Source organism: Perna viridis, chromosome 14 (genome assembly GCF_037379345.1).
Source record: "Perna viridis isolate PV_CMFRI_1.1 ecotype Kerala chromosome 14, ASM3737934v1, whole genome shotgun sequence".
In the NCBI taxonomy this organism is placed as follows: domain Eukaryota; kingdom Metazoa; phylum Mollusca; class Bivalvia; order Mytilida; family Mytilidae; genus Perna; species Perna viridis.
The window spans coordinates 4,860,823-4,929,326 of record NC_142458.1 but is presented as its reverse complement, the minus strand read 5'-3'; the positions used below and the strand labels follow the sequence as shown (position 1 = coordinate 4,929,326).

The following is a 68,504-nucleotide window of genomic DNA, read 5'->3' as shown; positions in this document are numbered from 1 at the left end:
GACTTCTGTGTTTATATTAATTAACGTGTCTCTGGAAGTGGGTACCAAAACGTGGTCAGCACTTTTACAGGACAAATCAGTGTCTATGTGGCGACAATCTATATAGCACAGATACTAATCAAAGACAAAATTTTGGCTAATTATGATGTACCTTTAGCGTGTATCTTGGGACATGATTGTTTTCAACGATTGTGACTTAAGTTTGGAAGGGTTGACTAACAGTTGTCGATAAATTGAAGTTCGATTTGAAATGCAGAAACCGAAAAAAAAACTTAGTAGTTTGTAGGAAGTCGGACGGTTTTGTGTTCATTCATTTAAATGTTCCAGCTAAATCACAACGAACCAGAATATTACACAAACTTACGTACTGTTACGATGCCATGTGCGTTTAGTTGATTTTTAATGATAAGTGTCATTCGTATTCAGAATAAAAGACTTCAATTTAACAATTTATAATAACAATGTTGTGGTTAATTAAATTGGTTTTTTAGCCGATCTCCGTTGTTTTGATTTACTTTGTACCAGTTATTGCATTTTGACGCTTACATAAATTTGAGGTGTACAAATTCAACATTTTATCCAAATAAATTGATTCAGTAAATGAATACTTTGATTTCAAAAGCCAATTACTTGTATTTGTATTTAATGCTCCTCAAGTTCATATTATGTAATTTCTATATGGTTTGTTCTAGGTCAAGTTCATATCATAATAATATAACATCAATAAATGCATATAAAATATAAAAATACATCCGTATTCTAACTCTCATACGGACTTATAGTGTTGTAATTGTGAGAAAATGTTGTAAGTTTCCGGAAACAGATGAATTGTCCCAAAAATGATGTATACATTTCAGTGTTTTAGATAGGATTTGAAAATAGAGGGATATACAGGGAATAGGGCACTTTAGCGCCTAACTTATTTTTTTCTACCACAAAGGGACATTAATCTTAGTTTTTTTAAGATGACTTTTGTATGTTTGCATCAAGTCAGAAATATCTTTCTTTTCTTTTTCTTTTCTTGTATGTTTAAATTATTATTGCACACCTTCCAAGTTTTGAAAGGTTGGACAAAGCGTGAATGGAGAGTGTCATATTTTGCAAACTGAATACGTTTTACTGTATTAATATATGCATGCCACCCATACTCTATGAAAGACAGTTTACCAAGTGCTATACAAAAACCTATGCATGCTACACTGTATCTAATAAATAAAATTTGTCCAACCCTTGTTGTGACTTTTCATCCTGACCTATAAATAAAATATTTCAGTATAAAGTAAGCTCTACCGCCATAGACAATTGACATCACATTCGCCACAGCACATCAATGCTGTGTTGATGATTATTAGAACAGATCTTGGAGGATTTTGGGGATATACATGTAATACATGTACTAGTATCAACAGCTTGAAAGTCAACACAATTTCGTAATTTGGGGCGAGTTTACCGATCCATACTCTCAGTTTAGTTAAGAAATAAATCACGGAAACTCCATCTTTGTCTGAATGTAGTTGAAATATTGCTGCTCGGACGTTAAACCCCAACAAACAAACAAAATCCATTTTATCATTGTTTTACCACGGGCTGACCATTTATGCTAAACTAGAGTTACCGTGATTTATTTCGTTTCTAATAGTACAATCATAGCACTTTTTTACATTTTCGTGACATATTACGGTAACCTTAGACCCGCCATTTTTGTCCAAATTTAGCTGTACACTTTACGCTGTCAGTTGAAATAGTCGCTTGTGAAACTTTGCTTTGTATTTTTTACAATGAAGGAAAGGACGAATTAAGTAGAACGATGTTAGATATGGCAATAAGTATTATAAGGTCACAATGTTCAACGATGTTAGATATGGCAATAAGCATTTTAAGGTCACAATGTTCACACATAAACAGGTACAATGTCACATTCATCGACGATTGCTATTTTTTGTTTTCATACATGTACTTGGTGGCGCACTTGGCAGGTGGCTAGTGCTACCGTGTACGTGTGTAAGTGATATGTGCGGAATATAATTTAAGTTTTCTAAAACATAACTTATAATATTTTTATTAAATATAAATTTGATGTTCATTGATGAAAACAGCTGATACACATCGGACTGTTACGCACGTGTTTGTTTACATGTTTTAGATGGGTATAAAGTAACACACACACAAGCCACGCCAAATATGTCGCGTGCTGCTCGCATAGCAATCGAAAATCAACCACAATTGTGGTTTGAAAGCCTTTTAATGACGTCATATTAAAAATAACAAATAAAATTTGTATCAAGCATAAATGCCGTTCTATTTCACCAATTGTGGAATATGTCCATTACCATTAATAAATCACGAATTTCAACTGACCTGAGGAAATAAAGTTGCTGAGATATGACAGTCACACATTCATCTGAAACAAGGAACCCTTGATACCCTGCAATTCTTTAAAAAAAAAAATCATCATGCCAATTATTTAGAAACAAAATGTTTGTACCCCATTTTTTCCTTTCCTTTTGTTTGTTTTCCTGAATACCTGGCGTTGTCATGACCAATAATTTTTTTTTCAAATATAATTCGAATCACAGGTCAGGATTGTCTTAAACTGAAGGGAAGATAAACATAATATGGCTGCCCTAACATGTTCAAAACTTATTTTCCTTAAGGACATCCAATTAGGAATTTCATGCCTACTATGATAAAAATAACACAAAATCAACAGAAGAGGATAATTTGCATTTCCCTTTGTTGCAACGACAAGAAAATGCTGTCAATAGGGTTTGTAAGTCTCGTCATGTAACTCCTTGGTTTCACGAAAATGGATCCAAGTCCACCACTCAAATGCATACAGATTTGTCATTTTCAGAGCGTTGACTTCAGTATATAAAAGCCAAACATATTTGCGAGTAAAATACCAATAAAAATCACAAATATCTACGTAATACAGCATTTCGAAATCCGGAAGTTAACAATAAAATGCAGACCGGTCTTCGGATTTCAATACGATCTACATCAGAAATTCCGGTAAGGAAAATGAAACTAGAACGAGACTTACAGACCCAATATCAGTAAAAACAAAACACTGCCAAATATATATGAACAGATACATAGAACGAAAGCACCCAACTTCTACTTCTCTGAGGGATTAAACAGGGTACATTTTCAACCCTTCTGATTTTGGATTGTATGTAACATTGAACTCGGTTATATGTTTGAAGACAATTCTTAGTTACTCATGATAAGTGATTGTGGTGACTCACGGTGCGTTGTTGTTTTTTTTTCCCTATTTTACTCGTGTAATTCATGTCGAGGACATAATCCTGTTTTAGTATTCGGCGCTGGAGATGTTAAAAATAAAAGGTTCTAATTAAACTGATAAAAAAACTCCCTTGAAAAGACACCGCTTTATACATATATGATCGAACTCAAGTGAACAATTTAGAACCGATGTCTGGAATGGCCGAGTGATCCAATTGGACATTTCCCCCCTTTTCCGCCCAAAACCACCTATAGACGATGATGATACTGTCTTGTTATACTTCAGTTAAATGATTGATTGATTGTTGGGGTTTAATGCTCGAGCAGCAATATTTCAGCTGTATTCAGGCGATAAAAATGAAATGATGATGAAATGAAAAGAGGGAGGGAACACAAGGATAATAGGGTCGACAAATTTTGATTGCCACTGATTTCAACAATTATGTCCCTTACCCTAGGTCTACCTCCTTAAAATTCCATTATGATGGCATAACATAAGTAAACATATGTCCGATGAACAATGAATCATAAGAGCGGACATAAAATTCAACGCTCTTCATTTAGTAGTGTAGATACGGTTTATCGACCGCCCTATAATATAGGTATCGGTAATGGATACGATTTTCAAAGTATTGTCTATCCTTTGAACCTTCTTTTCGCAAACATAAATATTCGACCCATATGTCCATCCCTAATTAAAAACTAATTTTTATTTTGTTATTATTGCACTTCATCGAATCTTGCCTATTTTGTACTTGGCGTTACCGCTCAAAATCTAGTAAATTGGAATTGTAGTGTTTAATTAGTAGTTTTAATGGTATTTTCATTCTTTAAATTCTTCTGCGCTAGCGTTCAGTAATTGCAATGTTCTTCAAGTTGATATCTCACTTTGTCTATATGGTATGTATGTTGATGTATTACATGGAGAGAATTGGATGTATTATTGGGTGAATTTTATTATGTGTTTCTTTGTTGTTACAGTTATTTTTTTTTTATCTTACATTTAAGCGGGGTGGTTAAGGCCTTCTAAAATTATTATAACCTAACCGCAGATGTGTGCATATTCACAGACAAGAATTCTTGGTCATTAATGTGTCTTTGTTTCGTTGTATTATTTTTTAATTTGATTTTGAAGAATTGTCATCTTCCCGTTAACATTGATTTCAATACTTGTTATCGGTACCTTTCGGAGTTTACATAAAAGTGTGTTAGCACTTGTTGATTTATTACAGTATTAAGGTTACTCGCTGTTGCAATTGTTACGTTTCAAGATTTCTGATCTTTTTTCGATCTTTCTGTATGCTAAGTTTGCCCTGTAAACATTTACTTCTTAAGTGTCGACAACCCTTTAAAGCACCTCCTTCCATTTCCTTTGTCATGCCTTCATTACCATTCAAATTATAGACAAATATTGGAGTTTAACAGCACTGACGCGCCAAATGTTTCATAGAGAAAGGGTTGTTTAACAGTTCAGTACTGGCGTTTTAATATTCTGTTAATTTGTTTGTTTTGGTATGATTTTATCTTTGATTGTACTGTTTTGTTAATGCATTGAAAGTTTTTTTTTATCGACATTGAATGAGTGAAAAAAAAAGGTCGATGCATATTTTTTTATTACAAAAACAAATATTGGATTAAAACGGCTCTTTTGCCTTACTATTTTATTTGAGTTCTGTATGGAGTATACCATATAAAATATGCATCCCCATTATAAGCCAGTCGGGATGCACATTTGATAAAGGAGAGCCGATCCAGACAGTATTAAAAGAGGGCCCCTGACTGGCCTTAGAGGGGACCGACTCTGTCATGGCACAGTGATTTCCTATATAATCAACAAATCAAAAAATATAAAATTTTTCGACCAAAAAGAGGGGAGGCCTGTATATAATGACAGGGTTCCGATTTTCTCTCCAACATAACCCTTAAAACAAGGGAAAAACAAATAAAGAAAAAAAATCAAAAGTAATTAAAAGATACGGAAACGAAAAAAAATTACTGAATTATTTGGTGCATAAACAACATTCCAATGGGAACAAATTGTGCTCCTTTACTTGCTGACCTATTTCTTCACTCTTATGAGGCTGACTTTATAGCTGATTTGATCAGAAAGAAAGAATATCGTTTGGCTAGATCCTTCAATCTCAGTTTCCGCTATATAGATGACGTATTATCTTTAAACAATCCTAATTTCGAGGATTTGATACATCGCATCTACCCAAAAGAACTTGAGATAAAGGATACTACAGACACTGTGAAGTCAGCCTCATATCTTGACCTACACTTAGAAATCGATGGTAAAGGAAAACTATTGACCAAACTTTACGACAAACGTGATGACTTTTCATTCAGAATTGTCAACTTTCCTTTCATCTGTGGCAACATCCCTTCGGCTCCTGCGTATGGAGTGTTCATATCATAACTCATACGTTAATGCCAGAGCTTGCCGAAACTACGCAGACTTTTTGTATCACGCTAGAACTCTAACAAATAGGCTTCTGGAACAGGATTATGTTGCTACAAGATTGAAGTCATCACTACAGAAGTTTTATGTATCGTCATGAACTCGTGGATTGTTATGATGTATCCATCAGCATCATGAAAACTGATTTATTCAACGGGTCATAGTTTACCTTTCCTCGTTTGTCTACCCCGGACTTGACTTTTTATGAGCAACTCGGCGGTGTTTCTAGAAAAGCAGAGGACGCTTACCCTACCGGTGCACCTGGTCCATGCTCCCAGTTTTTAGTGTCCGAGTTGCTCATTTACTTATGTTACTTTGTATGTATGATTTTAGTTACTTTATGTTCTTTGTTGTGTGTATCTGTTTTCCATGTCTGGTCTTTGTCCCTGGATTATATTCTTTTGATTACCGCTATAACCTTGGTTCCCTTGATTACTCTTTTAAACACACAAAATTGCGACGGTGTTCTTTTTTTCAACCAGAAATAGCATTTCAGTTATTTGATCTAAGCTTAATGCAGTTTTCCGGATTAGAGTAACTTTACTCCCGTAATTAGGCTAGCTGTTTGTGTATTTTTACGCATACATGACTTTTTACGGTATTTTAAGGATACGGAAATACATAATTATTTCTATCTTTTACTGAAGCGGATATTGCAAAAATAGTATTCGGACGGTATAAAGGCAAAGTTCTGTCTTAATTTTGGCCAACAACGAACTGATAAAAAATAGGCTCGTGTTTGGTAAGTAAACCTTATAATTTTTTTTATTACCTAATTAAATATTCATATCGTCCAATAAATTACTCTATTTCTCCTGACATGTAAATGCTCTTGATTCGCTTTTGCGTGGCCTAAATTTACACAACCCAATTGGCTGAGATACCCCTCAACGTGCATCGATCCTCCTCCCGCCCACTCATCTACCAAAATATGATTTTCAGGCACCTCCCATTAAGTGAATCGTTTTATCACCAAAATATAAACTGAAGCATTGGTGTATTTTTGGCCATTTTTTATACCTCTTTGAGGCAAAAATCCATCTTTTTTATTTTCATTCTTTTTACCTTTGCTTTCTACAGAACGAAGTAAACTGACCAATATGAATATCATTAGACATGCACATATACTGCATAGGTACTTGTGATGATTTTTGGCGATTTTCGTTGTCAGAATGTATCGAAAATTGCCAAACATGGGACTTTCGATTTTCCCATAGAAGTAGCATAAATTCTACTATACAAGCTATTACTCGACCAAAACGTTTCAAATTTGGTATTATACGATAGATAATCCAATTTCCTACGTAATAAAAATCACAAAAACCTTATATTCATCAACAAAGTTTCCAAAACAGTTAAAAATATTACCCCTTCCCCTGGAAAACTGGTTTCAGTATCAAACAAAATTATCCTTTACAGCATACCGACACTGTATAATAACACTTATATTTTAGACATCCATAATTAAAATAATGATGAATCCAACATATTTTATCAGTTCAGGTGCTTAGCTTTTCGTTTTAGGGTTATAATTATTATAAAATGGTAAAAAGGGAAATTTTCAGACTTTCAGATTTTCTACTTTATCACCCGTTATTATATTTTTTTCTTAAGAATTAGTTCAAACAAGCCTTTGCATGATACAGTATATTTATATTGTATTTTAGCTTACAATGAGCCCAGGTAATATATTATATTTGAACATTTTTCAAGTCCGATTTGGTTAAAAATTGTCACCGCTACACCGGAAAAAAAAGCTCGTGGCTTTAGTATGTAGGCAATTTAATTATCTATCGAATAATACCAAACTTGAGACGTTTTGGTTGAGCAATAATTTATGGAGTTGAAATTGAGCGACTTTTGTAAGGAAAAATCACATTCTTGCATTTTTCTTTCTGCATATGAAAGTCGCCACAATTTATTAGAAATTCCAAATTAGCCATTTTTTTTTTCATTGAAGAATAAATATTCTATGGGTTTTGACAATGAAAAATATGTCGTTTAAGCAATTTTTCAGTGAGATAGGATACATATTTTAAGTGTTACCGCAACTTTTTAAGTAACTTTGGAAAGTTGAGAAATTGGGCTACATGATGATTGCTATTTATATAAAGGTTCTTTGCACATGGTGTCAAAGGAAGACGTAGACACTCGAACAATTATGTCACAAAAGTCTTTTTTTTTGTTTTGTGTCAGTGGGGTATAAATATAGGTTTATCTTGAAAAGATATACGATACTATTCTTTGGCAGCATATCGATTCGATAATGGCAGGTATAAAGGTACATGACATTCATCATCAAGTTTGGCGGGGGGTGCACGATGGATCCTCCCATCCTATGGACCACAATCTAAAATTCTGGATCCGCAATTGTTTGCTTGGTATTTCTAAAGTCTTCCATTGTAATTTAAGGATTCAAATATAAAGTGAAACATGTCTAAACCGAACCCCTTTTGGATTGTAAACTTTGTTCGGTGTAGACAAGTGTTTGGTTTAGACAGGTGTTAGGTTTACACGGTTTAAAAACACATTTAAACTGATATGACGCAGGTTTACGGTTTATTCATGGTATATTTGATACATTGTGCAAAATCTCAGTGGATTTAAGTTTATGTATGAATAATAGCGGTAATTTATCGAATGTTTCCAGTGTAATAATTTTGAAAATTCACATTATGAAATAAATCTCCAAATACACCAAAAATCTCGGAGTAGGCATATCAATCCGCTGATCATATCTTTAATGTTGAACATTATTTAAAACTATTACGGTATTTCAGTATTTTATATTCATATTGATATATGTAAATTAAATAAATCTTGTTCATTTCAGAAAGAAGGCTTATGAAGGGTCAACTATGAGAATATTGGTAAGTCAATTTAACAAAAAGCCGATATCGCCTCACTTCGGGTTTTCCTGTTAAAATTCGATCGGTAATGAATAATATTCAAGATGAAACTACATTGCAGTTTTGTGTGGCTCCCTGAAGAGGTGGCCAATGAGAAAAATACATGCGAAACTGTCAAAATGATGGCAAAATGCTTTTAGTTATCCAAAGCAGAAATTATAGCTGTAATGCATTTGGGCAAGCCAAAAGGGCATAATGTAAAACACATGTCTCCAATACCTACGTATAGGAGACGCTAACAAAAAAAATAATCATCAAAATGCATGTTTAGGGAATCTTTTTTACATTTGTCAATGATTCGAATGTTTCTAGCCAATTATCATGTTTTTTGTAGCTTTTTGATACTGAAAATAGAATGCAAACCAAATCTATATTATTTTTCAGTCAAAAACCACCTTGTTCTTTTTGGTACTCACTGTAGTGGCGATATGTCACTCTAGTCCTATAGAAGAGGACAAAGAAACAAATTTGCTTCCTCTTGATGATAAAGGCGGTTTGGATGCTGCATTGGAAAAAGAAGGAGATGTAGGAGTTTCCGGCGATGAATTAAAAGATTATTATGGTGGAGGTTACAGAAACAAGTGTTATTACTGTTACAATAAATATAGGAAGTGTAGCTATTACTGCTATAGTTACGGAAGATTTAACTATTTCTACAAGAAAAGATGTTTGTATAGATGTCAGCATCAGTACCAACAGTGTTTATATTACTGTAGATATGGCGGACGCGTCGGACCAGGTATTCCATTTTAAATAATGCGTTCCTCCAGGCGTGGACTGAAAGCATTCTCAGCAATCATTAGAAACTGCATAGATTCAAAGACATTAATTCTGTAATACTTCCTCATATTATTATTCATAAAGAATCCTTTCAAAACACTGTAATAAGAGAAAACTATCGTTCATACCATTCATTTAATAAACTATTTTAATGCACATCAATTTATTTTCTTTAAATTATGAGTGCACCACACCAGTTAGTTTTAATACAGTTGTAAATAGACCCTTTTGTGTTAAGTTGATGAGCATGCTCATTGTAGACTTCGCGAGGTAGGGCTTGGGTAGTACAAAAGAATTTTCCTCGCGGAAATGAATATTGAGCATGCTCTGTGCATGCTTATCGACTATCCCACAATCAGCACAGTTAGCGTGTAATTTTTAGCCTACCTTTAACAGAGTGGAAAATCAAGGTGACGGCATAGATTTACTTGAGTATATGGTTCAAGTCTAAAAACAAAAATGAACCATAATTTTAAAAGCAATAACCAGCAGCGTCATAAGTGCATGACACACCAATTCCAACCTGTAGGCAAAGTACCGATCAAATTCTTTCTCTCGTAAACAAACAAACAAACAAACAAACAAATAAAAGTGACTTTCATTTAAAAAGGTGTATCATCTTAACTAACCGCTCTGTAAATTAAGTTTAAAGCAATTGAATTAAGATGTATGATGAAAAGTGTTAAGAATGATAACATTCGAAGACTACAAATACAGAAAAAAAATTGATATAGGAAATAGAACAAACGGCCATGTAAATGTAGGTAAATGTGACCAAACAGTTTCGGTGCCTCATATGGGCATCTTTTCTCTTCTCTGCTGGTGTTATACGCCTCTGAGAATAGCTACAAGGTGAAAAAAGTTCTCCTTCCCCTTCCTTCTTTAGCACGATTACAGCCAGAATTTGAACACAATAAGCAGTAAAAAGTATTTCATGATTTGTAGCAAATCCAAAAGAATGAACGTAGAAAGGGTTGTTTTAGGACCTCACAAATGTTAAAATTAACGAACAGTTATTGGATAATGAAACAAGAACTCAATATACCAGTACATGTGATGAGGTATAATTAACATGAAAGTCTATGAATAATCTAATACAAAGTTCGTATTTTAGAAAAAAATTACTATCCTACGAAAACTCCCGTTCTAAGTAAAAACTATCGTAGGGAAAGAGAGGAGTACTGGATACGCAGACTAGTTACTGCAATACCTTACGGATGCAATAATAACATCAAAAGTATAGGAAACCTTTTAAGCCAATATAACAATAGCATAAATGAGATGAGTTTATTTGACAAAAATCCAAGACCGGAAAGGAGTCATGACCATTGCCACTATACGTCACCTAAGTTACAAGATGTCTCCATGGATGGTCTCCTTCCTTTCATACAAAACCCTCTTGGACTTCATCACATTAGAACCAAACTTTATTCTATACCTCTCACTCTACTACACTCCCTTTAAAAGACAAGTTTTGACACCTGACTCTTCTTGCAAAACCTATCCATTCAAATGTGGTCATTCTGGTTACGTCGTTACGGGAGATTTAACCATTATCGAAAACGAATCTCTGCGTAATATCCTCTCTAAAGGTCCCAAGTACCGTGAACCACGCTCCATAAATTGGAATTATAACTTTAAAATTCTTACGGATGCAGTCGAGGACTATGCAAGAAAATGGATAAAACGAGAACAAGAAGACATTGATTCTCTGTCAGAGTGGTCAAAGACCGTGAGGTCTTTAATTTTGAAACGAATGAAAGTTTTAAGTAGGCCAATGAATGGCAAGGCTACATCAGTTTTCAAAGACCCCGATGTAGCAAAAATATTGTCTACTATACATGACAATTGTGTTGTCGTACCGGCAGACAAAGCCCAAAACAACATTGTTTTTGTCTGCAAAACGTTTTACATCCAATGTTTATTATCAGAGGTAGACGTAGAAAATAATAGCAGTCATAAGACCTATACTGCTACCACTCTCTCGTAAGAAGAGATTGTGGAAAGCCATAAATCTGTGCTATCCTCTTTTGGTCTCTCTACCAAGGACGATGATCGTGCTTTACCGTCTATGTACTGGATTCCTAAACTCCACAATAATCCATACAAACAACGTTTCATAGCTGGATCTGCAAAATGTACCACCAAACCTCTTTCAAAACTTTTAACTTCTATACTCACAACTATCAAAGAGGGTCTGCATTCCAACACTTGTTACTCCCGTAGTGGTGTCAATTCTATGTGGATCCTGACAATTCGAAAGATCGTTTGGAGACAATCAGTTCAAGACTATTATCTGAATATAATAGCATTAAAACCTATGATTTTTCAACACTGTATACTTCTATTACCTATACTCAGTTTAAATCCCGACTTAAAAACATTATGCATCATTGTTTTTGCCAAAACAAAGATGATACACCTAGATACATATATATAGTTATTGGTATAGATTCCTCATACTTTGTAAGAAATAATTCCCAATCATCTTCCAAATATACAGAGGAAGATGTTTACAAAATGCTGGAATTGTACTCCTTTACTTGCCGACCTTTTCTTTCACTCTTATGAGGCTGACTTTATAGCTGATCTGATCAGAAAGAAAGAATATCGTTTGGCTAGATCCTTCAATCTCAGTTTCCGCTATATAGATGACGTATTATCTTCAAACAATCCTAATTTCGAGGATTTGATACATCGCATCTGCCCAAAAGAACTTGAGATAAAGGATACTACAGACACTGTGAAGTCAGCCTCATACCTTGACCTACACTTAGAAATCAATGGTAAAGGAAAACTATTGACCAAACTTTACGACAAACGTGATGACTTTTCATTCAAAATTGTCAACTTTCCATTCATCTGTGGCAACATCCCTTCGGCACCTGCGTATAGAGTGTTCATATCACAACTCATACGTTATGCCAGAGCTTGCCGAAACTACGCAGACTTTTTGTATCGCGCTAGAACTCTAACATATAGGCTTCTGGAACAGAAGTTTTATGGTCGTCATCATGAACTCGTGGATCGTTATGGTCTATCCATCTGCACCATGAAAACTGATTTTTTTAACGGGTCATAGTTTACCTTTCCTCGTTTGTCTACCCCGGACTTGACTATTTATGAGCAACACGGCGGGTGTTTCTAGGAAACGGAAAACAGAGGACGCTTACCCTACCGGTGCACCTGGTCCATGTTCCCAGTTTTTAGTTGAGTCCGAGTTGCTCATTTACTTTTGTTACTTTGTATGTATGATTTTAGTTACTTTATGTTCTTTGTTGTGTATGTCTGTTTTCCATGTCTGGGGTTTGTCCATGGATTACATTTTTTTGATTACCGCTATAACCTTGGTTCCCTTGATTACTCTCTTATACAATAGTACAACGTATGTCGGTGAAACACAAGAACGATTAAGCTAACAAGTGTGCGGGGAATTAATATCACCACATTTTCGACAGATTATCATCATTTAATTCAACAGGATCATTCAATCCTCTCTAAGAATGTTCATATTCCTAAAATAATATACCTTTCCATGAACAATCATGTCCTGTTTATGAACTGGATTCCTTGACTCCGCAAGAATCCGTACAGACAACCCTACATAGCTGGATCTGCTAAATGTACCACCAAACCTCATTCCAAACTTTTAACTTCTGTACTCACAGCTGCCAAATAGGATCTCCAGTTCTACCACGACACTTGCTACTTCCGCAATGGTATAAATTCAAAGTGAATCATGAAAAATTCAAAAGATTTTCTGGAAATCCTCAAATCAAGATTATTATCAGAATGTAATCGCATTGAAACCTAGGATTTTTCAACTCTTTACACTTCTATTCCCCATACTAACATGACTATGTAAAAAACTTGAATCAAAATCATTATACATCGTTGTTACTCCAAAAAAGACGGTACATCAAGATACAGATATGTAGTTCTTAGTAGAGATTCCTCATACTTTGTAAAAAATAATTCCAAATCATCTTCATAATACACCGAAGAAGATTTTTCGAAATGATGGGTTTTATTTATCGACAACATATTTGTCGAGTGTGGTGGACGCTTGAGATAAAGGGCACTACAGACACTGTGCAGTCATCCTTATATCTTCACCTACACTTAAAGGTTAGTGGTAAAGGAAAACTATTGTCCAAACTATACGACAAACGCGATGACTTTTCATTCCGTATTGTAATCTTTTCTTTCATCTATTGCAGTATCCACTTAGCACCTATGTATGGTGTTTTCATATCACAAGTCATACGTTATGCCAAAGCTTGCCATAACTACGAAGACGTTTTTTAACGACTTCTTACAATTAGGCTTCTTGAACAGGATTATGTTGCTACAAGATTGAGGTCATCACTACAGAGGTTTTATGGTCGTCATCATGAACTCGTGGTTCGTTACGTTGCATCCATCTGCACCCTGAAAACTGATATGTTCAATGTGTCATAGTTTTCCTTTCCTCTTTCGTCTACCTTCGACTTAACCTTTTATTAGCAACTCGGCGGGTGTTTCTAGAAAAGCAGAGGACGCTTACTCTACCGGTTCACCTGGTCCATGCTTTCAGTTCTTAGTGGCGTCCGAGTTGCTCATTTATTTTCATTACTTTGTGTGTATTAATTTGGTTATTATTATGTTCTTTGTTGTGTGTGTCTGTTTTCTGTGTCTGGTCTCTTTCCCTAGATTACATTCTTTTGATTTCCTCTAGGATATTCGTTCCCTTGATTACTCTTACACGTACAAAAATGACTCGGAGGAAGCTGTGTTAGTAGTATCTTTAATTTCTAGTTGTGGTGTATAAAAAAACGGAGTTCAGATTATTTATACAACAAACATCGTCAATATATCGATATGGAAATTAAAGTATCTAGCCTCTTCCTTTTTTGTCCTTCATAAGATTTTAAAGGAATGTAACACTATGCAGTCAATGGCGTGAGCATTGTGATAATACTTTGATCAAGAAGACATAAGTTCTCAATATTTTACACAAAAATAGTAGTAAAAAAGTAGATTATAAATTTTATAGATAGGGTACATAAGTTAGTTTTACGAAGTTACCAACCATATTTTTTTAAGTCTATATGCATTCATGACTTTATACCACTCTCAACTACAAGGGTTTGTAAGAGGTAGAAACTGGGTTAACCAAGCTGTAATGGACGTGCTATCTGCTTTTCCTAATTTGGGTGGCTGGTCAAGGGAGATAGGGCTTGGGAATTTTACACAGACTAGCTCACAGCCCAGATTACTTTTATTTGTTTACATATTTTTGTAACATGAAAATTTATTTGGAAATTTCATCCGCAAAATGTGGACCAGAATATTTTTGGGCAAACAGATTTTGTATGAACATCCCAGTGATCTACTTTATGAAATCAAATGGTTCATTCATCAAATAACACTCCTATGACTGTTATTCCTTTCACACTGTAAAGGGATTTTAATTTTCATTATCGTAGAAATGCATTATTAAGATAAAATTCGAAGGTGCACAATTTAAAAAAGGCAGGGATTTTGACATGCTTATTCCATATGCAAAAGTTTTTGTCTGGTTCTTGTTAATATTTGACAATGTTCAATTTCAGCATTTGATTTTTCCCATTCTGGATTTCTAAAATGGCTACAGCTGATACAGATATGTCATTGCAGGCTCCAGCGACATGCCAGTTTTGTGAAGAGTCAACAGATATTCGCTGGAACTGTATAATTGTAAACTGTTTTTATGCCAACTTTGTTTACACAGAATTCATTCAAAATCAGAATCTTCGAAAGACCACCAGTCAACATGAAGGATTATGAAATCGAAGACGTTGCCTCTTCATATCAACAGGTTAACCTTGACCAAATGACCTGTAGGAAATCGAAGACGTTGCCTCTTCATATCAACAGGTTAACCTTGACCAAATGACCTGTAGGGTTCACGAAGGACAAAAATATGTGTCATACTTTGTGATTGCAAAAAAAGCAGTTTGCTTCCAATGCTTTACTGATCTTCATTCTGACCATCAACAGCAGAACATGCAGAAACATTACAATGACAGAATTTTCAAAATAAAAGATTTTCAAGAAAAACTCAATAATGATCTTCAATTTTACCAATTGGAAAGTATAAAACTGCAGACGCTAATGACAGATACACATAAGGAGTATGAAGAAGTCACTGCGAAAATTAAGGCTCAAGAAAATGTTTTGAAAGACGCAGTTATAAAATATACACAAAATTTGCCTACAAAATGTGACTCGATATACAAACCAACTACTGTCAAAATTCAGGACACTATCTCAAACCTTAAAAAATGAAGATGAATTGATGAAGACAAAAGATGAGATTTATCAAGTACTTTTATCCTGGAATGTTTCTGATGTTTTATGTTTTAGACAAAACGAAAATATGAAGTTACCAAAGCCGACAAAATGCCAGATAACTGTACCGATTACCAGCTTTATACCTGTGGATATACAATTCGATTTAAGTATGTTTTTTTTTTTGTGATTTGTATGAAGTCGATGTCCTACATCTAGTGAAAACCTATGAAACTGACTGACTTGTCTACTGTTGGAACTGTAGTTTCTCGAGACGACAACTTCAAAATTATTGTAAACTTTGGAACTGGAAAACTACAGAGTGTAGAATTTGGAGATGATATAATGAAGATAGATAAGGACGAAAATATATATCGGTATCTGATTTGGCCCGGCTGGACAATGGAGACGTCCTTGTATCTTCATGCATCATACAAAGATTTCTCTCCATTACAAACAATGGGATAACATATCAATGAACAAAAGGAAATCCTGGTAGGACTTATTGACAAGCAATATACAGAAATCACATCAAACAGCATCCGAAGAGTTGTTCTCCTGAATCAGACAGCAGAGATTATTCATACGTACGAATACAACAGAGACAATAAGAGACTATTTACGAAGCCAATGGAGGATTACAACCAGAAATGACAATATTTATGTTATTGACGGACTGAACAGTGAAAACTGGGGAGGGTGGTAGCATTAGATAAGTTTGGTCAGTTTAAATGGCAGTACACTACTGGGGATAACCAGAAGTCTTTTAGTGTTAAGTTTTACCCAGCAGATATATCAGTAACCACTGATGGTCTGATACTTATCAGTGACCGGGACAACAATTGTATACATGTATTGAATCAGACAGGGGGTTTGGTCTACTGTTATCAGATCAGTACTCTTGGTTCAGAGCTACCTTATAGTCTGGCTATTGATGTTAGTGGCTTCATATGGGTTGGTTGTGCTAAATGGGCGGGAGATAACACAAAAAGAGGAAAAATTTATAAACTCGAGTTTAAAAAAGTCTGATCAATATTGCAAGTAATAAGTGATTCTTTTTTATTTTTACATGTTTCAAATTGTTTCTCAATAAAATCTCTAAATTATCATGTAAGACAATCATTATATAAAAAATATTCTACATATCTAAGTTGAAAACTCAAGAAACGGAACCACTTTTGGATTTTAAAATTGTTTCGTCCTAGATAGGTGTTTGATTTACCAAGTTTGCTAACACGTGTTTGCAAACGTCTGCGAAGACTCAACCACATATTTCTTTCTCTTAAAATCATGCAAACAGAGACAAATACCATAAACGACAAGCATCCCGATTCCCTCACCAAAAACTGCTCTAGCACAAGATAGAAGAGTAATATCATCCATATTTTTGAATTTTAAGATGCAGAATACATATTTCGTTTTATCAATATCAAAGAAGATAATTCAAAAACGTATACAGAGTTTACCTTTCTAAAATAATCTAGCGGTAATTACATATACAATTTATAAAACTACTTATTGTAAAAGAGAAAACATTGCAGTGACATATGCTTGAGAAGGGTAAGGGACACAACTCTTACAAATCATCTGAACGTTTGTATTCTGCATTTTACCTCAATCTCATGTAAGCATCAAAGTAACTTTGACTGGTTTCATTCTGTTTGAAATGAAAGCTTGATAGGCTTTTGTGAAATTGAATATGAGACAGACATATCAATTATTTCAAGAATTATATCCCTTAACCTAGGTCTACCTCCTTAAATCGAACCCCTTATTAACTGTGGAATTGTTCGGTTTAGACCTATTGGCGGTTTACAAAGATTCAAATTCCATTTAAACTGATATGGGAGGGCTTCAAAAACTGTCTGGTATAAACAGATTTTTTTCGTTAAATTCGTCGTTTAGTTTAGTTCGGCGGCAGTGTAGTAACAGGTCTCGCTGTATTTACAATACTATCATGCATTTTTTTCCGTTTTCCAACACTATTTTATGTAAATTTATTTACTTTAGTCTATACATGAAAGAAAGTATTAAGGAAAATTCTTTCTGCTCCTCGTCAGTTAGTTTTCATACATCTCTATCTTATGATGTAAATAGGGCTATAATCTTTAGCCATTATATGGAGTTGGATATATTTTCGTAATAAATAAAACTTGTTTTCATTGCTGAATACAATTTACACCAATTTGTACCTGACACGTTATCTGTTAGCACTTAAATCGGTTATTTTGATTGTTCATCTCTCTGAACCCCTAAGTGCGACCACAGATTTTCAATATGTTATAGATTTTTTATAGTGCTGTAAAAAGTGCTTACAGATACACTTCACCTTTTACATGGAATTGTTAGTTCGGTTACAATAAGCAATAATTTCTGCAATAAAAGACCTTGCAATAAGTCTGACATACAGACAAACCGACAGATACACATACTTACACACACTAACATGAACACTCGTGGAAGTATAAACCAAAAAGACCAAAAAATATATTTTTTTTAAAAAACGAACATAGGAACAAGAAATCAATTTAATTAAATAATGAAAACAATTGTTTAACGATTAATTACTCCACACATTACAATCATATTACGTCATCCCATTGTTCTTCAACTAGAGGCGTATTCACATTTCTGCTTTTTTTGGCGAATTTTCATACCACACGTCCAGGTGATAAAAATAATTTAATTTCCTAGGGGGTAAAAAAGGTCTCGTGCAGTAGATTCATTTTATTGGTCAAATTTAAGGTAATAATCTGGCACCTGAACGCCATTCATCGGCTGATTACGTTATAAAGTTTTCATCATTAGTACGCCTATAAACATAGTCCGGAAGTGTCGACATATCAAATGTGAAAAAATAACAATGTTGTTTTGATGATAAAAAGCTGTCTTATGCCTTTTATATCTATTCCGCATCAACTATTTTATCTTTAAGTGTCAAAAAGAACATGCAATTGTTGAAATTTGCGTAGGAAAAACTGACAAAAGGGTTGTGAATAGGCTTCTCGACGGGAAAACTCACGAAAAAAATTACAATGTTTTTAAGCAGTACACCAGCGATGAGCAAATTCTGTTGTATGTGATACACCCCTACGAAGGCTAAACATTTTTATTTTTGTAGACAAGTTGTTTTATACGTCTATATGATGAAATGTGTAATCATTCATTCCAATCTGTCTGCTCTAAGGAGATAAAATTCACAACGTAAATGCAATGCTTTTTTACTGTATTTTAGTGTCATTTACAGAGTTATCTGCCTTCATTAAGTTAGACTTCTACAGTACATTCTATATAATATATATCTCTAATCAACAAGGGTTATACGAAAAACACTTATTAATTTCTGTTTACTATAACATTTTAAACCAAAAAAAAATAAAGAAGCATGTAGGCTTTCCAACCAAGAATCACAGTTTGCATGATTCTTAGCTGGTGTACTACTTAAACGAGAGAAACAGTTTTTCGTGCATTAAAAGATTTCTATACTCTCGATAGTTAAAATCAATGTTTTAACAATGAAGGGAATTTTTAATTCTCTATGCGACACATACATCATGTTCTTACTGTTATATAGTAAGTGAACGGAAAATACAAATAGAATTTTCGATGTTTGTGCTTGTGTCTTATGTACTGCAGGAACTTGAATGTATGCAAAGAGTAAGCAAGGGAACCAAGATTTTGCGGAAATAAAAAAATGTAATCCAGGAACAAAAACTAGACATGGAAAACAGACAAACACAACAAAGAATATAAAGCAACTAAAAAATACTACAAAGTAACAAAAGTAAATGAGCAACTCAGACTCCACTAAAAAATGGGAGCATGGACCAGGTGCACCGGTAGGGTAAGCGTCCTCTGCTTTTCTAGAAACACCCACCGAGTTGCTCATAAAAAGTCAAGTCTGGGGTATAGGAAAGAGGAAAAGAAAACTATGACACGTTGAATAAATCAGTTTTCATGGTGCAGATGGATACACAATAACGATCCACAAGTTCATGATGACGACCATAAAACTTCTGTAGTGATGACTTCAATCTTGTAGCAACATAACCCTGTTCTTTAAGCCTAATTGTTACAAGTCTAACCCGATACAAAAAGTCTGCGTAGTCACGGCAAGCTTTGGCATAAAGTATGAGTTGTGATATGAAAACTCCATACACAGGTGCTGAAGGTATGATGCAACAGATGAAAGGAAAGTTGACAATTCGAATGAAAAGTCATCATGTTTTGTTACTTTGTGTTTATTTTTTAGTTTGATGTTTTAGACAACAGCAAAATATTTGAAAAGAAGTTACCTGAAAAGGCGAAAACCCAATTTAATGTTCTACATGCTTTGTTTGTATTTGTATTGTCTTGATTTATACAAGGATGATGGGAATTAACATGCCAATTAATAAGAATAATTTCCTTTTAAATAAAATCTTATTCCTGTGTGTAATTGTCATTAAAGTTGTTAGCGAAAGCCCTCACTATTTCGGTGTTGTAAGCCCTTAAACTTTGAAAAGCATTAAAATAAGAAAAGTAGCCACTTTCCATCAAACAACCTACCAAACAAAAAAACCTTCGATTCAGTATAAGTATCTAAGTATCAGTCTGTATAAAAATCGGATTGGAAGTGACTCGTGCATGTCAAAAAACCAACCAAATTTACTCTCGTTTTCTAATTCAGAAACACTTATGGACCAAAAAACCACTCAGTATGCAATTTGGTTGTTGCACTTTTGTGTTAACATTATATAGATTGTGTATAAATTAAATAGAACTTAGAATTGTCGCTCTTGATTTGTTTCCACTTAGTGGAAGATAAATGTATGGATTTCTCAAAAAGGCCGATCTGAATATAGAAAGGAAATTGATTTTAGCATAAGTTGATAGAAACAGCATCATTTGCTCGGTCGTGTTTAACCTCGAACTTAAACAGTGTCTGAATTTTATCTGGAGTGGTACTAAAGTTTTTACAATGTTGGACATGTGACCACAACAAGCAATTACAACAGACCATATATGCTACTTAGAAGTAGGCAAGGCAATTAAGATAACAATACAACAAAAAATCAATATAGTTTAATAATGAAAACAATTGCTTAACAATGAATTACTCTATACAATACAATCATTGCATCATCCCATTGTTCACAGACTGAGGGCATGTTTACATTTCCCAACAATTTTTTTTATTGAAATTACACAAAACTCATAGGTTGACAATTCTTACGGGACCACAGTAATATGTGGAAACCAGTTGACTGAAATATTGTATTTCCTCATTACTTTCTGCAAGACAGTAAAACCCATGGTGCTTACGTTGAAATATAAACATATTTCTAGGTTACTTTGGTAGAAAATTTTTGCACTTGATTGAAACCATTTATTATTCCATGAGTGATATCTGCAGCCCATTTTTTGAGCATTTTGTCAAAAAAACAACAGGTTAAGTATTGAGGATCTTTCAGTCATTAGATTTTCATTTTGTAATTCGTAATAAAATGTAAAAACAGATATAAGAACGATTGAAAAATTAGGATGGATAACATTAAACCCAATAATAAGATTTCAAATTGAAATAAAGACATCACTGAACACGGGAAAAAATTCCAGTTAACATCAGCCAAAATAAACAATCAAACCAAATGAAAATAACTACATTGTGTATATTATGTTAGGGATGTTAGCTGCTCATGTTCAGTCATTTTTGTCTGATTTTCGGACTCCTCTGGTTTTATTCATTTCATAGCATCAATATTGTTTGCCCAGTGACCCCCATTTTTCTTTTCATAGTTTAATTAAACACACATTAAAATGAAATTTGAGAAGTTTTTGTGAAATTTCTGTTATTTCTACAGGGTTTTTTTTCATAGATAAACCTAATAGGTCAACACCTATGAAAAATCCAGAGAAATCCTTTTCACAATTTCAAATACTTATATCTGAAAAACAAGCATACTGACCCATCATTTTCGTTTCTATTCATATCGTTCTGACATGATAGATCTTAAAAGACTGCACAACCCTTTGACATCCTTGTCATTTTCAAACAGAGCAGCGAACTTCCTTAAACTAGAATACTTGGAGACAAAGAATTATGGACTCTTTGGTGTTAAATCAATAAGCATGCTAACTATAAATTTCTGCAAGATTTGGCTTGGGTAAAATAAAAGAATTTCCTTGGGAAGTTTCTATTGAGCATGTTCCAAGCATTGACTATCCTACTGTTAGCAATAAAGGGTCCATAGCTTTATGTTTTCCTAAAAAAATGGAAAAAAATACTTTACCATGAAAAAAAATGGATACTGTGAAAGTACTTTAATTTGTGGAAACCAATTTTGGAGGATTAGGGAAGAAACACAAGTTCGAGGATTCTTGAATTCGTGGTTTTTAGTATACACAAATTTTCGCTGGGAACCCAATTTCGAGGTTTGACCTACCCACCAAAACCACGAAAATTGGTTCCCCAAGAACAATCATATTTTCACAATACATTGTTAAAATAAGGCAGGTTTCTCTGTAAATGTGTTTTTTTCTCAGCAGATTCATAAATAGGCAAATAAGAGATCAATTGAAGAACAATTTATTAGTGACTATTATCATATAAACGTTCTCTTAAATAAGGTATTTATGAGTATTACTCTTAGCTGTTAGGTAACGATGAAAAGTACTGAGTGATGAAAAATTGCAATTACTAATGTTTTACACAAACATATGATAAAATAAATCACAGTGGAAATACATATTACAATGAGGTGAATATCATGCAAAAAATGTGAACCTACGATCTTACTTAAATAGATTCCTACTTGAGGAATATGTTCCCCATCACACTGCAGGCTGGGTCAATAAACACTCTTTGCAATCAAAATGTTGAAACATGCTGTAAGTTTTTTTTTTTTAATGAAGAGATACCCTTATTCCAGTGGTTTGTTGTAGTGTATTACCTTTCACTGAATATAATCAGAACTAGAAGATAACAGTAAAGTGTCAGTCCCTGTAAGAATCAGGCAATGGGTGAAACATGGCATGAAAAAAAAAACCATCATTTTGATAGTGTTATTTGACTATTTGCACCATCAGAATAAAAAAAAAAACAGACAAGATTTTCAATATCATGCTGGGCCACTGAGTTACAATTTCATAGAAATGCACTGAAAATGAACATTTCAAGGGCAGAAAACTGTAAAAAACCTCATTTTTCTAAGATTCTATTGAAAAATATCTGCCCAAAGCCAGTGACGCAGAGATGAAATAGTGGTCTTTTCAAATAGGCAAAGTATCTTTGAGTGATAATACATTGTCAGATCAGTGGGGTTTTGACATGGATGTTTATGATTTTTCCCATTTTGCCTGATTCTTGCAAACACTTATACTCAAAGCTCATTCAATAGAATGTCCTATGATTAGACAACTAGTGAAAGGTAATGTCTTATCTAGTTAAGTTATAGGTGTAATTGTAATACTTTTACAATAGTTATATGTTCTATAAAATATTTGAGCAATACTAGTACATGTATAGGATCCTTTTAAATTCTTTATTAGTAATAAAAACATGAAGTTGCACAAGTTGTTGTGCTTGGTATACCCCCTCTTACAGGAATATAACGAGAATAGGTATGGTGTATTATACATAGAAAGTTTATATTGGACTTTAATCAGAATTTCTCTTATTACAAATGCTCTATCTATATAAAACCACATACCACATAATTTTTGTGATGAAAATTATAGATATCATTTTAAATAGAGAAAACACAAAATCATATGAAACACCATTCTGAGATTTTGAGGGTAGATAATTGAGAAAAAATTGTACTGATAGAATAATGATGGACAAGGTGATTCCACTGTACCACCCACTCACTGACTGGGAATATAAAAAAAATTGATAGGTGAATAGAGAGAAAGAGAGTTACATGTATCACCCTTAGATAAGGAATAAAAATAGCATCAAGAATTTACAAACACCTGCCCTAAAGGAAATGATACATCTGTGCCCCCATTTTTATACTTTAAAGTCCCATTACACTTAAATCTGAAAACAATAAAAACAAAAGGGATCTTCCTTACAAGAAGACAAATGTTAAGCTGAAAGTTATTGAAATCCACCAAGTGTTTTTGAGTTATTGTATGATGTGTGGATGATGAAACAGACAGTCAGACAGTGTTTTACTGTAATGCATTCATCATTAGATGGGCGTTCATTTTTTATATAGACATTAACTGACAAAAGACTTCACAACCAATTTTAACAAGGTGTTTTACTATATTACAAGTCTTTTTAAAGATCATGTACTGACAAAAAAATAATCAAATGAATTTAGAAGTATTAAAGCATTGGTTTTTAATTTTCAAGAGGAACAGGAAATTCATATAAATTCTTATATAACTGGATATAAATAATTTAAATAGAACTTTACATGCTAAAACAATTTTGTGAAATCAAATATAATTCATATTGAAAATATGATAATTTCAGCAGTTTTCATGATTGAAGTTGTCTCACATGCTCTTATCAATTAATCAAGATAAAGGATAAAATCCACCATTCAGTGTGATATTTTACCAGGAATTCAACAATAGCTGAAAGAATTGAAATAACCTTTTGCTACTACATGTGCTACATTTGAAATGCATGAAAATGCCCACAATTTACTTAATTACTTTTTTTATAAATCCAAACTGAGGCAGAATTTTAGAGGTTGAGTAGCTGTTTTGAGAGACATTATATGTTGCTTTTTAACATGCGTCAGATTTCATAATCTTTGCCTGATTCCTATAAAAGACTTGTACTCAATACAAAGTATACTGAATCTCATGATACTTAAGAAGACTTGTATTTTACAATGACTTCATTTTACTGAAAAATAAAATCAGTCAGAAAAAAATGTAAATACTATCTATCTTCCTCATCAACAATAAGTAAAATCTTATAACATTGAAACACAAGGTCCTCTGAATTCGTCCGATGTAATTTGAATTTGATATTCAGTGAATACTGTCCACTCACATGGAATAGAAATGACGTAGAGAACTTTATCTCGTCAGTTATCTGTAATAAGAAAATGATGTAAACTTAAGAGAGCAACTAATTTTCGCTAATTTCATAAGAGAAGAAAAGAGTGAAAATAAATCTCCTTGAATAAATCTAATCAACTATGAGGGTGTGTTAGAAATGAGAAATGAAACTGACATCATAATCATAGTACATTGATGATATCGTTGCATATGATTTTACTAAAGCATCTTTAAATTAAATATAACGAAAATGAATATGGTGAATACGTCAAAGAGACAACAACAACATTGGGACGAAAAATGTCAGCTCAAGGCCACCCACTGGTCTTCAAGGAATGACGAGGAAACCATGTTTATTTTTGCTATAAAAAATATGTCTCCCCGTTCAAAAGTTAAAAAAGTACAACTCCCAAAAAAAAATCAGTGGATCATAAATTTCTGGTGATATACACAACTCCATATCACATCATAACCGCCTACAAAGTTTCATGAAATTGATACAGAAGTGTCTAAGGGGTTGCGCTTACAATAGTGTGACAGACAGACATATGGACAGAGCAAAAAAAAATATGTCCAAAATGCATTCAGAACAACAGACATCGGGAATCATATAATGTATCTAAAATCCTATCTGGCTGGGTATAAAAAAGTCACATTAAAATAAATGACCATACCTTTGGCACAAAAAGAGAATCTGTTCCCATTAAAGTATATATACTGTCAGAATCACAACATGGTATAGCACTTTCACATGATATATCTAACTGTCCTCCTGTAGCACCTACATCTGTAAAATAATAATTCAGTTTATAATACAAAAATTACACTTAAATTAATATTGCAAAGTCAGGAATGCCCTACATGTATTTCAAGGAGTATACTCTCATCAGCAGCATTAGAACCAAGTACTTATGAAGTTATATAAGATAATTGAAACAAAAATGTTACATGCAAATAAAAGAACATTATAACCATAGCATGATATTTCCCAATTTTTCTGTCATTGAAGACAGACAGAAAGACAGACAAGACGCACTGGTTTAAAAAAAAAATCAAAGAACAAGGAAAGAAGAAAGGCATTCCTTTAATAAAGACACCAAAAAACTTATTGAAATCCCTCAGAGGGTTTTAAAAACAGGATTATACCACAATACTTTTCTCTAAAAATGGAGATTAAAATAAGAGAGACACATCATTTCATCATTATTTCAATGTACTTGTGTATGTTTTAAGAAAGATAGATAGACATTATGATCAACTTAAGAAATAGAATGCAGGAAACACTTCACAGCAATATCACCAATAACAGTGTATTGACTGGAAATAAAAACAATATACAGATAAGGCTTAGATTCTGGATTAAACATTAGGCTATACCTAACTTTGCCAAATTTGTATATATTGTTTTTATTTGTTGTCACTAAACTGTTATTGTCTTTATACTGCAATTTTAATCACTCTTTAAATCGAGTTTAATTTTATATATAGGACGTTATTACATTACTTTCCCACAATTGGTTCCAACAGTTAGTTCATGCAATAGTATGAAAGTAACGGTGCCGAAGTGTTATATACTGTCACTGACAGGATACCATCAATATACTGTCAATGATTGCAGTATAAATTAAATTAAGGATCTATATTAAATAAATTTTTAATTTTTACATTTTTTTGGGGGGGATGTACAGAACTCAAACTACACTATATGTATATTACAGCAAAACCTGTCTAAACTGAACACCTTTTGGACTTGAAAATTGGTTTTGTTTAGACAGGTGTTCAGTTTACCAACTTACAAAATGGACAAGATTGATGTAAAATGCTGAGTACAAATGTTCCAATGAATTGTAAGAGTTTGTGTCCCTTACCCTAGGTCTACCTCCTTAAATTGATATAATGGGACATTAAAAAGTGTCTTGTTTGCACAGGTTTCAAGATTATTCATGGTTCAGTTTAGACAGATTTCAATGAACTATCAAATTACCTTCTTTTGCAGAACACCCAACATCCAGTGACATCAACCTGCCAACTAATACCTCAGGGTTACATGTATCAGTGTATAGTTCATCATTGATTCTTATGTCTGTATAAATTAATTTGAGAAAAATACTGTAATCCGATTGGTTAAAATAATTTTGCTATATCACAATGGATAAAAAAAATATTGACACACCCCTATTCATTTAAATTCAGAGCTACTTTTCTCACGTTTAAAGATAAATATATGTTTTAAAATTAATTTATAAGAATTGGCAATAATAAAAATTTTGTATATTGAAAAATAACATAAATTTTCCATGTGCATATTTTGTTTATTGCACTTCGCACAATAAACAATATGCACATGGAAAATTTGTTATTTTTCAAAAGACACAATTTTTATTATTTCCAATTCTTAAATAAATATGTAAATCATTAATATACAATGGATAAAAAGATTGATAGAAAAACATCTATTGATAAAAGGTTTTGCCAAGTCCAGCCAGTTGAACTCTTATTTGGCTCAAGAATCAATCCAAGTGTTCCTTTAGTGGTATGGCACCTCGTAGTAAAATTCATATCAGATCCATTCATTTTTACAAAAGTTATTGTCAAAACATAAGGAAAATACTTGTTTCAAGTCCATTTTTGGACCTTAATTACAAAAAAACGTTCAAATTATAACCCCCATCCTTGAAACCATGTTATAAAATTTCATAAAGACCAAATGAATAATTTTAAAAATACAGCCTTCCAAAAATTGATTTTTTTTTGGGTCCCTTTCTCACTGTTTTTTACTAGAAAACAGTGAGAATTATTCTGATACCAATAAAACAAATGCTGGTATGGATTTCCATGAGAAATCCAATGAAGAAAATATTTTTTTAATCTGAATAGAAATAAAATAGTAGATTTTTAGAGTGTGGCCCCACTTAGGCCCCATACAGACTAAAAATGCTAAATCCTATTTTAAATCTGTTGAATATTCATAACACAAAACTTTATACCAGAAACAAATTAAAAAGAAATGTCGTCAAAACTGAATGAGAAATAACCTTTCTACATCAATTTTAATAAGACACCTATTTACCCCTTTTTGCAGGATGCTAGGGCCTAGTGACGCCATTTTGAATAGCAATCTTCTTTTAGCAGCAAGTAACAATATATTAATATTTCATGACATTTGGTTGACTACATCTAAAGTTTTTGCACAGAAATGAAATAAGTTAAGTAATGATGACATACATCATAGCATTATACCACTGAAAATATAAAAAAAAAGTCAATATGATTTTAGGCTTTGCCAGTGAGAGAAGGAGCTATTTGTACCTAAATAACATTTGAATTGGTTGATAATGCTCCTTATGTTTATCCCTGATGTCTCATCCAACTGGATTATGGGAGACTTCCTATAATACATGCTCTGCATCAGCAATAACAGATTTTTGCAGTTTACAGTTTTAAAAAAAAAATTTAGTGCATCAACTTTGCAGGTAATATTCTTTGCCCTTAATATCAGTACAAATGGCTTCTGAATTACAAAAACTGACTTCAAATAACTTGTATTGTACAACAGCAACAGATAAGAATATTTAAGAATTATTTATATCGCCACGAATAATTTCCTAAATTGTGAACACAATATGCAGAATGCATTAGTTATGAAATTAAAAAAGCCACTAAGTTGAATTAAAATCATGAAACAAAATAAAAGACATCCATGAAATTAAGTTTGTTTAAAGTATATAATAAAAATAACTCACCCCAAGATACTTGTGACACAGAAATAAGCTCTAGCTGCTCTTTGGTCCATTTGAGATACTCTATAGATGCCTTTCCTTGGCATTTCTCTGAAAACTTGGATTGATTAAGGGTACAACAGTCAAAAATGTTCTCACATATCTTTTGACAACTCTTACACATATAGGTAATATTTGCAAGTGTTATTTATTTGGACATCACAATACTTTTGACATTATGACATCGTGACACTGTGAGGTCACAACACTATAACACCGGAATAAACACCAATTGAAAAATGTTGTGAAGCTGGAGAGGAAACTGTGAAAAATGTTGTGTAGCTGGAGAAGAAACTGCGAAAAATGTGTAGCTGGAGAAGAAACTGAAAGCACCAATTTAAAGATATTGTGTAGCTGGAGAGGAAACTGAAAAGATATAGCTGGAGAAAAAAAAACTGAAGAAGGCAAATAGGTAAACATTTTTCAAAGGTTAAAGAAGACAATCTGGAGCAGAAACATTCACTAAGGAAAAAAAATAAAATCTGTATATTAAAATAAATATGTATTTCTGCAAATATGTCTGCAAGTATGTAACAAAATATACAAAGAGCAGTCAATTAAAAGCTATGAAATTCAACATATTTTAAGACCTATACCTCTCAAATGGAAAAAGAATGAAAAACAGAAGAACGACCCGTCAAAATTAATCAAGGGAGACAATTTGTCAAAATGTAATAAAAACCTCTTGGTGAACAAATCAAACCTATTTCAAAATAATAATGTAGAAAAAGGATACAATATTCCACCGTATATCTACAAAGCTAGATAAGAACTGACTATAATGGTCTGGTAGCCCTAAATGTTTGATAACTGTATTCTTCAAGTCATAATTAGGTTCTGGTTCTGATGGGAATATACATCTTTCTACCTGTACTGCAACTCTGTTAAAAAAAGAAGATAAAAGTTACCAAATGGAGAAAAAAAATAGGGCATCTAATGGGACTTGATACCAACCATGTTGCAAACAATTTTTTAGGGTAGAACAGCTTAAAATGGCCTCATTTTTTTGTTTAGTAATCTTATCAAACTGAAATTAAAAACTGATCTGTATTTTATAATACTCAATAACTATATGAAGTTTGAATATTACATACACAGGCAAATGTGCCACACATGAGAATCATATGGTTTGCACCATATGATTATCATATAAATCGAGCACCATATGATAATCATATGATTCACTTAACATATGATAATCGCATGATTATCATATGATAATCATATGTTTTTCACAAACATACGACTGTCATATGTTTTCAAGCCAAAATTAACATATGATTCTCATATGATAATCATATGACTATCATATGTTAGATATCATATGATGTTCATATGATTACCACATGATTATCATATGAAACGAGCACTATATGATTATCATATGTGGCACATTTGGCTGTGTAAGATCCTTAAATATCTTCTGGTGTAATCATTTAGAAACCATGGGGGGACAGACAGACCAATAACATTTAACTTTTTGAAGGCTATCACATAATACCTTGTCACTGGCAGAGTATTAAAATTAGGTTAAATTCTAAATATTGAACACTTTTTGTACTCAGAAGTTGTTATTTGTTTGCACAATCATCCAGTATTAGTTACTCATTAACCTTTTCTACAGAGTACCAGTTAGGTGTTGACACCCCAATGTATTGTTGACATCCATATTGATAGTAATAGAAGAGTAATTCAGGGAAACAAGGTAATAACAGTAATCCAAAGAATGTAATCCAGGGACAAAGACCAGACATGGAAAACAGACATACACAACAAAGAACATAAAGTAACTAAAATCATACATACAAAGTAACAAAAGTAAATCAGCAACTCGGACTCCAGTAAAAACTGGGAGCATGGACCAGGTGCACCAGTAGGGTAAGCGTCCTCTGCTTTTCTAGAAACACCCAATGTGTTGCTCATAAAAAGTTAAGTCCAGGGTAGACAAATGAGGAAAGGAAAACTATGACCCGTTGAATAAATCAGTTTTCATGGTGCAGATGGATACACCATAACGATCCATGACTTCATGGTGACGACCATAAAACTTCTGTAGTGATGACTTTAATCTTGTAGCAATATAATCCTGTTATTCCTTTGAATTCAACTACTTAAGTCAACTGTCGTTATGTTGCTTATTTATAATAGAAAATATCCTTACATCAAAATTAAATGATGGTTATTCATAAATACATTTGGTTATATCTCATTACCTGGTCACCAGCAATCAGCCATTTAAGAGTGAAACAACTTCATATTTCAGTCAAAAATCATTCATTGATCTATCAATTAACTGTCAAAAATCAGTCATTGATCTGTCAATTAGCTGTCAAAAATCAGTCACTGATCTGTCAATTAGCTGTCATAAATCAGTCACTGATCTGTCAATTAACTATCATAAATCTGTCATTATTCTGTCAATTAATAGTCATCAATCAATCATTGATCTGTCAATTAACTGTCGTCAATAAGTCATTGATCTTTCAATTCACTGTCATCAATCAGTCCTTGATCTGTCAAATACCTTGTCATATTTCAGTCATTAACCTGTCAATTAACAGTCACAAATCAGTCATTGATCTTTCAATTAACTGTCACCAATCAGTTATTGATCTGTCAATAAACAGACACCAAATAAGTCATTACTCTGTAAAGTAACAGTCATTGATCCACCAATTAGCAGTCACCAATCAGTAATTAATCTTCCTATAAACATAATCAATCAGTCATTGATCTGTCAAATAATTAATCAGATAAACAATACATTAACCTTCTGACTTCCTCTGGTTCTATAATAATACTTTGATCAGCAGTATACTGAAGCTCTAACTGATGTCCACACACATTCTTTATGTCAAATACCAACACACAATGATCAGGACTGAAAGAAAGAAGAAACATTTCATAGTCAGCCATTTCATAAAATCATGAACTTTACTCACAAAATTACCAAACTGATTAAATCTAGGCAATATCCAAATTTCAAGTTCAAATATTTTATTGAATAAACAAAGAGATCGGATAACAGGCTCTGCCTATGTACATCCTCTTCCAACATTACAAGATGTAGCATAATGTACAATTTTATGTATATATAGTAAATCAAGCTATTGACACAATTTGAAAAAAAAATTATGTAGAAGAATAACTGGGAAGACAGGACAGAACATATAATAATCAAAGCCTAAGTTATTTTTTGTTTGTTTGTTTGTTGGGGTTTAACGCCCGAGCAGCAATATTTCAGCTATATTCAAGCGAGAAACAGAGCATATAATCATCAAGGCTCAAGTTATTTGCTACAGTCCTTGAACCAATCCGCGCAATGGTTTGACAGACCGATGACCGTTGACTGACTGAATGCTGACGGATCTATAACCATTGACCATGTGCTCCTAAATGGTAAGTACAGTCCTTGAACCGACCCATGCAATGGTTTGACAGACTGATGACCGTTGACTGATTGATCACTGACGGATCAATAACCGTTGACCAGTGACCAATCTGATCGCAGCTTTGTTATGAAAAATGACAGATGATCTGTTAAAAATAAAACAAATGTAAAATAAAAGTATAAATTGCTGTTTAAATTTATTGCATTATGAAAATATTTGTAAAATTGACATAGAAAACACCGGGAACCGTAAAATATATTGACAGTAATGTGGTCACGTGATGCAATTAACGGTTTAATGGATCGGTTGGATGGATCGATGACTGATCGGAAACTGACCGGTGATCGATGACCGATCGCAATTTTTCTTGCATGGATCCATTCAAGTACTGTAAATATAAAACGAAGTTGTGCCACTATTATACAAGTAGTATTAAAAAAAGAGAGTATGTGATTCTTTAAATATCTCTGATTATTGTGGCAATACCCAAAACGAATTATCAAAGAGGAAATTGCATGTAACAATTAGCAATATCAAGGGGAAAGCAGGAAAGTTGGACCCAAATGGTCCTGGCTTGGTATGCTTTATGTAAGACCTTTGGGAATATAAGCTCCAGTTGTTTAGGGAAATTTTGTATTTATCAGGGATTTTTATATTTAAAGATACTGTTTGACTATCTATTGACTTTTATTAATTATTCTACAATTCACACAGTCCTACCTTTCTGCTGGCAGGACGTCCCAGCTGACGAACATCACAGAAGGTAATATATCTACATTAAATGCTATTGCACATCTCCGGCAGTATCCTGCTTCTAAGCCTTCACTCCCACTGTACTGGATCTGGAGGGTAGTGTCTAATGACTGTGAAAAAAAAAAACAATATATTATAATTTTCAGCAACCTTCGGAAGTCGGCACACTTAAGAAGAAATGAACATTTCTTGTGTTTCGGACCTACCAAGGTTTTGAGACCAAAAGCCTGGTTCTGGGTTGCTTTGTGAAGAGCATAAATAAAAACAATAGTCTAAAATGTGATTTCAGTAACCTTAAAAGGTCTGAACACTTAAAAAAATATAAAGAGGGAATGGATGTTTCAACCTTGCAAAGTTTTGATAAACAATATACAAAGCCTGGTTTCTGCTTGCTGTGTGAAGAGCATATAAAAAGCAAGTGTGATTTGAACAAATTCATGCATACTTCTTTGAATTCAGGACCCATTACAAAGTAGTGTGTTGCATTGCTAACCATTTTGCTATGAATTATCATTCATTCTTGAGATTTGTAATAAACAGCTGACCAAAAGCATGTAAAACATGTGATATGATAATGATGATTGTCTCCATCTTTGGCACTTATACTTCAGTACCAGTAAGAATCAGGCAGTGGATGAAACATGGTAAAAAAAACACCATTTTGAAAGTTTAATTTGAATATTTACATCATCAGAATCATGAAATAAAGACAAGACCCATATCAATTTGGTGAACTGATTTATAATTTTATTGAAATGCATTAAAAATGAACATTTCAAGGACATATATTTCTATCAAAAACCTCATTTTTCTAACATTCTATTGAAAAATTTCTGAGCAAATCCAGTAATGCAGAGATCAAATATTGCTCTTTTCTAATTGACAAAGCATACTTGAATAAAATTATATTGTCAGACCAGTGGAGTTTTCACATGCACGTTTCTGATTTTTCCCACTTTGCCTGATTCTTACAAAAACTTACACTTTACAATTGAGATATTAGAAAACAAAGAAATAAAAAGGAAGCATTTATGATCAAGATCAACATTCTGCCAAATATGGCTTCATGGTACATTGGAAAGATTCAAATATATGTGTATTTTCTTTGAAGATGTCTACCATGAACCAATGAATGAACCCTACTGTACCTTAGGCTGAACAGAACCCTGTTTTACAGGAGAAGTTATCTCCTCTGAGGAGACAAGCTGTGAGGAAGATGAGATGAAGTCAGAATGTCCAGACACACACATACTAAAACACATCTTCTTCGAAGGTTGGATCGGCAGCTGTGAGTTAATGTTTTCCGTACACCAATTAAATATCTTGGAGAAATAGTCTGTAAAAACATCATATAGATTATTACAGATCATCATAACAAGAGCAACCACTGTGAAAACAAGAAAATCAAGGACTTTAAACTATAACAATAATAAGCTGGTTATCAATTTTTTTCTTAAGATATCATTAATGTTGACAGTGACAATGGCAGATGCAATCTTTATTTAATATCTAAAATAAAATTCCCTGCACATTCTGTGCTGAAAAAGGATGCTGTAAAACAGATGGAAACATATATTTATAGATCAAAAAGAAAGCATAAAGTTGTGCTTACAAGATATTGGCATACAAATCAAGTACCTGCAGGATTCTGAAAACAATTATATCTACATACATATTAATCCTCCAATAAAATGTTATCAAAATCCAATGAGTCTTGATTTGCACTCACTACATTTGTTCACAGACAAACAGACAGGCAGACAGACAAACTTGGTGATTTGTTTGGAGGAGAATGATAAAGTAACCATCCATATCTTTATAGCAAACTTACTGTTTTCTTCATATTTACATCCCAGACTAACACTGACCATATCTACTGACTGTATACTGGTGTTATGTATAGATATCATACACTCATCACTGTAGTAAAGAAAAGTAGAAATAATTGTTAGTAAACATATATAATATACACATACATGTAGATTCTCCTTTAGTGATGAGTGGTTTAAATTATTTCTCAACTAAAGAGATCAACACATGTGAGCTTTAGCAAGCCTGTTAAAAGCACAATTTTATCATAAAGAGTGAAGAAATAATTTAAATCAAGAATAGACTGAAGGAGAATTGATTTCTTCCAAGAAATCGGTAGAAAACTTGAAAAGTAAAATGGCAGGAAAACTCTAACAGAAATTAATTCACCGCCTAATACATGTCCTGTGCATTTTCAATCAGCGGCATAGAATAGGTGAATAACATGTATATAATACCAAACAAATCTGTATTTATAATTAACGTAATTCTGTTTTGGAGCATTTATTCAACTTGTGGAAATAAAAGATGGTGAATATTTGGTCAAAATCCTAGTGCATTTAGAAATGTAGGCATGAGGTCACTTACAAAGTGTGACAATTGGACAGAAGCACAGAGCATGTCAAAATGGGACAATAAATGGCTTCAGGTTTTAAGTTTGTTTGCCCTATCAAAAAACAGGACATTAATGGAATATTGAGTGATACCCTGCATGTAATGGTGAAAATTGGGGGATTGCAAAATATTAAAAATGGCTTCACTAGAAAACTTTAAAATTTAACATAACCTGTATTTTACGGTTTTTAAAAACTGTGCAAAAAAAAATCATTGATCTATTCTCTAGTTATCTGTGTTTCATGGTTCTTAACAACTTTGAGTTTAAAAAAAATAATCATTGATCCATTCAATAATTATAATCTGGAAACCATCAGGAGATGGACGGAAAGAAAGACAGACAGACAGACAGACACATAACTTTTCTAGGTATCACAATATACCTCACCACTTTGCGTGGCAGGGTATAAAAAATGTAACTTCTGTAGCATTTCTGTAACCTCACCTCTGACCAGCATACAAAGAAGCAGAGGCAGTTGTCACAACATTGGCACCATCTGTTTCTGATGTAAACATGGCTGACTGAGGAAAGGATGATTTGACTTGAACTGTGGGTAATGATGGAATGATATCAACAATTGATTGGGTGTCTGTCAAGTGAGGAATGTCCTTCAGTCTACAGTTACTATTGACACCATACACCAATGTATTGTAACCTAGAAATTAAAAAAAAAGAACTATACTAAGGATTATAACTCAGATGATGTAGGGGCCATTAGGCTATGAATATTGCCTAAAAATATCAACTCCGTTGTAATGACAAAAAAATTGTTTATAACATAGTAAAATATATAGATATTAATGAAATGAATGTTTTGTGACATTAGTTCATTGTGATGATGTCATGATGGTGTCACAATTTTACACCATTTTACTGAGAATTGTAAATAAAACTATGTCCACATCCAAGAAACAAATTTATATATGACAAACTATGTTATAATGAATTTAAGATGTTTCTTGGATGTGGACACCATTTTCTTACCATAACTTGGACCAGAAAATGACCAAAAAGTCAAAAATTGAAAGAATATGTTAATTTGGGTAAACTTCAAGCAATTTTACTGTCCTTTTAATGCAAGAATTTTCAGAAGTCTTTATGTTTTCTCATTAGCAATCAACATAAGTCTCCAATTTCACAATTAAATCCTTCAACACTTTTGGATTAATTCTCAGTGGTATTTAAGGCAAATGAGATCCTTTATTACCACTTCTCCTTTTGACTAGATAAAGTGCTGATTCAGCAAATTCACCTTGAATACAAAGTTCACCAGAAGTTTTAGGTCTACACATGATTTTGACTAGATAATGTGCTGACTCGGCATACTTACCTTGAATACAAAGTTCACCAGAAGTTTTAGGTCTACACATGATTTTGACTAGATAATGTGCTGACTCGGCATACTTACCTTGAATACAAAGTTCACCAGAAGTTTTAGGTCTACACATGATTTTGACTAGATAAGGTGCTGACTCAGCAGGAATCACAGGATTGTTAGGGTAAATTTCTAATTCCACACCCTCTACAAGCAAACCCTAAAATAAAAACAACTTTTCTGTCATACTTATAAAACATTGAGCAACTAAACCTCTTTAATGAATTTGATAAAATATTCACTACTGTCAACACATTTTTTAATTTCTCCACTCTCCACAGTGGAGATATTTTGAGAGAAGTCATGGTGTCTCCACTCTCCACAGTGGAGTCACCATTTCAAATATTGTCTGTAATTAACTTCCCTGTCTTTATACCCAGGGAAATCTAAGCAGTTTAATAACATTTCAGGAAAAGGACAGAAAAAAAATATTAAAAACTATTGAAATGAAGCAATTTTACCCCAGTTTTTACCCGGACATGAGTAACGTAACTCCACTGTAATGAGTGGAAAAATTAAAATTTTGGTTGACAATAGTGTATTTATGAAGTGTATCATATGTAGAATTCACTTGTATACAAAGACCACCTGTTTTATATGACCATGATTTTTCTCTTCATTGAAAGGTCACTTAAGATAAATTTGACTGTAGTTGCTTAAATTAAATTCAAATTCAGTGACTCTATATAACTCAGTCAATATTTAGTACTGTCATTATGCATATAAAGCATTGAAACACAAAAATGATCTTGATTTATTCACCAATGTAATAGGACCCACCTTTAAGGAAGTAGTTGTCATATTGTAAGTTGTAGATTGGCTTAGTAACCATGGTTAGTGAACATGAAAAAAAAATTATTAAAAAGAAACCACAATTAAAAGGTTACTAGGTGGCCTAAAGGGTCTTAAATGGGGATGATTTTTCAAGGTCAACAAACAAAGTGGAAATTGGCAAAATTGGAAGAAAATATACAGTAAAAAAAGGAATTCTACTAGTAAAATCCGGATTTGAAATAGCCGAATTCCCCTTAACAGCAGAAAAAAAAATCATGTCTGCTAATTGCTCACCTGGAGGCATTGAAATCATGATGTCATATAATTTGATAATATAAACAAATAGTTTATCAGTTAATGAGGTTCCAGTACTTACATCTTTCATGTCATCAATTAAGCCACCTGAGCCACATTGAGGTCATCAACCCTATCAAGTTTCAAAACAGTTTCAGAGGATTTTTTTCATTGAAAATTGGCCGATCAGAAGCTCAGATAGTCTCTAGCAACATCTTGATATATCAAATGGAATCAAAAGTATATCTTTAGTAGAAGCTCTTCCATACATCATTTCTACAAAGTTTGGTTAACATTGGTTAAGAGATGTTCATGAAGTTGAGAAAAATGTGAAACAATGGACCAAAAGTGACAGCATAAGCTCAAATGAACCTTTGGATCAGGTGAGCTAAAAATAAGGAACATGAAAAAAAACTTACAATTTGAGCAATTTTAAGTTCCTCCGGCATGGGATTCACTACCAGTAAATGAACTTCACAAAGATCTTTAGCAACCCATCGGAAACCTAAAAATGAAAACGAATATAAATCAAACTGTTAGCTAGAATATTTTGCATGCTGTAACCATGGTAACATATGATAACAAGAATAAAGTTGGGAGTACATGGAAACCTTTCTTAATCAACTGAAGAATTAGACAGGTGCTTAGTTTACAAAGATTTATTTACATTTAAGATGGGTGTTTAAAAACCAGGCAGGGGATGATTATCGGTTATCATATCCAAAGATAATTAAAGAAACTGTCCACATACAGCTGTTACATCCTAAAAACAACTTTTACTGTGATCATTTCCTGCCTTGGCACCTTGAAATATGTCTTGAAATAATTTTAACTGGTCATAGTGCAAAAATTGTGGCAGAAAATGTTCCCCTACTTTTCTATAGTAGAACACAACCAAATTTTAAGTAATAAGTGTCTGTCCATATCAAATTCAGACAGTGCCAATATTAAAGTGATTCATGGTGAAGAAAAACCAACCAAACAAACAATGCTTTTTTAATCTACATATGCTATAGTTTTACTTAACTTGTTCTTTCCATGTTCAGATCTGTACTTTTGAGAAAATCTTACATTTATCTCGAACTAAAATCAACCTAATGGAACCAAATCAAGAGTGATAACTTTTGCAAAGTGCCAATTTCATGTACAATCTATATAATTTTTATCTAAAAAGCACAACAAACAAATGAACAACTAAGACTGGTGGTGTGATCGGTAACTGTTTCTGAACAAGAAAGGCAACTGAATTCAGTGGGTTTTTGACATGCATGAATCACCTCCTGTCTGATATTTCTCCAGTGACCAACTTTCATTTAGGTTCTTATTGTCCAATACAGTTTCTATGAAGCCTACTGAAGGATTTCCAATAAAAAATATCTGGAATCAAGAAATACATGAATCACTTATCATAAGCTTCTGCCTGGTTTTATTATAAACATGTGCAGAGCTGTACTCAAGTAGCAGTTATTAAAAACTCAGAAAGGAAGTGATTCTTACATGTCAAAAATCCGCCAAATTCAAAAAAACTTTACATAACCAGTTTTAATTTGTCCTTTGGTTGCTGCATGATATAAAAAAAACATAGAATGACACTTTGCAGGAGTTACCAACTTGATAAGTTTTGATTAAATGAATGTTTTTTTTTTTAAATGCAGATCAAAATACAAAAAGGACTATTGTAACATAAAAAAACAGCATATGTAGTCCAAAAAAGTATTATGTGTTCAGTGAGTTTTTCAACACCTTATATCACCTCTACTCTTAGGTGTATCTGAATTTTATAAGGACTGGTACTTAAAGAGAGGTTTAGACAAACTTGTGTTTTGTCTATTCAGGTTCTGCAAAACAATACAATATGGGAATTTCGTTACTTTCAGCACAGCCACAAAGTAACTATTCTTTTGATTCCTATAAACCGTCCAACTTTGTTTTTGGTATTATAACACCATGAAAAGTGCATCGTGGGGGCAGAATATCAAGGATCTTAAGGGATACCACCAACACATTAAAATTAAGATAGAAAATCCCCCCTCTTCCAACACATTAAAAAATCAACTGCATTTTTTTCAATACTTACCAGTTTTACTGGATTTTTCAGGTGAGCTGCTGGCACCAATCGACAAAGGTGTGTATATAAATAGGTTGTCATCAGTCGAAGATTTTGTGGCAATCTTGACTGGCTCCAGGTGAGGTGCTGGTGGTATCAGTCTAAATGACCTGAAAATGAGATATATAGTAATTTGGCCAGCATTAAAGCTTATTTACCCCATAACTTTACAAGTACCTTAATAATATTCAAAATATTGTAAACATTTCAATTTTCCCTGTGTACTATTTTTCACTATTACCTCAGTGGACAGAACAGAGGGAAAAACTGTAACCCCAAAATTGATTTTTAACACTTTATAATGCCTATCATTCAATCCGCGAAAATTGATACCCGCAAATTTATTCATTTGACAGAATCCGCCAAAATCAGTACATTTACAGTAGTTAATTTACATTGTATTGGAGGGACTACTGTCCATATTCTTGCCCTTTATACCATTTTTGAATATTTATTGATACTTTAAATAATGTAATTTTTTTTAAATTACTGCCTTCATAAAACTTGCCTTACAAAAGGGTAAAGCATTCAGTGGGACAGAGCCTGCATAGTTCCCTCACACCTTTACATCAGAGACTCTAGCATCAGTGCTGTTGGTAGATCATATGTGACACTAGAAGCTCAAGAAGGGAGTACAACTTTGTTCTGTGCTAATGCCATACATCCTGTGTAGTTCTCTTGAACCAAACAGTGAAAGAAAAATAACTTATGGTGTTACTATTTGTGCCTTCCTACAACTTCTCTCATACTTTGACATTAGAGACTTGATTGATTTAACAGTTTCTACCTCTGTACAACTTACCTCACATAAGGTATAGCAGTTAAAGCCAGCGGAGGGAGTATTAACCCATTTTCTAAGGCCAGAGCCTGCGTAGTACCCTCACACCTTGACGTTAGAGACTCCAATGATGTAACTATTTCTGCCTTCTCAGCTGGTGACAAGTACTTATGTAGAGTCTGTAGCAGGAAGGTGGAATGTCTGTAAAAATCACAGGCATTATTGATCAGCATGTAACTATATAAGGCCTTTCTAAGTTAACTTCTTGTTTTCCGGGCCATTTTAATGAAAAGGGAGTAAAACATGTCTTTTTATCTTTTTACAATCCCAATAAAAAGTATTGCAGAGCGTATCATGATACAACCAGCCAATTGAACACTATTCACTTGGGACTTAGATTTTGATACAATATTGCACAACATTTTGAATTCAATTGTTAAAGTAAAAAGTTCCGCTTTCATGGATCACTTTGTATCCCATTAACTCAAAATTAGTTAATGAGAGAGCAAATTTGGTAGCATACTCCTTACATGTACTGTGAAAGAACTATTTTTCCAGGGTGCTATTTTGAAATCTCATGGTAAGGCACATGTAAATGTATTCATTTAAAATAATGATATTCTCATGGAATCCAAGATTAAAACAACTAATAACTGACCACAGAAACTGATACCCTTAATCCAGATATTTTTTCAGATGACATTGAAGAAAAATTGATGAATTTTATTCATGTATCACTCATTTTTACCTGTAAGATCAATTCAATTAAAATTTAACAGGTAAAATTCTAAGAAAGCAGTTATTCACTATCATTTGCATACAATATATTATCATTAAACTAAGAAACAAATGCTTATTAGATACTTTTATCATTTTATCTTCAATGTGATCTCATGAACAATACAATTTTTTCTTATCTACTACCACAGAGTTTTTGGAAGGATAAAAAATGTCTACTTATTTGATCCTAGTATCACGAGTATCATCCTCATTCCCCAGACTTTCAACAATGCACTTTTCCCTCATTAGACTTCAAAAATTCAAGCATTATCAATCATACAGACCTGGTTTTATAGAGCCAACCGAAAAAAAAAAAAGACGGAAAGTGCCATAATAAGAAGAAAACATACAGTAAGATAGAATCATAAATTTAGAATTTAAAAAAGCAAAAGAAAATCAGGTCTGCCAAGAGTAAAACCATTTTAACCCACCATGTTAGAACGATACACTTACCTGACAGCTAAAGGGAGATTACCCATCCTTTTAGCTGAGTAAATAATCTCATTAAGGACCCTGTACTGTAAGATCGGCCATCCATAAGTAGATACTAAAAAAAAAAACAGGAAAATCAAAAAAGTTATAATAAATAATATTATTCTGAACCCTGTATAGTAAGATTGGTCATTATTAAGTAGGTACATATACTATGAGAAAAAATCATTAATTAAATTGGCAATTTCAATAAGATAAGTGCTATATTTTATTGAATTATTCATATCAAGGAGTTTATTTTTCATAGTTTAATTTAGCTATACATTATCATATTCAGGTTTAAGAGGTTTAGCAACTTTGAAAAGCTTTCAGAAAGTGAAATATATTAAATATTTCCTTGTATAAATGCATATTTTAGTAATTTATCACTCAGTTTGTTTAGACTGAAAATAAAGAAGTGTTTTATAAATATTTTTCCCCATTTGTTACTTTTACAAATGGCAATAACACAACATTGAAACAAAATTGTACCTTTAGGAATGACACTGACACTGAAACTAAGTTACACCTTTAGGAATGACAATGACACTGAAACTAACTTACACCTACAGGAATGACATTGACACTGAAACTAAGTTATACCTTTAGGAATGTCATTGACATTAAAACAAAGCTTATATCCCTCCAGTGACTGCATCATTAGATAATAACATTGATGCCAGTTTGGTCGTGGGTTCTGAGGAGTGACACACTGCATGGCTGCTATCCGTCGGAAAAATGCAGCTTTCCGATGAAACCCAAGCTGCGTGTACAACTCTGACAATGTACAGTATCTGTTGATCTATATAAAAAGACAAAAAAAAACAAGGTAAATTTTGTTTTCATTTGTAACTTAAGCTCTCATCATAACAGATTTATTCTGTCCCTAAAAAAACCTTTAAATCTGACATTTTTCACGCATATTTCAAGTAAACGACACTTTCATTTAATTCAAATCCTCATACTAAATCATTTACAGACCAAATTTGTGCAATTTAATTTTAAGGGGAATTCATAAAGGTTTAATAATATCTCTGCACAAGAATGGTAGGTACGGTAGCAGGAATCATGCATATTATTTTTTAGCCTCAAGGTTAAAAGTCTAGACCTTACCTTATCTTCATCAGTGGAGAGTATGTTGATATAGACCACATTCTGTAGAAAATCAGCAGCCTGCAGAGGGTTCTGAAAAGAAGCAAAAGAAATTAAAAGTTTTTTTTTATTGTAGTCTCTCCTACTCTTCCCTGTTCTAAAGTTTAAAGACACATAACCCCACAAACTTCAGGGATCATAAATTCCTGGTAATATGCACAACTATACATTGTGTCCTAATTATAACTACCTACAAAGTTTCATAAAATTTGGTGCAGTAATTTCAAAGGAGTTGCACTTACAAGAACATGATCAACAGACAGACAGATAGACAGGAAAAAAACAATAGTTGTTTTCTTGTATAATATGCTAGTATGACAATAAAAAATAGAAATATATTAATCGCCCTTAAAAGAGGGTTTGACATCCAAGAAATAATTTTAGTAAGCATTTATAAAGACTCATTCCACTTATACTATGGAATAAAATAGAATTGGCATCCTGAAACACAAATACAAGCATTGCTTTTTCTAGCACTCATCAATTATGTCATTGATGAAAGACTTTTCAGGATGGCAAAAAAAATTTGGCCTTATTTCTGGCCTGGAATCTTAGTAAAAAAAATATTGAGAATTGTATCCCCGAAATTGGTTCAAGTGGCAAAAGTAACAATTTCATTCCCCAAGCTAATTGCCATTCTCAACAGCTGTCAAAATTTTTTAAAAAAATTGTTAACTGTGAATTTTGAACTTTGAGAAAGAATCTTTCACAGTACTTTTTCAAGCTAACAAGATATCACTGTTTCTCCTTTATGGAGAAAGAGACTTCAAATGTTTGAGATAATGTTTACTACAGCCAGATCAATGGAAAACTTCAGGTAAACACATGCAACTAGACTGCCATTAAACAGCTAATAATAAAGAACACAGACCACAACAGCATCCCCCTGACAAAATACTGCATGTTTCCTAAATGCATGGTTTCTTTCATAAATCATTGTCTAACACTAATTTGCACACAAATATGAGTTTACACTTTACAAATATTCCAATATTCCTACTTTTCAATGTCATTATGATGAGGGAACTTCTTTTCTTTTGTTCTTAGTTTTGTTTTCAGTGGTTGCATTGAGCATTTCTCAAATACATATTTGACTTGAGAGGGGGCTGAGTCCTTAACTTTTCATTGAGAAGCATTTATAGTTTTTAAGGCTTTGAATATTTCTTTGTTTTTTGTTTCTGTTTTCTTGTTTCGTGGATTTGTATAATTCTTATACATCCATTTTCACATACTACAGGACATGCATCCTATGTTTCAAGGTCTACTACAGTGTTTCTTATAGATCACACACAGCATAAATTGATTCTTTTTAAGTACAGCTCTGCCTTAAAACCAGACAGAATCTTATGATTAAAAATTAATGTATTTCATAATCCCAGATATTTTTTTATTGAAAATCCTTCAGTAGGCCTCATTGAAACTGTATTTGAAAATAAAATGCAAATGAAAGTTGCCCACTGGAGATATTAACACCTAAAATTTGGTTACATTCTACCACAGAAAAGTATGGGAAAATTTCCTGCCAAAATATTTACACTATAAACAGTCAAAAAAATATTTCACAATACTGTGAAATGTACTGTAATTCATGGATACCAATATTTGTGGATAAGGGAAGACACACAAGTTCGTGGATTCTTGAATTCATGGTAATGATGCTTTTAGTATACACATCAATGGCTATCTCCTTTTCAATGGGAACTAAATTTTGTGGTTTTGCTTACCAACGAAAACCATGAAAATTAGTACCCCAAAAACAAAAGTACTTTCAGAGAAATGAATATAAGAAGGCCCTAATAAATGTATTTGGACAGTTTCATTGATTATCTTCATGAATTACCCCCTGCCTGGTTTTTAGACAGAAAGTTACTTTTCTTACTTCAGCTATATCATAAATGCTAAGCTTTGTTTATAATGTCAGTATATCTTTACAAATGTTGGTTTTCAAACTTCTTCAGTGCTTGTTTTGTTGCAACATGTAATATTTTCAAGTTTAATCACGTAATTGCATGCATTGTCTTGCAAGGCATTATACATATTATACTCAAACTCCTACAGCAACCAAAATCAATCACAACTTATGTACCATCTATATGAAGCAAAACAATAAATTTGAAATCAATCCATCCATTTGGAGCCAATTAAGATAATTGTGACAAGATTCGAATGAACAGACAGACAGAATGACAAAGGGAGGGTATGACAGATGGACAGGGTGATTCCATAATATCGTCCACTCTTTGAGTGGGGGTATAATCAAGTACTACTGTGGAAGAGTAAACAAGGGAACCAAGGTTATAGAACTATTGTTTGTGGGGAACTAATTTTGTGGGTGGGCCAAACCACAAAATTAGTTCCCAACAAAAAAGAGATTTACATTGATATGTATACTGAAAACCACGAATTCAAGAATCCATTAACTTGTGCTTCTTCTTTAATCCACGAAAATTGGTATTCATGAATAACAGAACTTTCTCAGTCTAACAAAAAAAAATAACAATTTTGGCTTGAAGCAACTGACATCCTGGCAACTTTAAAACAACAAAATGTTTGAGATATCAAAATAATGACTTTCAAAAGATAAACAATCAGTAAAGATAGATACCATGTAAATCAATAGATAGTCAATGCATTTCAACTGCTCAAATACAACTGCTGAAATATACATGATATACCAGAAAACTTGAAAAAGTGTTTCCCTTGACTGTCACAAATGACTATGTGTTCTTAGATTTTTTGAAAGGGACTGAAGTCTGCACTTTTTAGCAACTTAATTGTATCTCTCAACTGTTCAATAAATGAAAATTTCACTATCATCTTTTAAAGCTGATGAACCAAATATGTTTTGTACATTAGGGTGTGGCCCTCTTCATAACCTACATAATTATACATTGTACATGTACAATCCTTATACATGTACAAGTTTTTGTTTTTTACGTTGTTTTTTGGTTTCTAGTTGTCCTTTTAACAGCGAAGTGAATAACAAAAACATAGGTATGATATTGCCAACAAAGGATGGTGATTCCATTGATTTTTTTTTTTCAGGTAAAAATTTTTGTAATTTGACCCCTATGTTCTATTTTTAGTAACAGTGGTCATGTTTTTTAACATTTCAAAAATTTTAAATAATCAGTTTGTGCAGGATAACCTTAGGAACAACCATTCCTATTGGTCAAGCAGTTTCAGTGGAGAAGATGTTTGAAAAAAGTATTTTCCACAATTTTGTTGTTTTTTGTATAGAAAAGTGATTAAGAAAACCTTTTTTCCCTACTGTTCATATTCTTGCTGCACATTTTTAACTTTTTACTTGACCAAATAAAAACAATCTTCTAATGCAATATTTAATATCATAACGAGATATTCAACCTGTAAATAAAATCATAAAATGAATTAAGGCACCAATACTTTCAGACTTATATATATATATATAACAAGACAGTAGGTTATGCATTTTAACATATTATTCACTGCAATAACCTGCAGAAAAAAATGTATTTACACACATCAATGTTTTTCTTACTTTCTCTTCAAAAATTATATACAATTTAGCACTAAAAATGCGGCAAAAAAAGTTTTTTTATGCATAATAAAGATTGTTCTGATAAAAGAACTGCATGTGTGATTCATGCTGTTTTTTAACTTTCTTCCGAGCATGCTCTCTTTGAACACTTATCATATGCACATGAGGAGTATACTCTGGGAACTTCTCAATGAAGTAGTTTGGTATTTGTTTACGAGTGTTATTTGCCCGGCTTCGTTTGTTAGCAAACCATGACCTCACTTGAGAAGCAGAGATTCCGCAATTTTCTGCAAGCTCGTCTTTTTCTTCCTCTGAAGGATATGGGTTACACAAATGTTCCTCATACCACTGATTCAATATGTCACGAGCCTGATTCGATATTTGTTGCTGACATGGCCGATTTTCGTTCGGAAACTGCTTGCGTTTTCCTTTATATTTTAATTTGATAGGATGCTGATTTCCTGAGATTGACAGGGTATTGAAACAACGAACACGCTTATTTGCCATCCACTTTTTCACTTGTTTTTCACTTAATCCACATTCCTCAGACAACTGCTTAACCTCTAGATCTGAGGGGTAAGGATATCGAATGTGACTATCATACCATGAACTAAGAACAAAAGTTGCTTTAGGTGTCAAAAGTCTTGTTTTAGACTCACAATTTCTACCTGTTACTTGTTCATTGTCAATGTCTTTATCTGTATTTGGCACATTTTCTAAATTTGAAACATCACTGAGAGTTGTGCCCCTTTCTTGTTCCCCTTCAGCTTCCTGTCTTGTAGGTATATAATCTTCCTGAACAGTCTGATTATTCAAACCAATGCTGCTGCTGGTTTTAACATCTTGCTCATGAACAGGTGGCTTAAATAAGTCATTGTTTTTAAAATATCCAGAAAAATCCAAACCTTTATGAGATAATCCATTCTTTTCCTTTAATGCTTGGTTTTCAAAATCCAAAAATCTCACAACAGAATTTGAATCATCATTTTTTGAGTCACAGTTTTGGTTTATATTTTTGACTTTCTCATTATTACTAGGAAATTCTGGCAAGCTCTCATCTGATAATATCCCGGAATCATGACTTGGAATTTCTGGTGTTCCCCTGTCAGATCCACGATTACTTGAACAACTACTAGATGGACTGACAGTCACAAGGCCAGAATCATTTGCTTCATGTCTTTTCTCAAATTTGTCAACTTCAGCATGAACTTCTTTAATCAAACACAGACGCATTTTATCACATTTTGAATTCACTGATTGTCGTGCAATGTCAGAGAGTCCTGCAGAGCAGAGTCCTTGGTAACGTGACACCTCAATCTTTCCAACTTCACAACTGTAATTTGACTCAAGCTCTAATGCCCTTGAGGCTAAAGCCTGATCATTACGTACAGATAACAGTCTTTCCTGCAGTTTTAAATGTAGTGAAAACACAGTAGCTCCATTGTCAACAACTTTTGGACCTTTCAGTGGAGTAGAATTCCATGTTGTGTTGATCAAATTTGTAGGAATCTGCATGTGAAGACACTCTTGCACTAGTAAACTCTGTAAATCTTGAAACATTGGGTTGCTTTTCAGCCTCTGAAGGTACAAACTGTCATTTGGTGATGAGACGGTTGCAACACGATTTGGTCTCAGCTTCTCTACACTGTTGCTCAAGTCTAAAGGTCGTTGCTGATGTAGAGGGGACAAGTAAGTAGGAGAATAACCAAGGGGTGAAGAAAAACCAGGAAATACGGGACTGGTCCCAGTGGTACTGACTGCTTGTAGCAAGGTTGATGGAGATAGGAAACCAGCTCTTTCTGGAGTAGATGCCAATCCATCATATAAATATGGCGATGTCTGCTGCACTGCACCATAGTGTCTGTTGTAAGGAGTAGTAAATGTCCTGTAATCCATTTCACCAACAGACTTGAATCATAACATACAAATGTTCTATATACTACTTTCACTTTGAATCTGGAGCAGGCCTACTTTCACTTTTAAAATGCTGACCGAACTGTTAATAGTGCACTGCTATGTGTAATGTTAACTTGTAGAAATACTTTTTAAAACTGACTAACATTCAAAGTTTCACAGGTTTTAAATCCTGTGACTTCTCAACAAACACGCCTCAAAGAAGAGTTGCTCTACTGAATAAACAGTGGCACCCCTAATTATCATTGTAGCCAGATTTTGTTTTGATAAAAATTAGCAGATGAGTTTGGATCTCAATGCAAAGCCTTTCCTTAAACAGATTTTTACATTTCTTTATCTGGTATGATGAGGCTCTTATCAAAACAGCTACCTGTTAAAAGTTAATTAGTTAATCTGTTTGATGTTTACCTACAAGTTTTAACCAGGTGTAATGCACAGGTATGGAGATAATTATTAAATAAACAGGTAATCAGTAACCAGCAAAGGTATTAATTGATAGGACAATTGAATAACATATGTTTCTCAGTCTCAATATCAAAACAACATAATGGACAGATAATGGAATAGGGATCATTAGCTCTAAAAATGAGCAGTCTCTGCCTACAAGCTTAAAAAATAAAACCATTACTCGATGGAGTTTATCATTGTTATAAGAAGAGATTGTTGAACATTATCCTTATCCATCCCAAGCTGCAAAAAAAGATATTTTAAGATTAATATGGTAAAATGCAAATAGTAAGGTACCGAGAAGTTTGAACAATTGTTGTAATACTCAGTAGATGAGTGAAAAGTTCCATTTGCAGATTATCTCAAATAAATGCTTATGATTAATTTTATTCATTTTTATGTAATATCCTGTTTTTGTATCCTGCTTGTAGAATAGAAAATGTACAGGCAAAGAAAATAAGAAAAAGCTTGCTAAATATAAAGGAAATACAAGTTAATAAATGGTGCTTATGTTTAAAAAAATCTGTACATTTAACATTGGTGTAAAATAGAAAAAAAATATTATGGAAATGCTATTCATTTTGCTGGCATATTTCAGCTATAATTTTGTTCAGCTAGTATACATAATTTGTAAAGTTCAGTAGCTATTTGAGAATAAACTTAACATGGCTTAAGTCAGTTGTGAAAGAAAAGATAGACATAACCAGCAAAAGGTCCCAAAATCGGTTTCCCATTTTTTCCACCAGAAAAGAGTGAAAAAAATATGCATTTTATAAAGACTTTGCTTGATTATTTACCAAACTTTATTGTTTTTTTAGTATTGTACATTGTGTAATGTGAAAAAATATAACTTAGAAAAAAAAAACAATTTTTTTAAGGGATGCTTAGACCAAATTTCCCTCTTGATCCGCATTTGCACACAAAAAATGATTATTATTTTATTTTGTTAAATTATGGAAAATTGTTATATTGAAGTAGAAAAAAAAATCTATCCGAACAAAAAATGTATTTCAGTGACTTTTCAACTTACTTAATTTTCTAAGGAAATTTTCCTGACAGTTCAATGTCTTTTCATGATTAAGATATATAATTCAAGATTAAATGCAAAAAGAGAACATATATATTAATTACATATAATACCAAATCAAAGATAAAACAGATAAAGTTAGATTTATCTTTAAAAAATATATATTTATCAGTTTCAATTTTATCACTTCACATTCAAAATCTACAATAAAAAAGCCCATCAAATCACTCAGAAAACAGAGGCACATGACCCAAGCCAACATCAAAGAGTCCAGGTTAATTACAGGTAAATCAGGTAGACAGGAGGTGTTAATTAGTAAACATCAAAATCTGGTAATGTGTTGTAAATCTTAAGAAGGGATTAGGAAATGCTCCAAATTATCTCCCTTTATCACAATATATTAGTGTGATTTTATTCTATATATCTATACAGGACTGTTTATTTACCTTGAGAAGCAAAGTCCATTAATATAATATGTAAAATATTAGTTGAGTAACAGAAGTCAAAATGGTTTATAAAATGTTTATCACAGACTTTGATTATTGTGAGTTCTTATTCACCACATGTAAACAAACATACAAACAAAATAAACACACTAATAGCTGTCATCCAAGACCTACTCTCTAACAAATGGAACACCCTTTTCAGATAAACCTGCATCCAAATTATCTAAAGGGGCCATTCAATAAATTCTAAAAAGGAGAAAATCAATTCTTTTCTCCTTTTTTTTATTTGTACTCTGTTTCTCATAAATAATTTCAGAGAAACTATTTTATCAACAAAAAAAATAGTAACCACTATTAAAAGCATAAAAACTATTAATTAAGTGTCAGCCTTTGTAAGAATCAGGCAGTAGGTGAAACATAGTATGGGAAAAAAACCATCATTTTGATAGTGTAAATGGACTATTTGCACCATGAAAATCAAGGAAAACAGACAAGATTTTCCATATCATGCTGGACCAATTTCTTTGAAATGCACTGAAAATGAACATTTCAAGGGAAGATAACTCTGTCAGAAACCTCATTTTTCTAAAATTCTATTGAACAAATTTTTAGCAAATCCAGTGATGCAGAGATCAAATAATAATATTTTCAAATAGAGAAAGCATCCTTGAGTGATATTTTATTGTCAGATCAGTGGGGTTTTGATATGAATGTTTCTGATTCTTCCCATTTTGCCTGACTCTTACAAATACTTACACTTAATTAAGACATTTAAATTAAATATAAATGAATGCTCTTCATCTTTACCGATTGATGGTAGTATGATTAAGCTAACGAACAATTATTCCAACATTTTTATGGATCACATGTAAATTCCTCTTACTTAAAACATTAAATGTAAAGTCTTGGTTGGATGTATAGAAGAATCTACAGTCGAACCTCGATTTGTCAAACTCGGATTAGTTGAAATGTCGGATAACTCAAACTAATTACAAAGTCCCAGCAAAACTCCCCTTACTCCAATACAATTTTACCTCGGATGACTCGAACTCGAACTCGAATGAATCGAAACCTTGAATAACTCAAGGTAATCAATCAGTCCACTCAATAGGACTTCGAGGTGACTTAACCCTGATGTCTCAAAAGTCAACAAATAGTCAGAAAACTGATTGCTTTATTGTAAACCATGCCCGAAGTGTGTTTTAACAACAATTATCGTGGCTTTTAAAATTAATTTGTTGACACTCTTTATAGTTTGATCTGTTTATTTAATTAATTAAAAATTGCACATTTTTAAAAGAAACAAATTTTTAAATTATTAATAACACGTTGGAATTTACACTAACAGTGATATCGGATATTTTGATATTTTGAATTCTTTTTTTTTAAATACAGCTGAATTGGAATGGTATCTTACTACTTAATGAAACATCAAACACACAATAGTACAGGTATTTCAAAGACTACATTTGTTTTGCTAATGAATTTGAAATTTTATCTTAATATTGTAGAGCACATTGTTTGACGATACTCCTGAGTGTGAATCAAACAAAGCAGCATGTTATGAACTATGACGTTTTTGATATAGAAAAAAATATAAAAAAAACACTTGGTGCCATTCAGTATTTCAAACACGGTAACAAAAACATACAAAAAAATATCTTCCGATATGAAACGCATGGCATTACGAAGTACCGTGCAAAGTGAAGTACATGTACATGTACAAGCACATCAAATGCTGTAAATACAGAAACAATCATAGACCAAACTACTAGTAATTCCAGTTTATCCTCGACCTTGGATTACTCAAACCTTGGATAACTCAAACATTTTTGCATGGTCCCTTCGACTTCAACTTAACGAGGTTCGACTCTATCAGCTACCTTAGAAAAAAAAATACAAAAATGAAAAAGCAATTTATTTTTGTACTTACTCGTTGCTGTATCAGGAACCTGCAAGCTTTCAGACACGCTTCCAGTTCTATAACTGATGCAGGTTTGTACTAAAAAATACAACCAAATATTCATGAAGGAAAATTAGTGATAGGAATGAAAGCACTTTTTCAATGAGAGAACAGTCAAGGGAACCAAGGCTATAGCGGTAATCTAAAGAATGTAATCCAGGGACAAAGACCAGACATGGAAAACAGACATACACAACAAAGAACACAAAGTAACTAAAATCATATATACAAAGTAACAAAAACAACTCGAAACTCCACTAAAAACTGGGAACATGAACCAGGTGTACCGGTAGGGTAAGCGTCCTCTGCTTTACTAGAAACTCCCAACAAAATATGAAGTTGCACACATTGTTGTGATATGCATCACCATCACTTGCACAAATTGATATCAGAGAGCAACCAAAATTGCTTACATCATATTTCTTATCTATATGAAGCCACACACTAAACATTTGAAAATTTGGACAGGTAGATGGACGGATGGAATGATGAAAGGGCAGATGATGTACAAACAAGGTAATTCTGGATATACCATCCACTTGTTGAGTGAAGCTAATAAATTGTTTCAAGCATTTTCAAGTTGACCGAAGACAAATGGATACATTGAGAGATAAAAAGCATCTGTTATAACATGGATAAGCCCAAAAATGATTTACATTTGCTTTTGTTAGATTTTAACATAAAAACTTAGATATACATGTCAACAAAATTTTCTATATTATGACCATAATATAATTTTTTTTCAAAATTAGAATACATTGTTTGTCCAAATATAATGTACTATCAATATTTGACAAAATATAAAATGTGATGATAAGAATACTACTTTCAGCATTTGGTTTATTTAAACAAAAGGCTGAAAGGTTGTTTTGAAAAGGATTCAGGCTTACACCTTCTCCAACCTGAAAACTTGTTCAAAGGGGCCACAACAACACTCATGTCAACCCTGTCATCTTTCTGTTTTCCAAGGATTTATTACTTTTATTGTAGGGCCTTACACAGCTTATAGTATACATTAAGGTGTGTATTTACACTTACTGAGGACCATTAAGTGATCTCTGAATGTATCTAGTATTTTGGATTTAGGTAATATGCTAATACATTTCTCAAACTTCACCATAAATGTTCTTTTTCTTGTGGAGTTAAAGTGAATAGTAGCATCCTTTGTTTCAATGAATTATACTATTTGTCCCATTAAGTATTTCTACCAAATGAAATTTCTTTCAAATTCTTATAATGGTGGACATACAAGCATTTGATCCTTATAGATTTTGCTAAGTCCTACCTTGCTGTAATTAAGTATGCATTCCCTATACTTGTCTATTATATCATCTGGATTCAGTGCTGTTTTAGCGACTGGATCTACCACTTCCTGAAGTCCATTTGCAGCTGTCAGGTTGTGCTTTAAACTACCTGAACAAATTATGTCATAATTAAGAATAGTGACTATATGAAAAAATATGAAAAAAAGTCGTCCAAGAGGAAGTTATTTGAGTTGGAAAATAGAGGATACGTCCATTAATCCTATGTCAAAAATTTTAAAAAATTTAATCAATAAATTCATCCAACTAATATTTGGCATTCATTTGTCATGTGATATAACATAATCTCAAAAACAAGGGTACCATTTATGCTCCAAATACTAGAATCACAGGCATTCAAAGTTAACTTTTTGGTTCTCAGGCCATGAATCTTACCTGCCCTTAATTTGCTGTCCTTATTCATAGAAGAACCAGGTTTTACAGTCATTGACTCAACACGTCTCAACGTTGGACTTTTTGGCCTTGGTGTGACCAAAATTACGGATGCACAACACAGACCTTCATAACAAGCTGAAATAGGTAAAAGTAGACAAAGAATACATTTATGGTGATATTTTCACAATTATTCCATTTTTCATGTAAGTGGACAACAAAAAATGATCAATGTTCATATCATTCTTATTAGAAAAGATTTATATAAATCTTAAATTCAAGAATATTTAATTGTTGGTTAAAATATTGGATCTTTGGGTTGGTTGAAGTCGAATAAACCATGAAATGGTGTATGTTACTGGGTAAACCGATCCAAAGTTTGTTTATATATAATATTCTAACCAATAAATGAAAACCATTCATATTACAATTTAGAAAAAAAATAACCAAACACTACAATGTTCTAGGACTCCTATTTCCAATTTTCTGGGGCAATTGAAATTTGGGTCAGGGAAAGTTAGGTACTTAGTTACACTTTCCAGTGGCAAGTTGAAAACTTCACATGCTGTAAGGATTTGTTTTGTTAGGAAAGCAGTCATTGACTGTGGGAAAGTTGATTTTATATGGATTTTTTCCCAAGGAAACCTCAATTTCTAAAAAATCCTAGAACACAGCACTGATTAATTTTCTTAGTTGCTAATTTTGATGGATTCTGTCAGTTATCTGTGGGTATCAATTTTCACTGTTTAAAATAAAAGACATGTTTCATACAGAAGTACTGTAAAATATCAAAATTTATTTAGTCAATAAAAGCAGAAACATATATATATTCTGTTTGGCCTTACCCCCAATCCACAACCAATCATTGACAGATTTCAGGATATCTATAGCTGTTTCATAGTGAAGAATTGCTTCCCCAGATATACCTGCCTGGAGACAGAGGTCTGCTAAATGTTTACGTAACCGACCTTGACATTTTTTACGAAAAGATCTGTAATAAAACATTAGAAATACATGTACAGGTAAAACATGAAACACTGTTTTTTTTTTTTGTTCAAATTACGAACTACTGTAAGACCAAAAAATGTCTGTTTCCTGTTACTACCTAAACATTTTATGACCATTTTAGCTCATGAACTGTTAAAATATATAGATTGTTTCCCCACTGACTCAATGTAAAGTGATTTTGAAAATAAAATAATTTCCCTACCTACCTCCCCTATTTATCTTTGCTGGTAGCAGGAAACAAGATTATTATTTTTTGGCCAAAGTGAAAATTCATATAAACACACATACAAGCTATTTTTTTCAAATGTACCCTAATATTATTTTTCAATAGAGATAGAATTAGTTTAACAATAATTTATTCCAAATGTGCCCTGCCAAATTCATTTCATACTATATGTACACCACACATACTATGACAGTAATCTATATAATATAATTGGTGTGGCCTAAAAAATACAGACAGAAATGAACATGTATACAAATACAGCTCCAGTGTATTCAACACATTGTATTTGTACAAATATTTGAAGATGTTGCTAAGAACCATGCAGAAAATAACAAGTTCATTATTGTAAATTTTTTAAGTAATTTTTTTATCTAAGGAAAGCCACAAATCTGGTTCCAATGCTACGGTAGGTTTGACTAATGTTCTTCATAAACAACTTCAAAGATATTGTTTGTCTATTAAAAAACTACATGTTACCATGTGCCTCATCTATGTGTCATTTTTTTTTTATTGAAACTGTACAAAATCATGAATTAATGTAGTTAAAACGATTAACATAATTAATATTATAGAGAAAAGTCATAAACAATCAATCTGTGCAGAACAGAAACACCATATCCTACCCTTCAATTATCAGCTGGAAAAGGCTCATCTTATTTCATGTAATAGGGATTAATTTTGAGCTATTTTTTTAACAGGTTTTTTGTCCTTAATTTGGAGGTAATTTAAGGGAAATATTATCACTAACAACTTACTTTGTGTCTGTGTCTAAACCAACATAATCCTTCCTCTCAAATGGAGCACACAATAACTGCATTCTGTCCAAACGTTCAAAAGACCTGTCCAATCTTTTTCCATCCAAAACAAAAAATATGGATGATATAAATTCTTTCAACTTTTCCTCTAAGTCAGGACAGTCATCAATACATGGGAAAAACACAACTTCAGCTCCAGTACTCTCTTTGGTAAGGCTGTTGCTATGGGGACGAGTTTCTGGTTCAGTTGAAGGTTTTAACTCTTTCGTTTTTTCACCATCAATGCTACTCTCTGTAGGACTGAGGTCAGAGGTTACACCACTGTCTTCACTGTGAACTGGTGAAGTTTTACCACTTTTCAAATACTTCCGTTTATCTTGCTCTGACAATGGTGAACCATCACGATTCATGCCAAATATAATCAACCTTGAATTAAACAAAGTTTCTGAATACTCCTCTTTCACTTTCTTGTAGGAGTCAAATAATTCCTCAAATTCCTCAAGGTTTGAACATTCTCCGATCGATACAAGCCCAAGGATTTTACGATGAGCCTGAAAGTCACCCCACTCATTGTTTTCTATAGGGTATAATCTTTTATACTTCACATAGGCCCTCCTCTTCTGCCCTGGTATCCCAATACAGTTACATCTATGAACTCTATCCCATGCTCTATTGAATGTTTTGTTGCTGATCAGGGTCCCTGTTTGATTGACCAGGACAAGTAGATGTTGATGGTCCTCTGCCACTTGGTTATAGTCAATTATAAAACTCATGTTGGGCTTAGTATTAACATTTTATCTGAAATGTGAAAAAAAAACTTCAATTTCACTAAGTACTGTGTCTTTGACCTACATGTACTAACCCCAAAATTAGTCTGTGTATAAAAAATGTTTTAATAATGAAGACTGCAAAATAAACCAATAACAGATATTTTTTGGACTAAATCATCAGTGTACATTTGTATAAGTTTTGAATCAATATTAAGAAAGTATGATTTCATAGATATCCATGATTCAGATATCGTTATTGTAAACACTAATTTTTCTTCAAGTACGATATTATGGCCTAAAAAAATACTTGTGTTTGCACTTATCTTAATGACCCTAATTTTTTGGTGCCTACCCTAAAGTTCTTTTGGTTATTTTTTGACAAGCACTATTAGTCTGAATGTATCTCCAACACAATCCAGTAAAAACTTATGAAAAAAATTGCCTATCATCTGACCCTAGTTTCTTTGTAGTATATACAAAACTGGAAACACAGGCATTTTTTTCTTGGCCTCACAGGTCAACAGTTAAGCATTAAAATACATTGTGTATATGCTACATTTGTAGCTTTAAAGGTGGATTTCCTTCATGAGATTTTGCTGATGGGTCTTTTTTAACACAAATGATTCCAGCCAAATAAACTCCATTTGTTCTAGATTTTTAAAATAGTCCAAATATGCTCAGTAAACAGGTTGCAGAGACAGATTCATCGTTACCATGGACACAGTTGGGGTAGAAAAATGCATTTTTATCACATTTTTTTCACTGAACGCTTGATTTTAATTTGAAAAATTAGTACTGAATTGTAGGGTCAGAAACCTGCTAAATCCATAAAGTTTAGGTATTGAACGAAATTTTATGCTATTTGGCAAAAGTGTAAGGCCTCTTAATTTTGCTTTCATAGGAGGCTCCTACCTATTCAAACCCTCCTCCAGGATATCTTTTTTGGTCCCCAACCATGCTAAATAATTGTCACTTTTTTTCCTGTAAGCCTTTCTGGTCAAATTAGCCAAGAAATGCAGTGAAATTCATGGTTAATGCTATTTACAAGCCCTATATAAAGGGGTAAAAACTACATGAATGTTTCTTCTGTAGTGTTTCAGGTTTCACCTGCCTCATACTAGAAGTAACCAATTTAATATCCCTCTGCTTTTAACTTACTTGGACGACATGCTCAGCTGGTATAAATACACAATTTTGGTTACTGTTGTTTATGCTTGTTAGAGGAAAGATTTTTCTTTCTACTTATATATTGTTAAAGCAAATATTTAAATATTTTTTTCTGCAAAGATGCTTAGGAACTTGATATATATGTAACAGCTCTGTCAGCGTCTGTAATGTTCAGTATAGAGTAAGACCCTTTTGTGTTTAGTTGATGAGGGATCTCAGTAAACACTTCCATGAGGTAGGGCTTGGGTAAAACAAAAGAACTTTCCTCACAGAAGTGCATATTGAGCATTCTCCACACATGCTCATCAACTCTCCCACATTAAGCACAGGGATGGTCTATTCATCTTTTCAGTTTTTTTAGAACAGCTTCCTTGTTTAAAAAATAGCAGGCTATTCATGCCAAAGTGTTGAGCAATAAGGGCATGGATAGTGAATAAAGGAATAGCAAAATTAAAATATGGAGAAACTGATCCGTTAAAACCACCGACCCACCCCCTCAATTATGCTGTCTAAACACATCATCATCTCGGTTTTATGTCATGCATATGTCATAGTTTCTATGTTACGTAAAGGAATTATTGTTGCTCAAGGAAATTTTTTCTATCTACAATCGTTTATCTGACAAATACGTTAATTGATTTGAGGGATCATACAGTACATACAAAAATACTGAACAAAGTTTGTCGTCAGCTAGAGTTTTCTAGGATCAGAACTTCATTTCTCGATTAAATCTCGCAGATGCACGAGACTTTTTGCTTTTCGGAATTTGCTTCGCATTTAGAATTTTCCTTCAACTTCCGCTAAAGAAAAAAGTGATGATTTGTGTAAGGATTAATTGAAATTTATTTTTCTTAATGAACAGTTACCGCATTGTGTTATACAAGGTACACAAGTAATCATTTGATGTTAATTACACTCGTTTTAGCCCTAACTTTCTAATTTAAGTTTCTAGTTTTGCGGTACAGCCACATGTCTCTGAGATATTTGAGAGAACCAAGTAAAGTGCTACTGCTAGTGGGTTTTCTGTCATTGTCTAGCGACATAGATAGATAGATAGCTTTATTCAGATACAATTTACAGGACAGCATCCATTCATTAAATACAGTCATACAATATATAGTATACTCTTATGACAATATAGTATTAAAACTTGCCATGAATGCATCTATTAAATGTTAAAATTTAATTGGTAGCCTTAAAAAGTAAAAATTAGGTCGATGTCTAACCTTGGATAGCCTATTAAAGCTTTTCAGCTTATTTATAATGGGGTCCATTAAATGTACCCAAACTTATTTAGGGCTAAAAATCAAAAAGCAACAAATTGACCGACGCAAGACTTAGGCAGGCTTTATATTTATATATTATTAAATAAAAAAATAAAAGAAACTTTTTTAATTCAGTTTTAAAACTGTTCACATTTTTTGTTCTCTTCAATTCTAAAGGGAGACTATTCCAATTCTTTATAGCATTATAATAAAATGTATTTGAAGAATGGCAATTAACCGATGGAGTAAAAAAATTGAATTTACTTGATCTTGTATCATAAGTATGAATGTCTGCCATTTTCACAAAATTGCTATTCATGTACCTTGGGCACTTATTATAAAAAATTCTATGTGCATGGTTTAGACACATTTGTTGTACTCTTAAGTTCAACATTTAAAAAACCAGTTGTGAACAAAACAGGATAATCAACTCTTTTCCTGTGGTCAAAACCATTAATAAATCGTACAATTTTATTTTGCATAACCTGAAGCTCTCTTTTCAGAGATTTATTTATACCACTATACCATGACGAACATGCATAATCAAAATGACATTGTATAAGGGCCACACTCAAAGTCTTCCTCGCATTTTTAGATAGACTTGCATCCAAACATACATATAATGTTTCAAAGGCATGTGCTTCAAACTTTCTGTTTTTAATTAAGACCAAAAATGTCTAGTTTCCGCTATCTTAATTATTCCAATTGGGATTCAGTTTGCCAAGCTGTTTTCTGATTTAGCTGTTCACCGACCAATTAGGTGGCAATGAAAATATGAAAAAAAAAACAGCTCTGAACACAGAAACCCAATGGAATAATGAGCTACCCTACATGGCTACAAGACTGTGCACTCTATTGTGCCTACCCTGAACATTTTATGGCCAGTTTGGCATATTGAATGCATGATGAATTGGACCATAACGAAATCGGACTACACATTATCAAACCACAGCGGGATCAGACCAGTATAAATAACAATAGCAAGGCACAATATTATTGTCAATAATAAACACTTCATTTAAATGTCAATTACATGTATCATCATGAAAGTTCTTTTTAATACCAAACAGAAACTCGTTCGTTGCTGGGTCCATACACTTATGCCACATTCACTCAGTAGACCTAAATCTGTAATGGTTCTGGTATTTGACCCGTAAGCTGTGTATACATCAAGGACATAACAAGGGTACATGTTATTTGCAGACATAGTAACAAAAATGTACAATATTTCTATTATGATACATGTACATACAAACAAATAGATGTATATTCTAGCTGATTTGATTTGCACTCGGTATGGTAGAACTCGGTAACAATATACATACATGTGTGCACTTTAAACTAATTTTCAATGTAACCAAGAGTGCTGACCTACTTGTGTTATTGAAAGAAAATAAGGTTTGAAATGAGAAAAAAATTCGAACTAAAACATGAAAAAGTGGAGAGGTGTTGTCCTTAATGTACAACATTGCTGAGTTCTATCTTAGTATGTGTTCTACTTATACATATTCACATGATAACAATGACGGTTGTTTTTTAAAACACCTAACATTACAGGCCTTTCATTAAGAGGCAGTACCAGGTACTTTTATTCCTCTAAACCACTGAAAGGTACCTCCAGAATATTAAAATTTCATACATTTTTATTAAACAAAATGATGAAAAGTACCTCCTACAAAAGCAAAGGTACCAGCATTGCAAAAAATTAATGAAACCCCTGCATTACATATGTATTGTTTAATCTTCAGTAATATTATTAACTCCACATGTAATGTTTCCAAATAAAAATATCTTTTTGTTGAAAGGTATGTTTATATTATTTGATAGTAATCTTGCATCTATGTCTTGTAACTTTTTAATTTTGTAAATTTGAAGTATATTACTATTCCATAATAAATGTTCTATTGTTTCTGGTTCTTCTTCACAGAAAGCATTGATCGAATTTCAGAATTTTTTTCGCTAGCTAAATTTAGCAAATACTGAAAATTTTCACTTGCTAAATGTAAGTTTTTTGGGTTATTTCTGGATCTAACCTACAATGTATATGACATATAGAATTCTACTAGCAAATTTTAGCGAGTGGTTACAATTTCTACTAGCAAAATTGAATTTCAACTTGCATTTAGCAAGTATTTCCCCTTAATTCGATCACTGAAAAAGTACAATTTGGATTATGTACTACTCCAATTTTATTTAAGAATTTATTGGTGGTTAAGATATAATGGTTAATATGATATTGAACCATTATAGTTGTAGTTCAGTATTTTATTGTTACCAAAAATGGCAACTTAAAATAATCGTTCCACTTCAATTCTTCAAAATTTAAATTGGTTACCCATTTCTTTTGGCCATTGGGAGTTGAATCATTTTTGATAAGAACCAAATACATTTCTTTAGTTCCCTTAGTTCTGTTGAAAATTAGTGTACAAAAGGATATGATACAACAATATAATCATATTTAAATTTTGTTTTTGCCTTCTTTTAGGCAAAGACAAAGCCATTATATTCCATAATATCATTGTGAATATTAAACTTATCTTCCATCTATATCTACAAATGTATGTCTTGCAACAAATTTTAAACTACATTATAATTCCATAATAAATGTTATACTGTTTCTGGTTCTTCTTCACAGAAAGTACAATTTGGATTACATGTATTTATTTTATTTAAGAATTCATTGTTGGTTATACTGGTAATATTATAATTGGCACATGTTCACTTGTGTTTGATGATACGATCTTATACTTAATCTGCATTACAGTAGTATCATTTTCTTCAAATAACTAATTAACTTCTCTATTAGTTTTCTTATTGGTGATTTTTTTATTTTAAAATGTCTTTTAATGCCTTGAACAAGTGCAACACCTGCAATATCTACCCTGTTAATATTAACTTTTACTCTTTATTGTTTAATTTACCTAATTTAAATGCTGGAGCATTATTTGTAAGATACATGTATATGTGTCATTAGAACACGCTCACATCAATTTTTTTATAATTCTAGTCTGATTTTGTCATGGTCCATTTTTGTTTTGGTGTAAAATGTTTAAGAAATATGTTCTACTGAAAGTATGCCAGGTTAGAATCAAAATGCAATGAGGAAGGCCTTGGCCATATATGTGACTTATTTCCCATTTCAAGAAGTAGACTTCATGCTGTTTATCATTTTTGCCAAGGTAAGTGTTTTTATCAGTTGGAGCTCAGGCCATGGACATTCCAGATATTTATAAAATTATTTGTCAAACAGTTCTGGGTTTTGCATAGAAAGCAGGGTTTTATCCCAATCTCTTCAAATGGAAGTAGTTTTTTTTTAAATGTCCAAATAGTTCCATGTTTAGTACAGGTGGCATTTTCAACAATTTCTTTTCAAATGTCAGTATGATTAATTTTTGGACAAATTTCTGTACATTTAAGAGCGAATTCGCTATAAATAGTTGGAAGTTCCAGCAGTACCACACTTTAAACATGTCTTGCAATTTAACAGTTGAAATCATGTATGTGTGATGTACATGAACAAGAAGCATGATTTTGTCTTATGATGTCATTGAAATTTTGATCACTATTATAACTTGCACCTGAGCATACCTCTTTGTTTTTAACTACACAATCATTTAATGTAGTTGTGGAACAGATGAAATAAGAGTTCAGGCCCCATTGCCACAAAAGTTAAAAATAATATTTGTATAGTTGTGAACTTTCATGGTAACTCCAGTCATAGTCTATGAAAGAGTAATCAAGGGAACCAAGGTTATAGTGGTAATCAAGAGAATGCAATCCAGGGACAAAGACCAGACATGGAAAACAGACATGCACAACAAAGAACATAAAGTAATTAAATCATACATATGAAAATGGTTTTAAATTGTCTCAGACTCATGAAATGTTTAAAGTTTTGTAGAGATGGGGCCTGATCTCTTTCAAAAGCAACAATTTATGTGTCAGTCCCTGTAAGAATCGGGCAGTAGGTGAAACATGGTATGAAAAAAATCCGTCATTTTGATAGTGTAATATTGACTATTTGCACCATCTGAATCAAGAAAAACAGACAATATTTTCCATGTCACGCTGGGCCATTGAGTTACAATATCATAGAAATGCACTGAAAATGAACATTTCAAGGGCAGAAAACTCCGTCAAAAACCTACTTTTTCTAAGATTCTGTTGAACAATTGACCAATCCTGTTAAACCGATGTGAACCATTACCTGGGATAAGCGACCATGATACAGTCTTCACCAACTCCAAAATAGCAACAAGAAATCCAAAACCGACAAAACGAAAGATCTATTTATGGAAACGAGCAGATATAGATGGGCTAAGAACAGCAACAATTGAAATAGTAAAGAATTCAAAGAGCAGTTTAATGTCAGAAGCCAGATAGCAGATATGTGGAACTTCATACAGACAGAACTACTTAGGATACAAGAGGAACATGTACCATCAAAAATGACATCATCAAGGTTCCACCAACCATGGATCAACAGAGACGTTAAAAGAGTAACATCACAAAAGAAAAAGGCATTTAAAATAGCCAGAAGAACAAAATCAGAGAAAGACTTCAAAAGATATAAGAAGCTGAAGAAAACATCACAGAAAGAATGTAAGAATGCCTATGCCAATTATGTCCATGACATCATAAGCCCTGACATCAAAGGAAATCCAAAGAAGTTTTACAGTTTCATCAAAAGAAAAAAATGTGACCACATAGGAGTATCACCACTGAGAAACAAAGATGGCCTAACTTACTCTGACAACAGTACAAAGGCAAATATACTCAATAATCAATTTTCCTTCGTTTTCAACTCCAATGAAAATAAATCCACCATTAAGACAATGAAAAGTGATCCATATCCATCAATGACCAACATTACAGTCACAGAAAAAGGAGTACTTAAACTACTATCAGACCTCAATATTTACAAAGCAACTGGACCAGACATTATCTCAACCCGATTATTAAAGACACTAGCACCAGAGCTGACACCACTATTCACCATCTTCTTCCAAGCCTCACTAGACCAGGGCAAGATACCAACTGACTGGAAGAATGCCAATGTAGTTCCAATATTCAAGACTGGGGACCGTAGCCAAGCATCCAACTACAGGCCGGTTTCACTAACAGCAATACTCTGTAAAATGCTAGAACACATCATCTGCAGTAACATCCATAAACACCTGGAGCAACATGCCATCTTGACAGACGCACAACACGGATTTAGAAAGGAAAGATCATGTGAATCCCAACCGATACTAACAGTCAATGACCTGGCCAAGAACATAGATGACAAGGGACAAATAGATCTAATCCTACTAGACTTTTCTAAAGCCTTTGATAAAGTACCACACGGGAGGTTATTATACAAGATTGACCACTATGGCATCAGAGGTTCAACCCTAACCTGGCTCAGAGGCTTCCTAAGTAATCAGCAACAAAAAGTTCTCCTGGAAGGTGAATGCTCAGCAACAGCTCCAGTCCAATCAGGAGTTCCGCAGGGGAGTGTACTTGGACCGCTAATGTTCCTCATCTTCATAAATGACTTACCAGAATATGTATCATCTGCCAACGTAAGATTATTTGCTGATGACTGTGTCCTTTACAAAATGACTTGAATGGTTTACAACAATGGGAGTCTGACTGGCAAATGGAATTCCATCCTCAAAAATGCCAATTATTGTGAATTACCACCAAAAAGACACCAGTCAATGGCCAATACAACATCCATGGTCATACACTTGAAGAGGTAGACTCTGCAAAATGTCTAGGAGTGACAATCCACAAGACACTGAGCTGGAACCATCACATCAGCAACATAACAAAAAGAGCCAATTCCACCAGAGCCTTTCTCCAGAGGAACTTGCTTAGCTGCCCTAGTAACACCAAGGCACTCTGCTACCAGACACTAGTCAGACCATTGATGGAGTACTCCTGTACCATCTGGGATCCTCACACGCAGGAAAACATCAGCAAACTAGAAGCAGTACAGCAAAGAACAGCACGCTTTGTTATGAATGACTACAACAGGACCAGCAGTGTAACATCAGTGCTGCGGAATCTTAAATGGGAGCCCCTACAACAACGAAGAGCGAGATGTAAAGCCATCATGATGTACCGTATAGAACATGGTCTGGTTGCCATACCACCAGGTGCATATCTAACATCAAGCACAACCAACACCAGACGGAACCACCAGTTCAGCTATCTCGTCCCATTCGCAAGAACAGAAGTATTTAGATACTCATTCTTTCCGGACACTATAAGATTGCTTATAAGAAGACTATATGCTTTTGACATGCATGTTTCTGATTTTTCTCATTTTGCCTGACTCTTACAAACACTTACACTTAGCTTATTCAATAGAATATGACATAACAATTTACCCAATAGTATTTACAATACAGTACCTATACAAGTGTCATGTAAAAAGTGTCCAACATTTATTTTCTTTTTTCTAGGTATTTTGAAAACCCAAATTATTTTTGCTCCTTTTTTCAGATCTCTTGAATCTATGCTGGATTTGATTTTTCCATGGAAACCAATGACAGTGTGGTTGCCATAGCAACTGACGTCTCAGATGTAGTTGATGTGGAGGCAGTAATCGTGGATAATGCTGTAGGAGTTGATAAAGCTGTAGAACCTCAAGTGGTGTATGTTTTGTCCAATCCTAAACATGAAAGGTATAAAATAATGAAAAGATGTACACTACAGTGCAACCTGTAAAAAACATACCATTCTTGGGCTTAAACTATCGGCTTCAGTTTAAACAGGCGTTCTCTACCAAGGTTTAAAATACATTTAAACTGAGATGAAAATTTTTTCTGATTTTTCAGAATTTGGTTTGGACTGGTTTCACAAGGGAGAAATGCATATAGAACTGAGTAATCAAAATTGAATGTAGAAAGTATCAGTGTATTGACTTGAAATCACAAACATTTATGGACAGGACTTAGAACTGGGGTTAACATAGAGACTTTCCTAGTCAATACAGTGTAATTATCTCAACACTGCAATCCTTATCAATGTTTATTATTTATAGCACATAATTATTATTGTATAATCCTTCTGTTGGATGCTGTATTTTATGCAAAGGTTAAAATGTTGGTGTAGCTACATGTTAAGTGTTATATACTGTCAGTGACTGTATTTCATCCATTAATATACTGAAAATGCATTTTTCATTGTCTCAGAATAGAACTGCAGTATGATAAAAACAGGGAAATCTGCAACAAGATTTTACATTTTAGCCTTCATCACAGAGTATGTGACATGTATATCATATCTCTTCTCTTCAATCATTTCTCTCATTTGATCAGATCTTATTGGTCCTAACAATAAGTTCAGACATGATTTTCTTCTGCTTTAAAGCAGAATTCTGCCTTTTCAATTCTACAATTTTCCATTATGGTTCTTTTATTTTTTAATTTATGGGTACTTCTGATTTCAACAATTTCCACTTTTTTTATTGGCTCCATAAAATCACTCTGTAAATTACAGCAGGATGAAAATGACTGGTTCCAATTTGATTACAAATCTATGTTGGCTACTGAAAAATTTGAATAGTTCTTTTCAAAGATTGAAATATGCCTTACATTATACCAATATGTATTACTTCATTACCACAGAACACCTTTGTGATCTTTTGGACAGTCTTTCAAGTTTGAATAGCACCAATTATTCATATTTTTAAATTTTTTTAGCCAAGAAGGTGAAAAGACAGCACCATTATCTTTCATAGCACTGGTACCTAGTACAGAAGAACAGATTGCTAAGGAATCAGGTGACACAGGGGATGATGGGAATTTGACATATGTTGCCTTGGTACCAGATTCCACCCACTATGCTCCTCCCATTACTTCACAAGATGAAGATAGTACATTGACTTTGAAAGAGCTTACTGCCAGAGAGAAAACCAAGTTGATTAAGAGAGCTCAGAGGCAGAATACAGACTTTAGGTACCTAGAAAGTAAACATTCTTATACAAACAAGCAAACAGTTGTCTCTTCTTGTTTATTTTACAAGCATTCTTAAAAAAAATGGTATTTGTTTACATTGAAAAGATAATTAATTTATGCTTACATCATTCTAAAGGTTAATGTACACAACACAGAAAAGTATAAAGCATCAAAATAGAATTCAAAATGATGCACCTCTTTTGTTCTGATTACAATTGAAATTAATAAAAAATATCTTTTTTGTGTCTCATCTAAATAGAGACAAGGAAAGGGCTAAAACTAGAAAAACTATGCAAGAGAAAAGAAAAGACCCTGCATACAGAGAAATGGAGCGAAAGAAAGACAGAGAAAGACGTAGACGGTCAAGACTGAATAATAACACATTAAGGGAAAAAGAAAGAGCAAGAGACAGAGAATATAGACGAAGGGTCAAAGTTAAAGTGGTTGAACCTTCAAAGAGCACAGATGACTTAGACTCTACATCACTTGAAAGCTTTATGAATGAAATGGATGAAAAATGCCAATTACTTATAAGTTGTAAATCAGATGACTGTTCTGAAGAGAGTATTTATAATTTTCATAAAAGTAACTTTGATGAGGATTTACATAATGGTGGTTTCAATAGTGGAAATGATAGGTCAGATTTGATCAGTCAATATGGAGAAAGTGTCCTCCAATCAGACATCATTACAGAGAAAGATGGTGAATCTCGAACACTTGGAAACTACATGCCATTTATAACATAATAATTGTAGAATTGTAGAAATTAAATTATTTGTTACATTTAATTTTTTATTTTACCTTGCCTTCCATGGTCACAGGGTCTAAAATTCAGCTATATATGTCATCCGTTCATCCTTTTTTACTAAAAATCCTTCCTGAGAATTTGCAGAGGTTATTACATATACAGATTTTCCATATTTTCTACGGATTTTGACTGCAAATTATGCTCTACAGATTGTGAATATCTCCATAGTACCTTTGTTAAAATTTCAGAAAGTTCAGGATTTTATGGATCATTTCCAGAGAATACTGTGAAAAATGCGGATTGTCATCAAGTAGTATAAACAGATCTGAATTTGTGGTATTGCTTCAGGAATTTTATAGGAGAGTTGGCCAATTACATTAGTGATGTCATATTCACTAATTTGCATATCATTATGTGTCAAATTGGTTGGCAAATAAACAACTAAATAAATAATTAACAATTTGATGATTAGAATACCAATTTTTAAAACTTTATAGCTTTGTTATTTTACCTCCAATTTTTGTTCTGTAAAATGTTTCATTTACATAAAAGAATTTATATATTACATGTGAATTTATAACTGTTTTACTTGAAGAAAAAAAAATGAAACATATTTATATGTAAACCTCTATTTTCATATAAAATTGTAATTAATTTTATGCTCATATAGTCTAATTACTGAATATTGATTTAAAAATTCTATGGATAAAAAGAATTTTATTGGCAGTTTAGGGAACCAAAAGAATTTATCAATTATCTTAAAAAACGAAAAAGTTATGATGATTTAAAGTTGATGCCCCATGCCACT

The 68,504-nt window shown here is 33.0% G+C and overlaps 3 protein-coding genes and 1 pseudogene across 6 annotated transcripts; 2 read left to right on the top strand and 2 right to left on the bottom strand.

The window, feature by feature from the left end:
* The first annotated feature begins 15,021 nt into the window (after positions 1 to 15,021).
* LOC148597861 (uncharacterized) lies at positions 15,022 to 16,737 on the top strand (annotated as a pseudogene).
* Positions 16,738 to 20,757: 4,020 nt separating this feature from the next.
* Positions 20,758 to 58,492, bottom strand: LOC148597859 (trafficking protein particle complex subunit 9-like). 2 transcript variants are annotated; one of them, XM_088560186.1, is made up of 23 exons: positions 58,394 to 58,490; positions 55,795 to 56,592; positions 54,651 to 54,796; positions 53,809 to 53,943; positions 53,397 to 53,524; positions 52,082 to 52,150; positions 42,756 to 42,827; positions 42,246 to 42,444; positions 41,625 to 41,718; positions 40,416 to 40,592; positions 39,584 to 39,723; positions 37,926 to 38,011; positions 36,472 to 36,598; positions 35,508 to 35,718; positions 34,470 to 34,558; positions 33,787 to 33,974; positions 32,606 to 32,748; positions 31,264 to 31,374; positions 29,230 to 29,374; positions 28,458 to 28,551; positions 26,699 to 26,797; positions 25,389 to 25,501; positions 20,758 to 24,748 (listed from the first exon to the last, which is right to left on the bottom strand). In XM_088560186.1, the coding sequence occupies exons 2-23, from the start codon at positions 56,565 to 56,567 to the stop codon at positions 24,593 to 24,595; spliced, it is 3,495 nt and encodes a 1,164-aa protein (XP_088416312.1). In that variant the 5' UTR covers positions 56,568 to 56,592; positions 58,394 to 58,490; the 3' UTR covers positions 20,758 to 24,592. The 2 variants fall into 2 exon arrangements, with proteins under 2 accessions (XP_088416312.1, XP_088416313.1); XM_088560187.1 differs by lacking the exons at positions 20,758 to 24,748; positions 25,389 to 25,501; positions 26,699 to 26,797; ... (1 more) ...; positions 29,230 to 29,374; positions 31,264 to 31,374 and adding an exon at positions 31,410 to 32,030 and having other exon boundaries at positions 58,394 to 58,492.
* On the bottom strand, positions 46,287 to 48,212 carry LOC148597860 (uncharacterized). The gene has a single exon (XM_088560188.1). It carries the CDS (start codon positions 48,208 to 48,210, stop codon positions 46,372 to 46,374), a length of 1,839 nt encoding a protein of 612 aa, XP_088416314.1. The 5' UTR covers positions 48,211 to 48,212; the 3' UTR covers positions 46,287 to 46,371.
* On the top strand, positions 58,488 to 67,736 carry LOC148597858 (uncharacterized). Of its 3 annotated transcripts, none has more exons than XM_088560190.1 (4): positions 58,488 to 58,555; positions 65,492 to 65,673; positions 66,694 to 66,948; positions 67,208 to 67,736. In XM_088560190.1, the coding sequence occupies exons 2-4, from the start codon at positions 65,525 to 65,527 to the stop codon at positions 67,692 to 67,694; spliced, it is 891 nt and encodes a 296-aa protein (XP_088416316.1). In that variant the 5' UTR covers positions 58,488 to 58,555; positions 65,492 to 65,524; the 3' UTR covers positions 67,695 to 67,736. The 3 variants fall into 3 exon arrangements, with proteins under 3 accessions (XP_088416316.1, XP_088416315.1, XP_088416317.1); XM_088560189.1 differs by having other exon boundaries at positions 58,515 to 58,615; XM_088560191.1 differs by lacking the exon at positions 58,488 to 58,555 and adding an exon at positions 65,020 to 65,142.
* The last annotated feature ends 768 nt before the right edge of the window (positions 67,737 to 68,504 follow it).

What these genes read in the sequence shown, in the direction of transcription:
- LOC148597860 (XM_088560188.1), bottom strand. Translation starts at nt 48,210, where the DNA reads ATGGATTACAGGACATTTACTACTCCTTACAACAGACACTATGGTGCA.
- LOC148597858 (XM_088560190.1), top strand. Translation starts at nt 65,525, where the DNA reads ATGGAAACCAATGACAGTGTGGTTGCCATAGCAACTGACGTCTCAGAT. An exon ending in TCCAATCCTAAACATGAAAG is followed by an intron (nt 65,674 to 66,693) that starts GTATAAAATAAT and finishes AAATTTTTTTAG; the next exon opens with CCAAGAAGGTGAAAAGACAG. An exon ending in AGGCAGAATACAGACTTTAG is followed by an intron (nt 66,949 to 67,207) that starts GTACCTAGAAAG and finishes TCATCTAAATAG; the next exon opens with AGACAAGGAAAGGGCTAAAA.
- LOC148597859 (XM_088560186.1), bottom strand. Translation starts at nt 56,567, where the DNA reads ATGAGTTTTATAATTGACTATAACCAAGTGGCAGAGGACCATCAACAT. An exon ending in TCTCCACTGATGAAGATAAG is followed by an intron (nt 42,445 to 42,755) that starts GTAAGGTCTAGA and finishes CTTTTTATATAG; the next exon opens with ATCAACAGATACTGTACATT. An exon ending in TGAAAAATCCAGTAAAACTG is followed by an intron (nt 38,012 to 39,583) that starts GTAAGTATTGAA and finishes TTTCATTTTTAG; the next exon opens with GTTTCCGATGGGTTGCTAAA.